Below are 71,695 nucleotides of genomic sequence, written 5' to 3'. Positions count from 1 at the left end.
ACTCACATGATGTAAGAGTTGATATACTGGATATGACATTGTACAAACTATAATCTATAATAGTGTACAACTATATAATACGATGTATGGTGTACATGATATTAATGGTGTACATGAAACGATGAGATAATAGATCTCACCATACACCACCTTCTACACCGTCTACAACATCGTACACTTTCACATATTTTGTACACCACGTCTAGAATGAGAGAACCATTTTTGTTAAGTGTTAATGTAAAAAATGATAGTGTACGAGATTAATGTACAAACAAGTGTACAAATATTAGTGTACAAACAGGTGTACAAACATTAGTGTAAATTTCGTATGATTGTACAAACATTACTTCAATTGAATAATGTACAAACGGGTGTACAAACATTAGTGTACATTACGTATGAATGTACAAACATTACTTCAATTAAATAGTGTACAAATGGGTGTACAAACATTATTGTAAATTACGGGTGTACAAACATTAGTGTATAAACGGGTGTACAAACAGTAGTATACAAAATGTTATTTATAATGTTTGTGATAGAGAAATATACAAATTAAAGAAAATAAAAAAATAATTTTATCCATTATTCCTAAAAAATAGTATTTGATCTATTATTCCTAAAAATTTGGACCCACATCAAAAGTTCTTTCTCACAACACAAAGGGTAGAATTGTATTTGACACTTGTTTTGTCATTTACTCTATTACACATATCTTCTATCTCACAAAAGCAAAAAAAGTGTCTATTCTTCCTATTTCTAAAAAAACTACATACTTCTCAAATAACTTTTAGAAAAGTGTCTACTTTACTAAAAACCCCAAAAAAACATCCGCAATAAGCTCATCCTTCTCCGACACCAAAGTGGGTTTGAAGGAGGGATCCAACTCTGGTTCCAAACTCATTCATAATTTTTTGTGTTTGATTTCAAATCATCATCTCTAAAACTGAATTCTCTATGAAGCATTTATTGTAACAAATTTTTTTTTGTTTGAATATAATTTTATATTCTAATAAAAAAAAAGTTGTTTCTATATGGAGGTGGGAGAAAAAGTTTACACTTATGGGTTATGGTGTTCCCAACTAGTTACCGTATTAAACACTGTGGTTTGTTTTATCTCATCTCAAAAGGTGAAGGTTTATGGCCACACAAAACCTAAGGTAGTTTTCAAATCTCTATATAAACCATCTTTACGAACCCCAAAATCATAACACACCAAAGCTTGGAAATAGCCATTATTTCAACTAAGAAAAATGAAAGTCACTAGCTATTCTCGCATTCTAGTAATCTTGGCAGCCCTTTTAGGTGCTCTTGTTCTTCCCTCGAAGGCTCAAGACAGCCAGCAAGACTATGTAAATGCTCACAACCAGGTACGGTCGCAGGTAGGCGTAGGCCCCATACAGTGGGACGAGGGGGTTGCAGCCTACGCTCGGAGCTACGCAGAGAAGCTAAAAGGTGACTGCAGACTCGTACATTCCGGTGGGCCTTACGGGGAGAACTTGGCCGGTAGTAGCGGTGACTTTTCTGGCGTCGCTGCTGTGAACTTGTGGGTTAACGAGAAGGCTAACTACAACTACAATTCAAACACGTGCAACGGAGTTTGCGGTCACTACACTCAGGTTGTTTGGAGAAATTCAGTGAGACTCGGATGTGCCAAAGTGAGGTGTAACAATGGTGGAACCATCATTAGTTGCAATTATAATCCTCGGGGGAACTATGCGAACCAGAAGCCTTACTAATGTGTGATCATGTTACATATACACATATATATCAAATACGGACCTGAACAAAGGACGTGAATATATATTTCAATAAGGAGCATCATATGAAGGATGTGTATCAATATCTATTAAATAAGAGCTGAGATTACTAGAATATCTATACGACTATCAATTTAAATCCCACACATAGCTGATATAATGATAAAATATCTTGCTCTCTTTCAAAACTGCTGGTAGCTCTTACTATCTTCATAATTAGACTTTTTACTAAAGCGTTAAGGGTTTTAAATCCCCAAAAATAACACAGATATTTGACGGTTCCTTTGGCAACTTAGGCTGTGCTCCTATCGGAGTTTGTATATTTGGAACCGCATTTTAGCACAAACATTGTTTTAGCATATTTGACTATAGAATTAGTGTACCACGTTATTTAAGCAAAGGTGCGGATTCATGAAATTGTGAAATTTTCCCTTGAAAAGATATATATATATGTGTGTGTGTGTATAACCGTATTAAGGTTCTCAAACTGAGAATATAAGTTTATGTATTTGTTTTTGTTATTCTTTCTATTTATATATAAAAATATATCAAATTTTTGTAATAAGAACTAAATTTAATTAATATTAGTTTGAAAAGTAAATTTGATGATTATTTCATTGCAAAAGTAAAAATTCTACTTGTTTAAATCTTAAATTAATTTGATCAATAATCTCTATTGGCATATTACAATTTTCAATGACCTTTAGACATCTATTTTTATTTTCTTATTATGTCTTTCTTTCAATAAAATATGCATAAAGCAATTATTCCATGCTGACGAGATAATAACCACTGCAAGAAACTATGAACGTAATTTTGATGTATATATATCTTTTTGAAAGTATATAACCAATAACACAAATTTACATCCAAATATAAAAACGAGTTTAAAAAGCAAAAGTTATTTGGATGTCGATTTTTAAGATGCATGTAGTCTTAGACTCTATTAGTTTACAAACGTGAAACATCATTCATGAGGGAGAAAACTATTTGATTAATGAAATGTCATATTTCTGAAGAAACAATATATACCATGCATGCTACAATGGTCTCAACAACCAACGTGGGTTGGGCTAGTGGCACTTGAGAAGGTAATTCCAATATGGTGCTCGCAGTTCGAGGGCTAGCGTTGGCCACTGCAGTATTTTCATGGCGGCTGCAGGCCTCCAAGAAACACACTAAGCATTGGGTTCGGACGGCTTGAAAGGGAACCGGCCTCAAGCTTTGGTGCTAGTCGGGCTTCGGCCCGGATACCTGGATTATCAAAAAAAAAAAAAAAAAAATACAATGGTCTCAACGTCCTTTCTACATTATGGTACTGTTCAAAAAATTACATAAATCAAATTTGGATGCAGCATGTGAAACGAACGGACCTTTAGACTTTTTGTTTTTTTGGGGCAAATATTTTTTTTCTTATTATATGTCTTTCTATTCTTTCAAAAAAATATGCAACATAAAGCAGTATTCAAAGAAACTGCAGGCTATAGGGATTAATTATTCCATGTTGTGGAGTTCAAAGTCGCTGCTAGGCCTGGACATTTAGATTTTGGATCGGATTCGGTTCGGATTTATTCGGATTCGGATAATTCGGATAAGAGAATTAATTATCCGTTCGGATTATATAACTATTTGGATCGGTTTCGGTTCGGATAGTGTCGGATTCAGATCGGTTTCAGATTGGTTTTTGAGAAAATAAAACTAAAAAAAAATGTTCAATTTAAATAAAAAATAGTTTAATCTCACTAAAATTTAGCTAAGTTTTGCAGAAATATGTATAATTTTAGCAAATATAACTAAAAAATTTCCGATATCTAAATTATTGAAAATATTTTTGTTATTTGTTATAAAATTATAGCTAAATATAACTAATATTTTTGAATATATAATTTTATTTTTGGTTTTCAGATATCTTTTCGGTTTTCGGTTCGGATCGGATTTGGTTCGGATAATTCGGATAAGAGAATTCATTGTCCGTTCGGGTTTTGTGACTATTCGGTTCGGGTTCGGAGTCGGATTTTTTCGGATCGGTTTTCGGATTATTTATGCCCAGGCCTAGTCGTTGCAAGAAAACTATGAACGCAATTTTAATGTATACATATATTTTTGCAAACTAGCAATTAAACAAATTTACATCCAAATCCAAAAACGAGTTTTAAAAGTAAAATTAATTTGGATGTAGTGTGGTCTTAGACTTTTTGATTAATGAAATGTCATATTTGTGCAGACTTTTTGATTATTCCATAGCTGCTGCAAGAAACAATATACCATGCCATAAGGGTCTCAAAGTCAAGAAGGCTTTGTTTTTATCCCTCATGAATGATGGATGTTTCACGTTTGTTACCTTAAGGTTAATCGTAAATTAGTGTAACTCTAACAAATAAACCTAGAGTGATCTTGATTTGATCCCTTTGATCTACCAGAAAACTAGACACCACCCATAAACTCGAATATTTTCTTTTGAGTTTCATCACAATTAATTTAATTTATTCTAAAAATAACTAAAAAGAGTATGTCAGAGAATAATTTAGAAAGTAAAATTGAACTTTTTATTTTGAAAGCCAAATTCAAAAGCGAAGTTCTTATGTTCCTATCAATATACTTAGCTCCTATTAATAATTATGTATTAAAGGCTCAAAATGCAAAATCAAATTGATGTTCTTAAATCTTTAAAGGGCATTTGGAGCATTAAGCATTCTTGACTGAAACATTTATTCCAAATTAACACAGGTCCCTATTAATAACTAGGGTCATATAAATGTAAAACCATAGAGGAGTAGATATTGTAAGATTTGGTAACAAAAATATGGGAATTAAATAAGTAGGAAAGAGAAAGAAATTAAAACCATATATATCCTTCTTATTTTGTTTAATTTACACAATATGCCACTACAAAAACACTGTTCAGTACGAGATACTGTACACGTGATACTGTTCATCAACCTCCTCACAAAACTATTCATTTGAATTCGGGAACACTATTTATCACCGGATTATACACAGTATTTTGTAATTTGTATGGATAACGATTTGATTAACATGTTAACTAATATAATATCGCGATAGATTCGAATAACTATTTGATTAACATGTTAACTAGTATAGTATCTCGATAAATTCATATATTATTTGCTAAATGTATATTTATCGTGTTAAACCATTTAATATCATACAAATTAATAAAAAATCAAATATTATGAATTTTTTATTATTTTTAATAAAATTATTAAAAGAGATTATTTATAATGATAGTGATAACAATAATATTAACGGACTACACATACTTGTAACGTGCTAAGATATTAAATACATCATTTTATAACAAGTTACCTATATTTTTAACTGTTAAAATACTTATTTATTCTTAATTTAGTTCGGTAACTAATATATAGTACAATATTATACTTGTTAATCGTTAAGTTATAACTTATTGTGTCCATTGATGTTTCTCTTGACGTGATATTCCACATATCATCTTCATCACCATCATCAATAATATCTTTCCCGCCGCTGTTACGAGTCTTACCTTGAAATTGGAAACACCACCACTTACAAACTATTTTTACCAGTAAGAATTAACCACTATTTTGCCGAATATTGAAACCACTACTCGTCTTGGATTTTGTATTTTTCAAATTGAAAACAGTTCACCTTGATCTTCATTTTCGTTGAATCGAAATTACTATTAATGATCCCACCAAAGGAGACAAATCGATTTATTGACTATGGAGGAAGTGAGATCTAACATACCATCAAAGACAACATCGGAATGACACATGCAATTTTTCTTCATCGTCGAATCCAAACCACCAACGTACACAAGTCAACCTCACAACTCTTCAATTTTGCTTCTCCAACTAGTTTCACTTATCTACAATTTTTATTTGATTTTATTTTAATTTTGCAATTATTAAGCTTTTGTTTATTTTGTTTCATGTCGTAAGTGAAAAAAAAAACCAGAGAAAGAAAAGAGAAACATTAGGAAGAGAGAGAGTTTTAAGGGTAAAAATGTCTAAAAAATGATGATAGGGACGTATGTACAGTGACCAATTGGTCAAACTAATTATCAAGTTTTCCATGTATAGATAGTGGTAATACTCTAATAACTAAGTATTAAAAGCTTAGTTGACCCAAAACCTAAACAAAACTAAAACAGAAACTACTAATTGAGAAAACTCCTAACGAAAAATAATTAGAAAGAAAAAAGAAAGAAAGTAAATAATGACCAAAGCACAAGTCCGAATCTCTTCACTTGTGTCACGTTATGCGCTGCATCACTTAGAGGTCACCACTAGATTATTTTTAATGTAATGTCATTCCAAAAGCGACCTTGTTCAAGACGTAGACTAAAACGCGATTAATATAATAAAACAAAATTTTTAGCGTTTTATAATTATTCTATGAAAAGTTTACTTTATTTAATTTGATTCGTCGAAGATTATACAATTATTTTGTTATTCCTCTATTTAGATACTTGACAGTTAAACCCTAATAGTACACAATTTGGTTCCATGCAACGTCAAAAGGTTTTTAATGTATTTTTCACAAAATGTCGTATTTTACTAAAGCAATCTTATTCAAGTCGTAGACTTTGAATATTCCAAAGTCGTTGCAAGAAACCAATTACCATGACATTACCGGTCGCATGTTTTTAGTGAACAAGTCACGATGGCTTCGTCTTTTTCCTTAATGCATAGCTTTGTCGGTCATCTCTGGCCATATGAATGTGTGTCTTAATTTTGTAAAGATTTACAAAACGTACCATATCTCATTTATTTTGTAGAACTACATTAGGACTAAATTTTTTAAAATAAACTATAAGATATTTGATAGCCAAAAAGAAAAATTAGAAGACTCAATTAGTTGCCATTCAGTTTTTTATGTAACTAATTAATATGTCATATTTGCCTAATTTAACCAATCTCATTCCAGCTGATGCAGTTTTGATTATTCCATAACCGCTGCAAGAAGCAAGAAACGATAAGGGGAAGATCTAGTAGGAAAGTGTGGGTGCAGTTGCCCCAAGTAATAAATTAATTAAATTCTAATTTATATATAAAATTTTGTTAACTTCAACTACGTTGTCCCCATTCATTTATTTATTTTCTCTTGATCAATTCTTTGTTTCCTCTTTTTTTACAACAATTCTTTGTTTCCTCTTTTTTTACAACAATTCTTTGTTTCCTTCATACATTTCCTTTTTGCATCTTCTCATTTACCATCTGCATATAACCAAATTATATACTTTTTTTTTTTTTTTTTTTTTTTTTTTTTTTTTTTTTTTTTTTTTTCGGCAATTCAACATTTCATTCATAATATTAAGGTACAATGTTCCAGGAAACTACATAACTTTGATTCTTAGTTCTTGCACTCTTAGCTAATGCATTTGCTACATCATTTGCCTCTCTTGATATCTTACTAAATTTGTAATTCTCCTGCCGTCCAGCCAGAGACATACTGTCTTTAATATAAGTAGAGATTGCAGAATGATGCTGACCATCTCGAAGATACAGAGAGTTTTGCTTCGCCAAAAGTTGATAAAGCTCCGCAGAATCTCCAGAAAAAGTGACATGAGAGTAGCCTAAACATTGAATTTGCATGATTGTCATTCGTAACGCCTCAACTTCTGTCTCTAGTGGCGAAATCACTGAAGGGATAGCTGCAGATCCTTTTACAACAAGTCTTGCAGTCTGGTCATAAAAGGCCCAACCAATACCTGCTGACTGCGATGAAGAGACCCATGAACCATCTACAAAACAAGTGTAGTGTGAAGATTGATGAAAAGCTTCTTCAAATGTTTGTGGAATAAAACTAGAGAAGTTCTGCTCATTGTTATGATTTCATAGTAAATCTATATTGGTTTCTTTATTCCAAACGGATAAATCAACCAAAGATTTACTTATGAGACCTGGAATAGAGCATCTTTTATTTTCGAAGATGAGAGCATTTCTCTGCTTCCATAATCTCCACCCCATTATACAAAAGAGTTGCACAACATTTGCTTGTTTACTATTGAGTTTCATCATCATATCTATGTTTTCAGGAACAGAATGGGTGTTTAGAAAGTCACCTTGGGGAGATGATATAGGTGCCAGATCCTAAACTTCATTACTGACCTTGCATTGAAATAACAGGTGATTAACCGTTTCAGGGCAGTCACCACATATTTGACAAGTATTGTCAACTCTCAGCTTCCTCCGTTTGAGATTATCTGCAACAGGATGAGCGTTATGCAGAAATCTCCACCAAAAATGCTTGATTTTGGGTTCCACATTAATTTTCCAAATCTGGGAAAAGAGTTTCTGAGAGCTATCGTTAGTCACATTTCTATTGGCAGCTTGTTTACGTAGTAGATAGTATCCTGATTTAACAGTATAATTACCATCCTTAGTGTGAATCCAAGAGGTACTATCAGCGGCTCCTGTAAAGGATGGTCTAATTGTTTAAATCAGAGACCTATCCTCAGCACAAATATATTGATCTATAATCTGCTCATTCCATCTAGAACTACCCGGGATCAAAAGATCCTACACAACTTCTGGTTTTTGCATGATATTAACATTCAACTTAGCAGGTCTAGGCGGGTTAGATGGAAGCCAATTATCATTCCAGATATTAATGTGTTGCCCATTTCCAACAACCCATTTGATCCCATTAGATAGAAGTTTGTTACCTTCCAATATACTTCTCCAAGCATGACTAGATCTCCTCTTACTACCTGCTGCCAATAGACTGGATTTTGGATAGTACTTATCCTTATATAGCTGGGCTAAGAGAGATTGTGGATTCTGCAAGATCCTCCAGCTTTGTTTGGCCAGCATTGCTATGTTGAAATGTTGCAGGTCACGGATGCCCAAACCTCCCATTTGTTTTGGATTGTTGATTTTCTTCCACGCAATCCATGATATTTTACGTTGATCTTTAGATGCAGACCACCAGAATCGATGTATTGTCGATGTTATCTGCTTAATGAGCTTCATGGGGAGGAGGAAGCATGACATACAATAAGCTGGAAGGAAAGTAGCAACAGCCTTGATAAGAACTTCTTTACATGCAGGAGAAAGAAGTTGAGAATACCAACTCTCCATTTTTTGAGCCATTCTTTGTTGTATATAAGAAAAAGCATTATATTTGCTTCTCCCAACAAATTCTGGTAAACCAAGATATCTCCCAAAGCATCCAATTTTAGTTATCCCCAAAATATGACTAAGATGTTTTTTCTGTTGCGGAGTTAATCCTTTTCCAAAAGTAATCGCAGATTTTTGTAAATTAACTTGCTGACCTGAGATTACTGCGTATTGATGAAGAATTTGAAGCAGCGTATTGCACTCTTCATCTGTAGCTTTGCATAAGAGTAGTGAGTCATCTGCAAATAATAAATGCGATATTGGAGGACCTTTTCTACTGGCTCTAAAACCATGTAATTGACCTTTCAAGTTGAATTCTCGAATTAATGCAGATAAGCCTTCTGAGCATATAAGATAAAGATAAGGAGATATTGGATCACCTTGACGGATACCTCTTTGGGGAGTAATGTTGCCTACTGGATTACCGTTAACATGGACTGAATATGAAACAGTGGTTATGCACTTCATAATCCATGAACACCACTTATCTGCAAATCTCAGCCTCTTCATCACTGCTTCAATGAAAACCCATTCAACTTTATCAAAAGCTTTACTAATATCCAGTTTGAGAGCCATAAAGGGATATTTAAGATTTTGAATATGAAGCGAGTGAAACAATTCATGAGCAATGAGGACATTATCGGTAATTAATCGGCCCGGGATAAACGCAGTTTGATTTTCTGAGATTATGAGATGAAGCCAAGGCTTGAGCCTATCAGCCAAAACTTTGGAAATAAGCTTATAAGCTACATTACATAGACTTATAGGCCTAAAGTCTTTCACTTCTTTTGGATGCTCAACTTTAGGGATCAGACATATATGAGTATGATTAATTGCAGGGTCTAGATCTCCTTGATTAAAGAAAGACTGAGCAAAGCTAAGCACACCTTTTTTAATAGTTGACCAGTGATCTTTGTAGAAACCTGCTCCCAGCCCATCGGGTCCTGGAGATTTGTCTCTGCTCATTTGTTGAAGAGCTTTATATAGTTCTTCTTCGGTGATGGGCTTGGTTAGACTTTCATTCATTTCGGTGGTAACTCTAGGCTGAAGGCAGTCCAGAATAGAACTCATATTCTGAGGCCCTTGTGAAGTATAGAGATTGGTGAAATATTCCTCAATGATACCATGTAGATCTTCGTCCTTATACCTCAGTTCTCCTGTGTTATCCATAAGAGAAATAATGCGATTAAAGTTTCTTCTCTGTTTTGTTTTCGCATGAAAATAGCGAGTATTTCTATCACCTGATTGAAGCCATTGGACCTTACTCTTAGTGCGCCAGTATTCTTCTTCATTTCTGTATTCTTTAGCAAGGTCAGCTTTAAGGTCATGAATAAGAGCATAGTTGATCGGGTCCGCTTCATATGCTTGATGCAACAACCTCTTAAGCTCTTGGATTTTTTTCTAGGAATTGTTGATGTGTGTAGACTTCCATCTTGAGAGGCTGTTGGGGTCGGATTTCATCCCATAGCACCGAGCCAAACTTCGAACGCCTCAGGGAACTTCTGAAGACACCTCGGTGCAAACTGCCATTCACCTCGGTGCAAACTGCCATTCACCTCGGTGCAAAGTACCATTCACCTCGAGTCACTGCATTGGTTGCCTCGGGGAACGCCCGTAGTCTGCTCGGGGTCTGTCAGCAAGCTTGTGAACCTGAGCCGGCTCCCTTCAAGTGCCCGAGCCGGTTCACTCCGGGAATCCGAGCCGGTTCGTGTCAGGACCCCCGAGCTGGCTCCTTCCGTGGACCCGAGCCGGTTTCCCTCGGGAGCCTGGGCCGTGCCTCTCTTGTCCCCGAGACGATTGCACAATATGACGATTTTGCTTCGCTATCACCGCTCCGCTCGGAGCGATCTGAAAAACTAGCCTCGGGTCCTTCTGAGGGACTGCTCCAAACCATCTTCCTTTCATGAACAGGAATGTTTCTGCCTCGGGACGAATCACTTGAATCAGAGAGTGACATCTTCGGCTCGGGTGAATCAAAAAGAATCGGAAAAACAAGATTTGAAATCGGAAAAACCAAATCTAAGATCTGGCACGGCGGAGGAACAACCGAAAATAAAGCAAAGCAGAGGAAATTAAAGAGATCAAGATCAGAGAGAAAAGAAGCGAACCTTAAAAATTTTCCTTGCAGATTGCGAAATGAGAAAATGAAGCAGGAGTCGGATATTTATAGAACGCTTCGGCGCGTCGGGTACACACGAGTTTAATAATATTTCGCATCCGCCCAAGTCTCGGGCGCGTCGGGTGCGCGTGACCAACATTAAGATACTTCACATCCGCACGGGTCTCGGGAATCAGCAGAGGACTCTTCCACTTCTCGAGGTAGAATCTCAACCGTCACACGCGCTAGAAGAAGATGAAGCGTCAAAGGGATTTGAATCGTCAAGAATCAGAATCACCGAAGGACACTAACCATCTTTGAAACATTGAAAATTTCGCGGCATACAAGGATGGGCTCGGAACAAAGTTAAAAACGGCTCGGACTAACAGTCGTGAAGCTCATCAGTTGCTCCTCGAACCAACGAGCTGGGGGGCTAACTGTTGGGGTCGGATTTCATCCCATAGCACCGAGCCGAACTTCGAACGCCTCAGGGAACTTCTGAAGACACCTCGGTGCAAACTGCCATTCACCTCGGTGCAAACTGTCATTCACCTCGGTGCAAAGTACCATTCACCTCGGGTCACTGCATTGGTTGCCTCGGGGAACGCCCGTAGTCTGCTCGGGGTCTATCAGCAAGCTTGTGAACCCGAGCCGGCTCCCTTCAAGTGCCTGAGCCGGTTCACTCCGGGAATCCGAGCCGGTTCGTGTCAGGACCCCCAAGCTGGCTCCTTCCGTGGACCCGAGCCGGTTTCCCTCGGGAGCCTGGGCCGTGCCTCTCTTGTCCCCGAGCCGATTGCACAAGTCACCCGAGGCAAAGACTTGGTAAAATATTCGTCTTCAAAAGTACCATTTCCAAGTAGGTCGTCATTTCCGAAAGAGAAGGATCATTTCCGATAAACCCGGAAATGATAAGGAAGAATCTCAAAGGATCAACTCAAATCAGGATATCTTTCAAGAAACTCCGAAGAATAAGGAAATTATCCTTATTCCGCGATATTCTAAGCCGACTTCAAGATAAATGGAAATCTTCCGAGAATATCGCGGGAGAGGCGGTTTATCACCCCTATATAAAGAACTCAAGGCTCAAGCGGAGAGGGGGGCGAGATCACTCTAGAATTCACACTACGCAAAGCTCTCACAGCACAAATATCTTTCTCTTTACGATCAAACTCTTGTACGATCAAAGTCATCTTTTCCTTAATAAGATCAAGAACACCATCTTTGGTATCAATTGGTTCTGTTGTTCTTTGAGAATTCTCGCAAATCGTATCCCTAAATTAAAACCCTAGACAAATCTCGATTGTGTTAGTTTCGACTTCCACAGTTTGTGGGGATACTTTAGAATTCTCTTACCCTAAGACGCAGAACTCGATTACCAAAAAGGACGATGAACGAAGACGGTCGTCAGACACCACCAGCTGGAGGAGGGATCCCGAACCCTCCGAACCCTCAGAATCTTCAAGCCGATCCGACGATCATAGCAACTCTAGCCGAACTGAAAGACATGATGGTTAAATTCCAGAAGAAAGCTGACGACCAAGAGAAAGCTAACAAAACCTTGGCGCAGCGAGTCGACGAAATCGCAACACGTGGACAACAAAAAACCACGCGTTTCCAGACTCGGCCGCCACGAGCTCGGAGGGACTTACCCGGCATCAACCCAACAAGACTCACGTTCGTGACGCCAACCGACAACACCAGAGTCGCAACCCGAGCCGACCCTGCCAGACGTGAGAATCAAGATGATCCCACCGAGCCAGACGCAGTGGACTTGACTGACGAGCCAGATGATCTGCAAGATGAGCGTATCCGAGCCGGAGCTAACTCCGCCGAGCGAACAGATCTCACTGACGATGAAGAAACTGAGGAGAATATAAGATGGGCCGAAGAATCCGAAAGGGAGAACGAGCTCAGCAAGATCCGAGCCTCCCTAGCCAAGGCGGAAGCTGATATGAAGCTCGTCAAAACCCAGATACATAGCGTTTCATCCTCTGCACCAAACATCGACCAAATTTTAGAAGAATCTCGGAATACGCCCTTCACCAAAAGAATTTCCGAAACGACGATGTCCAATCTGGGGAAGTTCAAAATCGACTCCTACAACGGATCAACCGACCCGAAGTGTCATATTAAATCTTTCGTGATATCCGTAGCCCGAGCCAGGTTCAAGCCCGGGGAGAAGGATGCAGGTCTATGCTTGCTGTTCGTGGAACATCTCAGAGGACCCGCATTAGAGTGGTTTTCAAGATTGGAAAAAAACTCGATTGACAGTTTCGACAAGCTGTCGACACTGTTCCTCAAGCAATACTCCGTGCTCATCGACCCCGGAACCTCCGACGCAGATCTGTGGTCCCTGTCTCAACAGCCCACCGAGCCGTTAAGAGATTTCCTCAAAACCTTCAAATCGACGCTAGCCAAGGTCGAAGGAATTACAGATGTAGCCGCTCTTTCGGCCTTAAAGAAAGCTCTCTGGTACAAGTCAGAGTTCAGGAAAGAGTTGAATCTGTCTAAACCGACAACAATTCGCGACGCGCTGCATCGAGCCTCGGATTTCGTCGCCCACGAAGAAGAGATGGCGCTGCTAGCAAAGAGGCACGAGCCGACGAAACAGGCGCCCCGAGCCGAGAAAACCGAGAAAGTCCAAGCGACGCCTCCGGTCCAGAAGAAGACACGTGAGAGCGGTACGTATACGCATCACGAAGGGCGCAATTTCTCAGGATATCATAACTACCAGATTGACATGCCCCGAGGCCATGGCCGCAGTAGAGGCCGAGGCCGTGGGCGGGGAAGAGAGTCCTTCACCTGGACAAGGGATCAGCCACCGAGCAATGATCAAGAATATTGCGAACGCCACAAAATTTTCGGCCACCATACCTCGAGATGCCGAAGCCTCGGAGCTAAGTTAGCAACCAAATTCCTAGCTGGAGAGCTCGGGACGAACGTCACTCTTAAAGATATCGAGCCAGAGCCAGAGCCCGAGCAGACCAACCCGGGAAGAGACCCCGAACCAAGGAACCAGGAGTCTCAGAAAAGAACCCGGGGGACGGAAGACGAAGGCCGAGATGGTACGCGGCAGAAGGTTCTCACCATAATGGGTGGATCGCCATACTGTCCCGACACCGTAGCGGCAATCAAAGCTTATCAACGCCGAGCCGAGACGCCTAGCAACTGGACAAGACGCTTCGATCGACCTAACAACGTGATCACATTCGAAGAAAGCGAGACAAACGGACTCGACATGCCTCATAACGATCCAATCGTCGTCACTTTAGCGATAGGAGACCATGATATTTACCGAGTATTAATTGACACCGGTAGCACCATCGACGTAATCTTTCGCGAAACGCTCCGACAAATGAACATCGACATGTCACAGGTAATTCCGACCCCGAGGCCTGTCCTCGGATTTTCAGGGGAAACTTTGATGACGCTTGGAACCATCCAACTACCAGTCCGAGCCGACGGGGTAACAAAGATAGTCAACTTCTCAGTCACCGATCGACCTACCATCTACAACGTCATAATGGGAACTCCGTGGTTAAATCTAATGCGAGCTGTCGCATCAACATATCATCTGTGTGTCAAATTCCCGACCCCCAATGGCGTGAAAACGATCTGGGGCAGTCAGAAAAATTCTCGGATGTTTTTCATGGCAGCACACAAACTCCGAAACCCTGTCACTGAAGCAAAGGCTGAAACCGATCACAAAAAATCAAAACTTGGCCGGAGTGAAGAGAAGGCTATATCTAAACAGTTATAGCAATTACAGATCGAGGAGGCACGCGAGGAGAAGAAGCCTACCTCGGATCCTGTAATCTCCATTGGCCTCGACGACGAACGGCCTGAACGATGCGTGGAAATTGGCAGCGACCTAACCGAGGAAATCAAGACCGAGCTCATCTCATTCCTCAAAGAGAACATCAACACCTTCGCCTGGTCGGCTGAAGATCTACCTGGGGTAAGCATCGACGTAATCTGCCACGAGCTGAATGTTGACCCATCTTTCAAGCCCATCAAGCAGAAGCGAAGAAAATTGGGTCGTGATCGTGCTGATGCCGTGAACACCGAAGTAGAAAAGCTCCTGAAGATCGGTTCAATATCCGAAGCAAGATATCCAGACTGGTTAGCGAATCCTGTCGTAGTTAAAAAGAAGAACGACAAGTGGAGAGTTTGCGTCGACTTCACCGATCTGAACAAAGCTTGTCCCAAAGACAGTTTTCCGCTCCCACATATCGATCGTTTAGTAGAAGCAACTGCAGGAAATAAGTTGCTATCGTTCATGGATGCTTTTGCGGGATACAACCAGATCCTCATGCACCCCGACGACCGCGAGAAGACAGCCTTCATCACCGACCGAGGTATCTACTGCTACAAAGTCATGCCCTTCAGACTCAAGAACGCTGGCGCAACGTATCAACGACTCGTCAACAGGATGTTCTCCGAGCAGCTAGGGAAGACGATGGAAGTTTATATCGACGACATGTTAGTCAAATCCCTTGAAGAAAGCGATCACATAGCCCATCTACGCGACTGTTTTCGCCAGCTCAACAAGCACAACATGAAACTCAACCCGGCAAAATGTCGTTTCGCGGTAAAGTCGGGAGAATTCTTGGGATATCTCGTAACTCACCGAGGCATCGAGGCAAACCCGAAGCAAATCGATGCTCTACTGAACATGCCTTCACCATAGAACAAGCGCGAAGTCCAACGTCTCACCGGGAGAGTCGCAGCCCTGAACCGATTCATCTCGCGGTCCACTGATAAATGCCTGGCTTTCTACGATACTCTGCGCGGAAAAAAAAAGTTCGAATGGACCGATCGCTGCGAAGAGGCTTTCCAGGAACTGAAGAGGTATCTGGCTAATCCACCGGTGTTGGCAAAACCAGTCTCGGGCGAGCCGTTATTCCTGTACATCGCAGTCTCGGATACAGCGATAAGTGGAGTCATAGTAAGGGAAGACAGAGGAGAGCAGAAGCTGATATTTTATGTCTCACAAACCTTCACCGACGCGGAAACACGCTACCCGCAAACTGAAAAGCTCGCCCTCGCCGTAGTAATGTCAGCTCGGAAGCTACAGCCATATTTCCAGTCTCACTCAATTGTCGTCATGGCGCCCGTATCACTCCGAACTATCCTGCACAGTCCGAGCCAATCGGGACGCTTGGCCAAGTGGGCAGTAGAACTCAGCGAGTATGACATCGAATACAGAAACAAAACATGCGCGAAATCTCAAGTCCTGGCCGATTTTATCATCGAGCTGCCAGCAGAGAACGCCCGAGAAGAGTCACCGAACGCTGTTTGGATCCTCCACGTCGACGGCTCATCCTCAAAGCAAGGTTCTGGCGTCGGAATCCGCCTAGCATCGCCAGAGGGTGAAATCCTCGAACAATCCTTTCGGCTAAATTTCGACGCAACTAACAACGTAGCTGAGTATGAAGCGCTGATAGCAGGACTTAAGCTGGCTCGGGGACTTAGGATCAACAAGCTGCGAGCCTTTTGCGACTCCCAGCTCGTGGCTAATCAATTCAATGGAGAATACGCGGCTCGTGACGAACGAATGGAAGCGTATCTTGCTCTCACTCAAGACTTGGCGAAACAGTTCGGAGAGTTTGAGTTAACCAGAATCCCACGAGGTGAAAACACATCGGCCGATGCCTTAGCGGCTCTAGCTTCAACCTCCGACCCTAATCTGAAGAGAATCATACCGGTCGAGTTCATCGAAAAGCCGAGCATCGAAGATAGTAGCAAGGATCAAGTTCTAACAGCTCGGGAGACAGAAGAACCGGAAGAAATGGACATCGAACAGCTAGACCAGCAAACTATGGACGCAACCGAGCCCGAATACGGAAGCGACGCCAAGTGGATCGGAGCCATCCGAAGCTACATCGCCGATGGACGACTATGATCGACGGAGAGCTCTTTGAATGGCGACTTTCCGGTCCCCTCCTTATCTGTGTCGAAGGAAACGAAGCTCGGAGAGTCATGGAAGAAGTACACGGCGGATCTTGTGGAAACCATTCTGGCGGAAGAGCCCTGGCTATAAAGATCAAACGCCACGGATACTTTTGGCCGACGATGGTCAAAGACTGCGAGAAGTTTTCTCAACGATGTGATAAATGCCAAAGGCACGCACCAACCATTCATCAACCCGCCGAGCTCCTCTCTTCCATCACTTCGCCTTATCCATTCATGCGATGGTCCATGGACATCATCGGACCTCTACACAACTCCAAGCAGAAGAAACTCGTCCTCGTACTGACAGACTACTTCTCCAAATGGATCGAGGCGGACTCCTACGCCAGCATCAAAGACGCGCAGGTCGAGAACTTCGTCTGGAAGAACATCGTGTGCCGCTACGGAATACCTTACGAGATCGTTACAGACAACGGATCAAAGTTTATTTCGGCTCGGTTCGAAGGATTCTGCGAGAAATGGGGAATTCGCCTTAGCAAGTCTACGCCTCGGTACCCTCAGGGAAACGGGCAGGCTGAAGCGGCAAACAAGACGATTCTCGACGGAATAAAAAAGCGCCTCGACGCGAAGAAAGGCCGCTGGGCCGACGAATTGGAAGGAGTACTATGGTCGCACAGAACCACGCCGCGGCGGGCCACAGGAGAAACACCTTTCGCCCTTGTCTACGGAACGGAGTGTGTGATTCCCACCGAAGCCGAGATCCCGGGACTAAGAAGACGTTTTCTCCCCGAGCAGGAAAATTCCAACACTCAGATGATGCTGGACGAGCTGGACTTAATTGACGAAAGAAGGGATTCGGCTTTGATCCGTATGCAGAACTATCAGAATGCAACGGCTCGGTACTACAATTCTCACGTTAAGCATCGCCGTTTCCACGAAGGAGATCTCGTACTGCGCAAAGTTTTCCAGAATACCGCCGAGCAGAACGCAGGTAAGCTCGGCGCGAATTGGGAGGGACCTTACACGATCGCAAAGGTAATCCGTCCCGGCGTCTACGAACTCATCAACATGAATGGCAAAGCGGTACCTAGATCCTGGAACGCAATGCATCTAAGGAAATATTACCGCTAAAACCTAAGGTACGCATGTACTCGAACTACGGGGTGGCTTGATCCCTGAAAAGGGTACGTAGGCAGCTCGTCCTCGGACGAGTTCAGCTACCCCCCCTAATTAAAAAAGGGGGGAGTGTGTCCGTATACATATATACTCCCACTAAATTTTTCAAATTCTCTAAGTTTTTACCCTTCGGATTTTCAATTTTATTCCACCTCGACATCTATCCCAAAATTCATCTCCGGAACTTTTACGGTCTTCTTATCGACCCACAAAGCCAACAGTTCATTCGGATGATGGCCACGTCCACGAACAGAGAGCTCATTTCACCGCTTCGGTTACAGCGCGCTATATAAGTATTCGAGACAATTCGGTCGGAGATATCTGACCACCAAGAGATTGTCTTCGGAAAACCCAGTCGACTTCGACACTGGTACCCCAGTTCGCTTCTAAGCACTGGCTTCGACTATATCAGCTCAGGTCGCAACCGATAGAGATTAGTCCCATATAACCAAAACCCAGTTACCTTAACACTGGTGAACGATCCATTTCACTTTCAGTTCGGAAGTAGAAACTGTTCGGGAGAATTAACTTTTTCACATCACACTTACAAAAACCCAGTTATCTTAACACTGGTTCGCTATTCCGAAAGATAACTTCTACTGAACCGAAACTCATTTTTACCAAAACCCAATTGACATTGGTGTATAATTCGGTTCGGAAGCTAAAACGACTCGGAAAAGACTAACTCCTCGATGAACAAGTCATGTTTACGAAGTTACTTCGGAAGCAACTCAAGATGAACGAAACAATTCAATTATTTAAAGAAACATGCGTTCAAAAGGGATAAAGCCGTCCAGGCACAAGTCTTACAAAAAGGAGAAGAATCAAAACAAATCCAGAGCATAAAAGAAGGGGCGCCTCGGGATCACTTATCCTGCTCCTCGTCTGGAACAAGCGCAGCCTCGGAGCCCAGGTTCGTCCCTGCTTGATCGATAACTCCAACTTCGATCGCCTCGCCCTCCACCGACCTATTCCCAAGGCTATCATGAGCAGAGTCGGGCGACACCGGAGGAATCTTCAAAGTTTCGAGCAGCTCGACCGCGAGCTGAGAATACTCCGCTTCGGCGTCCCCGAACTCTTCTTTCCATGCCTCTACCTCTTTCTTCTCGTCCTCGATCGACTTGCCCTCCTCGAGCTCGACAATCAGCTCGGCGTTAGCCTTAGCCTGGGAGAAGTACATGTATCGATCAGCGACCTGGTCGAACTGTTCCAGCTTCGCCTCGATCGTTTTGATCTGCTTGGCGAACTCTTCGGTAACCTCCCTTTTGGCAGCCTTCCTGGCTCGAGCAACCTCGGCCTCCCGAAAGGACTTCTCCTCGGCAAATAGGTGGTTGAGGCGCTCAATCTCCGCTTCGGCTTTCTGCCGAATTCGAGCGTTCTCCTCGGCCCTCTCCCTTGCTGCGGTCGCCTCGGTTACTCTCCTCTCCGATTCCGCTCGGGCCATCTCAAACTGCTCGTTGGCAGCTTCGCGTTGGCGGTTCGCGGATTCGTAAGAACGAACCAGCGTGTTCATTGAGGAGAATGCCTGGGGATAAAACGACATGTTAGGAACGGAAAAGAACTTTGAAACAAGAGGTTCAACAAAAATTATTACCTTCAGAAAGTTGGCCGAAGTCTCGGCGTATCTTTCCGCCTCGGCCAGAGTCTCAGGGGCTGTCAACAACGGCCACCTTGTCCTTGTAAATCGGTCGAGAGCTGCTGTGATCGCTCTTCGACTTCTTCCTCTTATCGGTAGAGTGGTCGCCCCGAGGACGTTTTCCCTTAGACTTGGCCTGTCTACCAGCAGCCAAGCCGACCACAACTTCGGTGTGTTCGACCTCGGGAGCTTGAACTCCACTGTCCCCAGCTGGAACATCGTCGATCGCTTCGGGAGGAACCGAAGTAACAACTAGATCAACCCCGGATCCTTCGGGGCCCTTAACCACTTCGGGCCTGCCAGACGCCTCGAGTAGATCGGACGCCTCGGGCCTTCTAGACCCCTCGGTCAAAGGTTTGAAAACCGCCTCGAGAGCTCTTTTCTGCTCGGCCGCTTCCTTCTCAGCAGCCTTTTTCTCCCTTAGCGTCATCTTCGCTTTCTGCATCTCCATGTAGCCGCTTAATCGGTGATCCGAAGAGGATGATGATGATGAACAGGACACGCCTCGGAGTAATCTCAGCGCTTTCTCTACTCTTTTGAGCGTAAAATGCTTGGTCCAGTTACACTTCCGGGAAGCCAACTCCTCGTGAGTTTCTAAAAGATCTTCGGGGACAATCTCGAGGAACGTCGGGTTACGATCTGAAAATGAAAACAAAACTGGTTAAAAAATCGATCAAATCACGACAGAAAGAAAACTCAAACGCTTCGGGTAAACTACCGATTTTGCCCCATTTCGCAACAATTTTATCAAGGCATCCCTCGGAGACGGAGTCCTCGTCAATCGCTACGAAGAAGAAATGATCAGTGTACTTCTCATCCTTGCTCGGGAACCCGCCAATGATTTTTTTATTTTTGCTCGGCGAGATATAGTATCTTTCCAGAGGACCCGGGCTACGACGAACCTCCAGGAAATTCCTTAAATGCCCGAGGGACAAAATTTTATCCGCCTCGAAACTCCTTACTAAGATCCCAATAAGATGCCGCAGTCCACGAGTTGAGATCTGAGCCAACGCAATCTTATACGACCACAAATACTCAACGATCAGCCTCGGGAGAGGGAACCACAGGAAACAAAAACTGAAAAACCCCTCGTACAACGTGAAGAACCCCTCGGGAGGATTATCGGCTCGTTCACTCAGGGTCGGAAGCCTCATCGTGACTCCTTCACTGAAACCGAACCGAACTCTCAATTCTCTGAGGGAGTCCTCGGTGGATAGCGTAGAACCAGGAGGGTCGGGCCTTTTTACTTTTCTGGCTCGCTTCGTCTTCTGTTGTAGAGCCTTAGCCGCTTGCATCCTGGCCTGAAGCATTCTCGCCTCCGCGTCGGAATCATAGTGAACCGCCTCGGCCTTTACAGGGAGCAAAGACGGCTCGGGCGCTTTTTGCCAACGAAACCCCCAGCTTCGTCCTTAGACAGAGGACGCGTTCTCCCCGTATTTAAAGCTGCCTCGGGGTCATCAGGAAGATCCTCATCCCGAGCCACATTCGCAACTGTATCCTCCCGAGCCACAAATTGGCTCGGATCTTGGTCCACGGATGACGATTTTGCTTCGCTATCACCGCTCCGCTCGGAGCGATCTGAAAAACTAGCCTCGGGTCCTTCTGAGGGACTGCTCCAAACCATCTTCCTTTCATGAACAGGAATGTTTCTGCCTCGGGACGAATCACTTGAATCAGAGAGTGACATCTTCGGCTCGGGTGAATCAAAAAGAATCGGAAAAACAAGATTTGAAATCGGAAAAACCAAATCTAAGATCTGGCACGGCGGAGGAACAACCGAAAATAAAGCAAAGCAGAGGAAATTAAAGAGATCAAAATCAGAGAGAAAAGAAGCGAACCTTAAAAATTTTCCTTGCAGATTGCGAAATGAGAAAATGAAGCAGGAGTCGGATATTTATAGAACGCTTCGGCGCGTCGGGTACACACGAGTTTAATAATATTTCGCATCCGCCCAAGTCTCGGGCGCGTCGGGTGCGCGTGACCAACATTAAGATACTTCACATCCGCACGGGTCTCGGGAATCAGCAGAGGACTCTTCCACTTCTCGAGGTAGAATCTCAACCGTCACACGCGCTAGAAGAAGATGAAGCGTCAAAGGGATTTGAATCGTCAAGAATCAGAATCACCGAAGGACACTAACCATCTTTGAAACATTGAAAATTTCGCGGCATACAAGGATGGGCTCGGAACAAAGTTAAAAACGGCTCGGACTAACAGTCGTGAAGCTCATCAGTTGCTCCTCGAACCAACGAGCTGGGGGGCTAACTGTTGGGGTCGGATTTCATCCCATAGCACCGAGCCGAACTTCGAACGCCTCAGGGAACTTCTGAAGACACCTCGGTGCAAACTGCCATTCACCTCGGTGCAAACTGCCATTCACCTCGGTGCAAAGTACCATTCACCTCGGGTCACTGCATTGGTTGCCTCGGGGAACGCCCGTAGTCTGCTCGGGGTCTATCAGCAAGCTTGTGAACCCGAGCCGGCTCCCTTCAAGTGCCTGAGCCGGTTCACTCCGGGAATCCGAGCCGGTTCGTGTCAGGACCCCCAAGCTGGCTCCTTCCGTGGACCCGAGCCGGTTTCCCTCGGGAGCCTGGGCCGTGCCTCTCTTGTCCCCGAGCCGATTGCACAAGTCACCCGAGGCAAAGACTTGGTAAAATATTCGTCTTCAAAAGTACCATTTCCAAGTAGGTCGTCATTTCCGAAAGAGAAGGATCATTTCCGATAAACCCGGAAATGATAAGGAAGAATCTCAAAGGATCAACTCAAATCAGGATATCTTCCAAGAAACTCCGAAGAATAAGGAAATTATCCTTATTCCGCGATATTCTAAGCCGACTTCAAGATAAATGGAAATCTTCCGAGAATATCGCGGGAGAGGCGGTTTATCACCCCTATATAAAGAACTCAAGGCTCAAGCGGAGAGGGGGGCGAGATCACTCTAGAATTCACACTACGCAAAGCTCTCACAGCACAAATATCTTTCTCTTTACGATCAAACTCTTGTACGATCAAAGTCATCTTTTCCTTAATAAGATCAAGAACACCATCTTTGGTATCAATTGGTTCTGTTGTTCTTTGAGAATTCTCGCAAATCGTATCCCTAAATTAAAACCCTAGACAAATCTCGATTGTGTTAGTTTCGACTTCCACAGAGGCTGTTTCTAAACTTCTTAATTGCTTCATTAAAATTAGCCGCAGGAATGTCTTGACACTGTGTAAGCCAAACTCTCTGAATTTCATTTTTAACTTCTGATTCAAAGCGCCATCGATTATCATACCTGAAGAGTTTGTAACCTCGCCATTTTTTATCACTGGTATCCAGGAGAATAGGACGATGATCTGATCCTCCCCATGGTAATAAATGGACATGAGCTTTAGGGAACAGATCTTGCCATTCAGCAGTAGCCACAGCCTTATCAATCCTTGTTTTTACTCTGTGATTACATCTCTGTCCAATCCAAGTGTACTTGCCTCCAAACGTTTTGACTTCATGTAATCCTGAGGAATTGAGCATCTGTCTAAAAATTCTAAAACTTGACTCTGCTCTGCGTGGTCCTCCAGATTTCTCCTCATTACTCTTTATATCATTGAAATCTCCGAGAACAAGTCTAGGCTTACTTTGATATAAACCCAATGCTGCTAGGCGAGTCATATATTTCCATAACTCATTTCTCTGTTTTTTCTCCGGATGTCCATAGAGATAAGTGAGACAAAAGGTGTGCGGAGTACCTACCGTCTTCCGATATATACATATCAGTGTAATAGAGCGTTGGCGTCTCCAAAAAGTCTATTTGAACACGATCATTCCAAAAAACCGCCATTCCGCCACTGAGCCCATCCGGATTTACAACAAAACTATGGGCGTAGCCAAGATCCTTGCATAAGTTATTCACATAACTATAGCCGTTTTTAGTTTCAACGAAGAACATGACATCAGGTTTAGAAGACTTCCTGATGTCTTTCAAATATGGAATTGTCAGAGGGTTCCTCTTTAGCCCCTGATAATTCTAATGTAGTATCTTCATCGAGGCGATGGTGGTTTAGGGGTTGCCACCTCCCCTTTGTTGTGAAAATTACCTTTGGTTCTCGGTTTACTAGTTAAAGCTTGATCCTCCTCCAACAAACTGTCTCCTTTCCTTTTCTGACCTCTATCCAGGCAATGACTAGGCTCCTCAACTACCTCCTTGGACATGGGATCAGTTTGACCTACAACTTCAATTGGGTTATCAGGTTGAGCAATACGGTTCTCACTCACTTCAGTGAGAGAATTCTCATTCTGAGAATCCACCTGCACAGCTAATCTTTTTCGGCTCTGAGAAACCTTAGATGTTCCTTCCATTTCTTTGACAGCTATAGGTTGAAACTCTGGAGTAATTGACAAACTGTTGGTTCCTCTCAACAGAGGAGGATTTATGGTGCCAATTACTTGGATTGATGATTCTGATTGGTCATTCATGGCTTCATCTTCCTCTTGGTTTACCCCTTGCATCTGCTCAGCACCATGTCGAAGTGCATCATTCTGCAATTGGAGAACTGGAGATCCCATATCGCAAATTGATTCATCATGTAAAAGAGACCCACAAGTAAAGCAGAACTTTCTTAATTTGGAGAAGATAAATCGAATTTGAACCGGAGGTACTGCAGGCTCAAACTCAATCGATCTGACAAAAATTAGACGCTTAGTAATGTCCATGGTAACATGAGCCAAGACTTCTCCTTCAGACTCGGCAGTGGCTTCTATAATTTTGGTTTCATCGATGTGCCCAAGAACCCCTGCTGCTTCTCTTATGACTGGATCTGTTCGAAAGTCTTTTGGAATATGCAGAATTTTAACCCAAAAGGAGATTTGGGAGAGGAAAGTTGGAAGATTTCGATTGGTCCATCTATCAATTGCAACCATCCAGAGATTGTGATTTATCCTGCTCGTGATTCGTCCATCTAATCGCCAAGCTTTGGGATAAGCTCCCTTGATCATGATTGGTTTCTGATGATGAGGATTTAAGCCTCTGACAATTAGGCTTAAGCGATTATCCGCATCTCGGGAACGCCTTGCTTCAACTGACATCTTTAGTGGAGTTCTTTCTGAACCCAGATTTAGATTTTGAAACGATTCCCATAAATCCTTCCCCATTTTTGCCCAAAGTAACACAGAGGATCGACAACAACTGACAAGAGCAACCCGGTACGACCACCGGAAAGTTGAATCCGCACGAAGACGGCAAGGAAAACACCAGAAAAGTGAGTCGGTGTGAGGTCGGTGATAGATCGCCGATAGAATCGCCTAGAAGGTACTCGGTAGACAGTCTTTCTTTTAAATTATATACATTTATATACGTGTTTTGCATTAATGAACTTTCTTTATCCATATTTAACTAAAGTTATGTCCACTTTGTTTTGTTTTCTTCACAAAGAAAAAACGTTTTACATATCGTCTACACAACAATGATTTTTTTAGTATATACTAAGGAGGGGTTATTGGTTCATTGATTTATAAGGAATTAGAAATCCAAACAAAAATCATTTGTTATTCAATCATTGATTTTAAAATCCTAATTAAAATCATGTGTTATTAGTTCCATGATTTATAAATACTAGTTAAAATCCTATGTTATTCGTTTAGTCATTTGTTTTTGGATTTGAGAATCTAAATTATGTTTTTAATGGATTTGTATGGAATTGAAAGAGAAAAATAGAAGGATTCAAATCCATGGGTAAACACATGTTATTTCAAAATCTATATATCTTGATTTCATAATTAATAGAAATTTCCAAATCCTATATGGATTTACAAATTAATAAACCAATAACATCCCCTAAATTTTAAATTATTTCTTACATTCCTCCAATTTTTATGCATTAAGTAATATAATATAAACATAAATTTTTAGATACATTTAGATAAATTTATACTTTAGATACATTTATGATTTATCTCAATGATTTTCGAGCCTTGTTTGAAAATCGCTAGGCGCTAGTCGGGAGCTCGGTATGAGTCTAGCGATTAATCAGAAAATTGGATTAAAATTGGAGACTAGTTAGAGTTATTTTAATATTTAAAAAACATATTAATCCAATAATGTTTTTAAAATTACAGTAAACACATAAAAATGTATTTTGGAGACAAATTTTTATGATTTTTATTAAAACATCTATGATTTTATTAAAATTTGAACATAAGTTATTGCTAAACATCACAAACTCCCAATTCAAATGTTTGATTAACAAAAATAAAAGTTTTTTTATATTTGCAATCTAAAAATAATCGAGATATGTAAGATTATGCGGAGAGTAATCGGATTATGCGGGAAGTAATCGGCTCAGGCGGAAAGTAATTGTGTATTTGATTTTAATTTTTAAAGGATTCAGTATAAGAAAACACGGTCTAAACTGACAGCGTTACTGACGGTTTAAGATTCGTCGGTAATTACCGACAGAAAACTGATTGTTGTTTGACGGAACGGATTATGTCGGTTTTCCGTAGATAATTAACTGACGGCATAATTTCCATCGGTAATTTTTTATTTTCCGATGGATTAGTGAGGAATCATTACCGATAATATTTGCCATCAGTAATCGGTAAAAGAATATATCCGTTCGTGTAACCGTTTAAAAGTTCAAACAAATGGAAGATAATTTACTAAAGGAAGCATTTCCATCGGTAATGTTTTTCTGTTTTTTGACGGAATACTGAGGCAATTATTATCGTTAATTTACACCGTAAGTAATCGGTAAAAAAAAATATCCTTTAATATAGCCGTTTTATAGCCGTTTAAAAGTTCAAACATACTGACGGGAAACCGACAGATTACTGACGGAAAACCGACAGATTACTGATAGATATGGGTTGTCTTTTCTCTATAAATACCCAAACCCGCTTCATTCTCATCATCTCACTCATACTCAATCTTTGTTTGAAAAAAACCCGAAAAAAGTCTTCTTCTTATTATTTTCGATCGTGGATGGACGAACCAATGCTAGATTTGGAGTTGCACGGATTAAGAGATGAGTACGCCTGTGGTGTAGGTGAGTTCATGGATTTAGCTTGTGAACAACCTAGGGCCAAGAAACCCCGTAAGTCGAAATGTCCATGTTCGATTTCTCGAAATTCTCATAATAAAAGGATTGATTTAGTATGGAGTAATCTTTATTCCAATGGTTTTATGCCGGGTTACAAGATTTGGTTTCTTCATTGTTAAAGCCAAATGACCCGAATATTCTAGTGCTAGCGAACCATATATTGCTGCTAGCGTAGAGGAACCTAGAACAGAAGTAGATTATGGAGTAGGTACTGTTCAGATGGTTAATGATGCATATAGGAAAAATATGCATTATCTGGGTGAAAATGTTGATAGTTATAGAGGAACCTAATTCAGAAGCATGGGAGTTTTTTTTCTATGTTGGATGCAAATAAACAACCGCTATATGGAGGATGTAGAGCAGGTCATTTGGCTTTATCATCTACAAGCAGATTGATGACCATAAAGACGGACTATAATTTGACTGAGGAATGTGTGGATGTGATTACAGATTTTGTTAAAGATATTTTACTTGAAGATAATATATTTCCAGGTACATATTACGAGATTTAGAAGTTGGTTGCCGGTCTTGGTTTGCCGTATCAGATGATAGTTGTATGCGAAGACGATTGCATGATTTATTAGAAAGAAGACGAAAATTGGACTAGATGTCGATTTTGTCGTAAACCGAGATATCAACAAACTGGCAGTCGGGTTCTTGTTCCACATAAGCGGATATGGTATTTACCTTTAACAGAAAGGTAGAATCGGTTATATCAATCTGAGCGTACGGCGGGTCCAATGAGATGGCATGCAGAACATAGATCAGATGGAGAGATTACGTATCCTTCAGATGCTGAAGCATGAAAACATTTTCAATCTGTGTATCCAAATTTTGTGTATGAGCAACAGAACGTGTACTTAGGATTATGTATAGATGGTTTCAACCCATTTGAAAAGTATGGAAGGCAATATTCATTGTGGCCAATAATCGTAACACCTTACAACTTGCCGCCATCTTTATGCATGCGTTGAGAGTTTCTCTTCCTTTTGATTCTTGTTCCCGGTCCAGATCATCCAAAGAGATAACTTGATGTGTTCCTCCAGCCATTGATGTATGAGTTGCAAATGTTATGGGATCATGGTGTAAACGCAAATGATGTATCAACCCAGCAGAATTTCCAGATGCGTGCAGTACTTATGTGGACTATCAGTGACTTCCCAGCTTATGGGATACTATCTAGATGGAAAAATCATGGAAAGTTATCGTGTCCGTATTGTCAAGATAACACAGATGCGTTCCAATCAAGCACGGACGTAAGACGAGTTGGTTTGATTGCCATAGACGATTTCTACCTGCTCATCATCCTTACCGGCGTACGAGAACATTGTTTAAAAAGAATAAGCAAGTGGTTAATGTGCCACCTCCTGAAATCGATGGGCATAATTTACTAGAACAGTTACGAGATTTTGGAGCAGAGATGACTCCTGATTGTGGTGGTAATGGACATTTCAACCTTAATTTCTTAATTTAGTGTTTTTGTTTTTTATTTTTAATTTACTAATCCATTTTTTGGTAATTTTTAGCAAGATTTCACTTGGCATCGGGATTCACAAATGATGTTCGCAAAGCATTCAAGACTATTACCGCTAAACATTACTCTTACACTTTGCACGAGTTGAATCGAAGGTGGGTGAAAGGAAAGATGCCAAAAGGGGCGAACGAGAAAGTCTTTGTTGGTTTGGTTCGCTATTGGGGTCAACCGGAGACGATAACACTTTCCAAGAATAATTCGAAGAACAAAAAAAGCAACCGAGGCGGGTTGGGCATTGCTACGCACAATGCATGTGCAACGAGCGCCTGTAGCCGACAACGACAACTTGTAAGTTTTTTTTTATAATTATTTTTACTTTTAATTAATTTTTATACAGTCTTCAAACTTTTTGAAAATATTTTGCATGTAGTGTTAAAGATGGTGTGGTACCCGATAATCTTACTTTGATGGAAGATATGCACACCAACAAAAAAACAAAGCAAGTACAAGATGGTCAAGCAAAGATGGTCCCCGAAAAGACGAAGAGCGTAAAGAGACATAACTCCTTTCCCAATTTGTTGATGGTTCGGTGACTTCCTCTGAATAGGGATGAGAGAAGATGAACGAAATTCTATACGAGGTAATATTTGTTTCTATAATATTTTAATATGCTTTATTTATTATTTTAATATTTTAAAGTTATTTTAATATAACTAAAGAAAAAGGAGGTTTGAGTTTTCATTCTCTAGATACTTTTAATAATGCCATGTTGGCTAAACAGTATTAGAGATTAATCTAATACCCAAATTCTTTAGTAGCTCGAGTACTAAGAGGAAGATATTTTAGAAATGTTCATCCTTTAAATGCTAAAAAGCCAAACTCTCCATCGTTTGGATGGAAGAGTATTTTTTCGACTAAAAGACTTGTTGAAATGGGTGCAAGATGGTCCCTGGGCTCGGGTTTTAACATATCGGTATGGCGTGATCCTTGGACCCCCGATGTTAACCCACGACCTGCAAATGGAAGAGAGAATTTGTTACTTCCAAGCCTAATGGTTAATCATTTAATTAATCCAGTTTCTAAGGAATGGCACCTTCCAATTTTACAAGAATTTTTTGATCCGGTAGATATTCAAATTATTAGTGAACTAACTATTAGTCAAGTTTATAAACCAGATAGGCTTAGTTGGCATTATACAAAATCCGGAAAATATACTGTAAAGTCAGGATATCGACTTGCTCGAGGGTTGACGAAACAATCGAATGGGCCCAAATTATAGAAAATTACAAGCACAAGCTTGGAAAATCAAAGCTCCACCAAAAATAAAACACTTCTTATGGCAAATTGCCTCCGGATCTTTGGCAGTTACCTCAAAATTAGCACATCGAGGGATTCATTGTGATATTATCTGTAAAAAGTGTGAGATGGCAGACGAAACAATAAATCATGCTTTATTTGCCTGTCTCCATTCAAAAAAAAAAATATGGGAATTATCTCCAATATCTATGTGTTCGGGTATTTTTCCTCTAAGCTCGGAATTTTTAAATCTAGATTATCTTTATTGGAGGTTACCACTTCCTCCAGATTGGGGAGACAGAAACAACTGTTTTGCTTGGATATTGTGGTTTATATGGAAAGATAGGAATAAAAAAGTTTTTAAATGAATACAATCTGAACCCACAGATATTTTAAATCACGCATTGAGTGAGAAATCAATGTGGGAAGATGCTCAGTTGGAACCGATCGAAACTACTATAACTACGGAAATACTGGAAAGCCCAATCCAATCCTTAAGATGCCGGATTGACGGCTCTTGGAAATCTTCGGATCCAACTATGGGTATAGGATGGTGGTGTTTTCAAGGAAATGATCAAACAATATTGCTAGGTGCAAAGTGCCTCCGGAGATGCCCCTCCCCCCTTCACTCGGAGATGGAAGCCTTAATTTGGGCCATGAAGAATATCCTTTCAAGAAGGATCGATTGTCAGGCGTTTGAAATAGATTGCTCAGAGTTAGTCTCGATGGTACAATCACCTGAAGAATGGCCAGCCTTCTCCAATCAACTAGACGAATTTGGTTTGATTGGTGTCTCTTTCCCCTTTTTCTCGCTTTCCCTTTATCTCTCGTTTATGTAATGTCAAGGCGGACTGCTTAGCCCGTTCTTCTCGTCTATTATTTACTGAAGTTACTTTTGTAAGTACTATTCCTCCTAATTGGGTAACCAATCAATGATTTTTTTAATAATTAATGTGTGGTTGACAAAAAAAAAAAAGTTGTTTAACTAATTTTTCTTATTTGACCTGTAGGAAACCCATAAATCCAAGGGACGGATTTTTGGGTTAGGAAATCTTTCCCAAATATCATCTTCTTCTCGTTCCTCGGGTTCCTCATATTCTCCGCTCATCGATTTTCATCAAGCCATGAAAGAAAAGGATGAGCGGATTGCGACTTTCGAGATAGAAATGGAAGAACAAAAATCGGCATTAGAAGAATAGAAAGTGGAGAAAATGCGGCGAGATGCGGAGTACAAGAAGAGGGATGAGGAGATGGCAACGCTCATGAATGAGATGCGCGCGAAGTTGTCGTGATTTTTATGATTTCCCTCTTTGTTTAGACAATTTGTTGTTTATGAATTTAAAATGTTTTCATTACTAATTATGAAATTTAAATATTAATGCAATTTCTTAATTTATAATTTAAATATTTTCTAAAAGTATTCAATAATTTTATTTATTTGAAAATATATTAAAAACAAAATAAACAAAATCCTTTGGATAATCTTTCGGTTATGACAGAGAATTTTTCTGTAACATCCCTCAGTAATCCGTCGGTTATGACGGAGATTTTTCGTAACATTCCTCAGTAATCCGTCGGTTTTGACGGAGATTTTTTGTAACATCCTTCAGTAATCCGTCGGTAATGACGGAGATTTTTCGTTACATCCCTCAGTTATCCGTCGGTGACGGAGATTTTTCGTAACATCCCTCAGTTATCCATTGGTAATGACGGAGATTTTTCGTAACATCCCTCAGTTATCTGTCGGTAGTAACGGAGAAAGTTGGTTATTTTATTAGCGATAAACCATCGGTAATCCGTAAGGAAATTACAACCAACGGATTATCGATGAGGTATACCGACGGATTCCCGATGGCTTTAGTGACAATAATGTCTATCAGTAACCCGTTGGTAATATTCCCCTCGAAAATCCGTCGGTAATTTCTGATTTCTGATGAATTACCGACACTCTAGAACCGACGGTTTTCTGTTGGGTTATATAGCTGTTTCTGACGGAAAATTGACGGAAACATCCGTAAGATTTTAGCTGTTTTCTTGTAGTTATTAGTCATTAATCGAGGCATATAGGGTGGGTCTAGCGATTAAGCGGAGAGTAATAGAAGGTATGCGGAGATTTTTAGAACAATGTATTGATTTGGTCCAAGACTCAAAAGATGATCATCATTCATCAACCTTGGTGTGGTGGTGGTGGTGGAGGTATAGACATGTGATGATGATGGTGCATAGGTAGTTGTTGTGGTGGTGGTACACCTTGCTGTATATGTTGGAGTGGCCAGCCATGTTGGTGCATTCCCATGGCTTGATATGGTGGTGGCGGCCTTGGAACACCGAAACCTTGTTGGTGATGATGAAACTGAGGAGGTGGTGGTTGCGGCTGCATACCTTGAGGCGGACGGAATTGCATGGGCGGTGGTGGAACCACTAAGCCGTGTTGTTGTGGCTGAGAAGGCCAAGATGGTGGCTGAGTTTGATACACTTGTGGTGGTGGTGGTGGATGTGGAGCCGGGATCGGGACAGGCTGCATACCTCCATTAGCGAACGGACGTGGTAGACCGTTAACTTTAGGAGCATTAATCTGCGTAGAGGGGCCACTTGCGAATAGCGTATGGGGTCTGCTTCTTTGGGAACTTGGATTTGTAGCAGCCAAAAGCCTCTCTGTAATTCACAAAAGTAATCTGTTATTATTGTTCCAATGATGGAAAGAAACTGAAAAAAACATAAGTTAAGACAAGACAAGAGTATAAAGAGCATTCTAACCTGCTTGAGTACCGTGTCGCTCTCCTTTGGTGTCTTTCTTGTATGCATAAGAGACTGTTATTTGACGACTACTCAGATATTGTCCACTCATTGCCTGCAAAGGTCGGAGAAATGTCAGAGGAATTACTAGTTATTATACTAACAATGGATTATGTGAGTAGAGACATTATTTATCGAAATGTTGTCATAAAATAAACAGAGAATTACCTCAATAGCAGCATCAGATGCCTCAAAAGAGTCATAGCTAATGAAACCGAAACCTCGTGGGTTTCCAGTATCGGGATCTCGCATTATCTGAAATGAAAAGTTGTGATGAAAATCAGATTCTTTTAATTTCCCAAAAGAATGGTATCTAGCTACAAACCAGATCAAGAGTCAAACGAAAGAAAGAATTTAACCTTAGGATGATCAGCAACCATACCAAACGCGCTAAAAGTATCATACAACATCTTTTCATCCACATCCTGTAAAAAAAAAAGCAAAACCTAGTCAGCTATTGTTGAATTTACCAATTTCTGTGTATTACCATATCATGATACTTACAGGATCAAGGTTTCCAATAAAAAGGTTAGCACCAACATCCAAGCTCTTCTTATCTTGAGATGCCTAATACAATTTTCATCAAGAAACCAAAATGTTAGTATCAAAACTCACAAAATAATCATAGTAATTAAGAGATACAATTTGATACCTTTTTAACACGTATAGGCTCCCCATAGAGCTTAATCATGTTATAAACCTTAATTGCCTACACAAAAACAATTGCAATTTGTTAGCATTGTACCCAAAAAGAAGTCTAATAAAACCTCTCACATAAAGAAATAGAGAGTGACACTTACATAGTCAGCATCTTCCTCATTACGGAATTGAACGAATCCAAATGTTTGTTGAAGATTTGTCACCTTATCTTTTGGAATAAAGACGCTAACTGATGCAAATCCAAAAACCAGAGGAGATATATATATATATATATATAAGCTAATGTCAGAAATATGAATCAAACCAAACCCTAAATTTACCATTCGAAACTAAACGAGATATATTGATATTAACTTACCAACTGGTCCGGCTTGTACGAACAATTCCAAAAGCAAATCTTCAGAAAGCTAAAAATTCAAAGAAGAGAATAGATCAGTTTCACTATAAATCATTCCGAAACCCTAAAATTTCTTTTCTTTAGGTACTCACAAGAACAAGAACTGGTATTATCATAAGAAGAGAGTCATGGAAGTTGGAAAAGTTAAGAACCTGAGGACTGAGATTTCCGACGTAGATGGTGGCGTCTTGGTTCCTTTCAGTGGCGTGTTGGCCGAGAAGATTAGCTCCTACACCAGGAGTTATTCGAGTCGACATCTTCTTCTCTTTGTTCTTTTCTCTGTCGCCGGAAAAAAGAAAGCCTCCCGATTGAGAAATCTAAGGTTTTCAATTTCGTGTCAGTCACGTCTGCCGATTATCTAACTTATAACGGGCGGTGAAGAATGACGGTTTATCTTGGAGTGGTGCCCGCCGCCACTAATGGGCCGATATGCCCATTAAGTTTTTTTTTTTTCATTTTATGTCCACTAATTAAATCGCCATATTTTAATAAAATTAATACATTTAAATTACAAATCTTATTATATAAAACCTAATCTGCTTGTGTTATCATACAAATCTTATTATATAGAAATTTTTGTTTTCCAAATCTATAATTATTGTATTTTTACTTTTTTTGTTCTCTTAACTGATTAAAAAAAAAATTGTTGTTAGGTTTTAGAAATTTTTACTGCACCAAACCCTATAGTTTTTTTTTTTTTTTGCTATGCAGTGAAAGTTGTATACCCTAGTAAAAGCATCTTACATCTTCTATATATATTCACATGTATTTGAGAGTATGCACAGAAGAAAACTTAAAATATGGATTCAAAAGAAAAAACCAAGAACTTAGCACATCGGAAATCACAGATCCCTCTCTCTCAAAAACGAAGAAAAAGCAAAAGATGAATATGCAAGAAGCGATGAAGAACCAAAACGACGTTTCTATGTTCCTTGCAGGGAAAGTAATCTCTGCCGTCGCCGAAAACTCTAACTTTGTCTTCTCTCCGGCATCGATCAACGCCGTTCTCACCATGACTGCTGCCACCTCTGACAGCAAATCATTAAAATCCTTCATCCTCTCCTTTCTTAGGTCTTCTTCCACCGAAGAGATCAACGCCATCTTCCACGAACTCGCTTCCGTCGTCCTCAGAGACGGAAGCGAAAGAGGCGGGCCTAAAATCGCGGCGGTTAATGGTGTGTGGATGGAGCAATCGCTTTCGTGTAACCCCGACTGGGAAGATCTCTTTCAGAAGTTGTTCAAGGCTAGTTTCACTCAAGTTGATTTCCGAAACAAGGTTAGTTTCTGATTTTGCTTGATTATTAGGTTAAGAGTTATGTGATCTCTATTGCAATTTTTATTCTATGATCTTCGGTTGTGGTTTTGTGAATATGGATTTTGTGTTGTTGTTTTGAAGGCTGAAGAAGTGCGTGAGGAGGTAAATACTCTAGAATCGAAAATTAAGATCAAGGATTATAAAAGCACTTCTTTTATTAACTTTAGAACTAACTCAAACTAAAGCTCTCCTTAATCTCTCTCTCAAATCTCTTAAGGTTTACCACAAGCTTTGGCAACTCTTATATAGAAAAACACAAGACCTAATCCTAAACAAACTATGACTTGTTTTAGATAACTCCTAAAACTAATATCTATGGATAACTCCCAAAGATATGACATTATCTCTTAATAAAACAACTAACTTATCGCCCAAGTTACTTCTTCTTCAAGCTTACACCAACATTCTCCCCTTTAAGCTTGAAATCTTCTATTGACACATCATGAACTCCAATGAGATCTCTCATCTCCTTATGCTTAGTTCTTCCAAGTGCCTTGGTTAAGATATCTGCTCTTTGTTCTTCACCAGGAACATGATCCACCTCAATCTGACCATTCTCTACGCATTCACGTATAAAATGATACTTTCGATGAATATGCTTGCTTCTTCCATGAAATACCGGGTTCTTCGTGAGTGCAATAGCTGACTTGTTATCAACCCTTATAGTTACTTTGTCACACTCTACTCCAATGACTTCCGCAAACAGTTCTTGTAACCATATAGCTTGCTTGGCTGCCTCCGTAGCTGCCATGAACTCGGCTTCGCAAGAAGAGAGAGCTACCACTTGTTGCTTTTGAGAACACCATGTAATAGGACATTCATTGAGATAAAAGACGTGACCAGCGGTGCTCTTTCCATCATCAAGATCTACATTGTGACTGCTATCGCTATAGCCCACTAAACCTGACTCGATTCCTTGCTTAAAATGTAGACCATGAGTTAAGGTTCCCCGAATGTATTTTAAAATCTGTCTCAATGCCGTTCCATGTGATTCTCTTGGTTCCTGTAAGTACCTACTCAAGATCCCAACGCAGAAAGAAAGGTCAGGTCGTGTATGAAGTAGGTACCTAAGACATCCGATGTTCCTCCTATAATCTTTCTCATTGACTCGCTTCTCTTCTAGTGCCTTAGAAAGTTCAAGACCTGAAGTCATTGGTGTATGAACCGCGTTACACTCACTCATCCCAGCTTCTTCAAGTATCTTCTTTGCATATCTTTCTTGCCTTAACACAATCCCATCATCTCCTTGAAACACTTCAATTCCGAGATAGTAGGTGAGTTTTCCCAAGTCGCTCATCTCAAACTTACCCGCCATTCCTTTCTTGAAATCAAGTATCACATCCAAGCTTGATCCCGTGACTAGTAAGTCGTCAACATAGACAGCTACTATGAGAAGGTTCTCCTTTTCTTTCTTTCTGTAAAGCGAAGGCTCTTTAGAACATTTTTCAAAGCTCAATTCTCTGAGAATTTTGTTTAGCTTAGTGTTCCATGCCCGAGGAGCTTGTCTTAGTCCATAGAGAGCCTTGTGTAGCTTGTAAACTTTTCTTTCACTTCCTTTAGTCACAAAACCTTCAGGTTGACTTACATACACATCTTCTTTCAATTCTCCATGGAGGAATGCAGTTTTAACATCTAAATGGTGCACTTCCCATCCGTTTGAAGCTGCTAACGCTATGATGAAACGTATTGTCTCAATTCTTGCTACCGGAGCAAATACTTCTTCGAAATCAATCCCATGTCTTTGCACATACCCTTTTGCCACAAGTCTTGCCTTATGTTTGTTTATGCTTCCGTCGGAGTTACGTTTTAGTTTAAAAACCCACTTCAAGCCAATTGGTTTACAACCAATGGGAAGATCAACAAGACTCCATGTTTTGTTTTTTTCTATTGACATGATCTCTTCTTCACACGCATTCCTCCACTCTTGTAACTTATTTGCTTCTCTTAAGTCACTTGGTTCCTCGTTGATCATGAGCAAAAGATGTTCTCCTTCGATTTCTGCCATTAACACATAGTCACTAAGATAACTCGGCTTTGTGACTTGTCTTCCTGATTTTCTCAATAAAGGTACCATCGGGGTTTGCACTGTCGGGGTCTGCTCTGTTTCAACACTTTCAGACTCCTTATCTGCTGCATCTTCATCTTCTTCGTCATAACCATTGTCATCGTCTCTGTTCACTCTGTTTTCCTCTGTTTCTTGAATGCTCTCATCACTAATCCCGTGATTTCCAAAGTCTCCTAAATTGAGAGTGAAAGTTCCTGATTCTTGGCTAGATTCTTCTGTATTACTCCACTTCCAGCCTCTGTTTTCGTTAAAAACGACGTCCCTGCTCACTGTGATTTTTCGAGTTGTCGGATCCAAGAGGCGATATGCCTTTGAACCGGGTTCAGTCCCAAGATATATAAGAGCTTTTGACCTGTCATCAAGTTTTTTCAGATGTGGTCCATCTATCTTAGCATAGCTCATACATCCGAAAACTCTCATGTGTTCTACATTCGGCTTCTTGTTTTTAAACACTTCATACGGTGTTTGATTTGTCAAGGCTCTTGTCCCTACTCTGTTTATGATATAAGTTGAATGTCTCACAGCTTCTCCCCAAAGATAGTTAGGCATGTTCATGTGTTTAAGTAAACTTCTAGTCATTTCCATGAGAGTCCTATTTCTTCTCTCAACTACTCCGTTTTGCTGCGGAGTGTATGGAGCCGTTAGATGCCTATTGATGCCTTCTATCACACAGAACTCTTGAAACTCACGAGACATGAACTCTCCTCCTCTGTCGGTTCTAAGTGTCTTGATTTTAGCTCCACTCTCTTGTTCAACCAGCTTCTTGAATCCTTTGAATTTGTCAAATGCCTCACTTTTCTCCTTTAGCAATATTGACCACATGTAACGAGAGTGATCATCTATTAGAACGAATACATATCTCTTCTTGGCAGCTGTAGAAGGTGATATCGGTCCGCAGAGATCACCATGGATGAGTTCTAATACTTGTGATGCTCGATAAGAAGTTGAACTTGGAAATGTTTGCCTTGTTTGTTTTCCTAGTAAACAAGATGCACACGCTTCTTTTTCTTTTGGTACACTGTGAATTCCTGTGACTAATTCTTTTGCAACCATCGACTTTATAGTTTCAAGATTGATGTGTCCGAGTCTAGCATGCCATAGTGTTGAATCGTTAGACTCCACAAGCTGCAAACAATCCGTTTCTTCCACTTCCAGGTTCACTTTGTAGAGTCTGTTTCTTGATCTTGTTGCCTTGACTAGCAAATTTCCATCTCTGTCATGTAAGGTTAAGTAATCATCTCTCATTCTAACATCGCAACCTGCTTCAGTGGCTTGTCCTAAGCTTATGATGTTACTTTTGAGGTCAGGAATGTAGTATACATCAGCTAAGATCCTTCTTTCTCCGGTTTTGCTTACAAACAAGATTGATCCCTTCCCTTTTATGTCAATTCGTGAGTCGTCCCCAAATCGCACCTTTCCTGTGACCATCTCATTCATTTTACAGAACCAAGCTCGATGTCCTGTCATATGGTTACTGGCGCCATTGTCGAGATACCAAGCTTTGTCGGAACACGTCTCAAAAACTCTTGGCATCACATTCCTCTCATTCAAGTATACTACCTCATGCATCATAAGAGATTCGGCTTCTTGAGTGTCTTCTTCTTCCTTTTCTTGAAACTTGATTAACTTGAGAAGTCGATCAGGACAATTTGAGGCATAGTGCCCTGTTTTATCACATCGATAGCATGTTACCTTAGACTTATCTCTCTGTTGATAGCCCTGTTGATACCCGTAATCTCTGTTTTGATATCCAAACCTTCCACGGCCTCTTCCAAGGCGACCACGACCTCGTCCTCTTCCTCCATCTTGTGATTCTGAGTTCACAAACATGAGCTTACTCTGATCTTCTTGTGAATCTTCGTCTTCATCACAGACTCGGTCTTCGTAAGTTTTAAGCCTTCCTACAATGTCTTCAAAGGTTGTGTTCTTAAGATCTAGAACTTGTTCTAGAGCTGCAGTTATATGGATGTATTTCTTCCTAGGCAAACTCTTAAGAAACTTCTTAACAACCTTTGTCTCTTCAATGTTTTCCCCTAAGGATGCTGCTTTTGTAGAAATCTCCGAGATTCTCCCTGCAAAGTCGTCGATTGTGTCACTTTCTTTCATCTTCAGCCTATCGAACTCATTCATAAGCGTTTGTAACCTAGCTTCTTTCACTCGATCAGCTCCAAGGTTTCTGGCTTTGATGGCATCCCAGACACCTTTTGCGGTTTCATGTTCTCCAACTTGTAGGATCATCGACTCTGGTATAGATTGGAACAATAAAGCACGGGCCAAATCGTTCTTCTCTAAGTCAGCGGAACCGGGATCGATTGTTTCCCACGCCTTATGGACTTGGAGAGTTGCCTTCATCCTCATGGTCCAAACTGTGTAGTTGGAATTTGTTAACATCGGACATTGTATGGATGAGGATACTCCCTCCTTTGGTTTGTCACCCGTCGTGGCCAATTCACTCATATCTCTAACGATCTTTGTTCTTAATCACGTTTTGAGAAACAAAGTTTATAGGCTCTGATACCAAATCTAGAATCGAAAATTAAGATCAAGGATTATAAAAGCACTTCTTTTATTAACTTTAGAACTAACTCAAACTAAAGCTCTCCTTAATCTCTCACTCAAATCTCTTAAGGTTTACCACAAGCTTTGGCAACTCTTATATAGAAAAACACAAGACCTAATCCTAAACAAACTATGACTTGTTTTAGATAACTCCTAAAACTAATATCTATGGATAACTCCCAAAGATATGACATTATCTCTTAATAAAACAACTAACTTATCGCCCAAGTTACTTCTTCTTCAAGCTTACACCAACAAATACGTGGGCTTCACGTCACACCAATGACCTCATCAAAGATCTTCTTCCTTATGGATCTGTTACAAGCCTAACTAATTGGATATATGGAAACGCATTGTACTTCAAGGGAGCTTGGGAAAAGGAATTTGATAAGTCCATGACAAAAGAGAAACCATTTCACCTTCTCAATGACAAATCAGTCTCTGTGCCTTTCATGAGAAGCTACAAGAGGCAATTCATAGAGGCTTATGATGGTTTCAAAGTCCTCAAGCTTCCTTATCGACAAAGCCGTGATGATACCAACCGCAAGTTTTCCATGTATCTCTATCTCCCTGACAAGAAAGGTGAATTGGATAATCTTTTGGAGAGAATGACATCTACTCCTGGATTCTTGGATAGTCATATTCCGAAATACCGAGTTGATGTTGGTGATTTCAGAATTCCAAAATTTAAGATCGAATTCGGTTTTGAAGCTTCAAGTGTTTTTAATGACGTCTTTGAGCTTAAAGTGTCATTATATCAGAAAGCTTTGATTGAGATTGATGAAGAAGGTACTGAAGCTGCGGCTGCTACTGCTTTTGTCGTGTGTTTAACCGGCAGCTGTGCGTTTGAGCCGGAGAAGATAGATTTTGTGGCAGAACATCCATTTCTCTTTTTGATTAGAGAAGACAAAACCGGAACTGTTTTGTTCGCTGGTCAAATCTTCGATCCTTCCGAAGCTTCTTCTGCATTGGACCGGCCTTAACCGGATAGGGGTTTGGTATTTTAGATTTGGTGGGATTTAGGGTTTCAATTTGATTCTAGTTGGTTAATTTTCTGGAAAATGTTTAATGGATTGAAAGCTAACGAGATTGCTAGTGAAGTCTTTAATGATGGATGATTTTTTTTTTTTTTTGTTGAAATATGAAATTAATTAATCAACAAAAGGATATTTACAGAAGTGTTTGGTCATAAAGGAAACATGCAATAATATCATAACCAAAACCAGAGCAACTTATAAAACAGAGCACAAAAAGTTAACGAACTAGGAGTTGCGTTTCTACTGAAACCATAGCTTATGATGGCATGATTTCAATTAATAATTAAAATTTCTCAAATGTTTTTGCATATTTTAAAAAAATTTGGATAAATGATTTATTTTCTTTTATAATTTTGACAATTGGCATATGTCAAAATTTAATTAGAAAAGCTAAGTGACTATAATTATAATATAAAACACTTTAAAAATGAAAAAAAAAAATTATTTGACAAAGGTTAAGATATTATATACTGGAAAGATGATTTGTTATTCTCAATTATATAAAAAAAAATACATTCAGTGTTTGATTAGTAGCTCAATCACAATGGAGTCTATCTCTCTAATAACAAGTCAAAGTGAAACATATATGTAGAACCAGTTTATAAATAGCGACTCTCTCGTCTTATGTCTTAATTGTTTTCACAACTTTAACATTTAAGCAAAAAATAAAGATTTTGTAACTTTTAAGAAAGTAGGGTCCTAATAAGCTCTGATACATTAACCTAATTCCTATTATCGCGGAATACCACCAATAGAGTCTATACCACCCAATAGAGTCGAACTCTGGTAGAATATATCGAAGTGGACCGTTAATCACTTGACTAATACTTTCCTAGACAGTGCCGGCTCTAAGGGTGTGCCAGATGAACAAAAGCACAGAGTCCTCAAAAAATAAATTCAATTTTCTTTAAGATTTAGGGTCCAAAATTTTCACTATTTAAAAAACTATATTATTTAAAGACCAATTTTTATACCTCAGCACAAGGTCTCGAATAAGTTAAATAGTTAAATAGTATAACATTCTTATTATTGTATTTTTTTTGACACATACCATGTTAGTCTATTATTATTTAATGACATGTTATTAAAACTATAACAAAAAGTAAGACTTTAGTATAACAATTATAAATATATACTGATTAGAACTCCATAGTTAAAAATAATATTTTAATCTGAGTTTATATTATGCTATTTTACTCTGTCTAGATATAAAATATGATTTAAATTTCTTCGATAACATTGTTTTTTATTTGATCGAGTAATTTGTATTCATATTTCTGAAATCTGTATACATCATGAAAAAAAAGTCAAGTTTTTATTTATTTATTGTATATATACTTGATGAGATGATTCAACTTTTTAGAAGAAAAAAAGAAACACATACGAAAGTGTTTGACCAAAAAGATAAAATGAAAAGTGTATATAATATTTAAAACACTTTTGCATACTGTAGACCAAAAAATAACTAAATTAAAAAATACGCAGAAGATAACATCAAAATTTACAAGAGTACAAAAAGAAAAAAATGACTGACGCTAGACCCAACGAATCAAAACATGTTACTTGAATTATAAAGACGGGTGTGATTCTTCCTTCAGGTTACTTATCCTTTGATCGTATGGAGAGTTGCGATGAATAAATCATTCCAAGTGTCGGTGATGCCCGGAAGGCACCAATGCATGCAGTCATCGTGATTCTTTCCACCAGCTGTTGCTGGATGAGCATCGGCTCTGTACTCACTCATTCGAGTTATGTCCAAAACGTGGAAGGCGCTTCTACTCTTGAGGGAGCTATAGAGGTGTTGATTCACCAGACGAACCTCTACATTTGTTCCGTTGTTCCTCACCGAGAACAATTCTTCAACCTACCATTAAAATATGAAGCCGATTATAAGCGTCTCCTAACAATTTACTATACTAAAGCTTAAGTTCCAAAATCTCTCAGCTCCTCTACCCAATATATAGCCAATCATATAACGGGTATCATGTTCTTTTATTATATTACCAGTCCCATTATCTCATGTGATCCCTGGTTCGAACTTCGTAGTATCGATACTGGCCAGATCAAACTAATGAATTCATGTAGCTTTTCATGAGTGACTCGGCATGAGTATGGGCATTCCACATGCTTTATAACACCAATTAACTATTAGATCAACGACCAAATTGATAGAAACTGACTTACTTTTCCAGGTAACAAAGGTTGCAGTCGTTGGCAAGTACCACCTTGGTTCCAGTCACCTCCTTCAAAGTGCCTAGGTGATTGTGTTCGGAAGAATATGATCCCTCCAGGTCGCTTTGTTTTCTCCACAAAATTTACCTGTTACAATGGCAGAACGTCGTATGAGGATCACAATATTTCACTACCACTAGTTTATCATATCGCACAGTTTGGTGCTGGCTCAAAGACTAATCCTTCACTACAAAGTCATGCAATATTTGCCCAAAAATGTCATAGCACATGTTCATTTTTGTAAACAGATAATCTAGTAGAGTTGTCAATGGCAGTATCAAATATCTCAAGTTGCCTAGCAATAACACAGGAAAACATAGAAATCCAAACAGCATACCATATTGTTTAGAACCTGATCCAGGCCAGCAGCAGGAGGTATAGGTGGAAGTATTGGCCGGCCACCTTCAAAGAATAGCATAGGAGATTTTATAGGATCAAATTTTGATGGCGCCCACCACCTTACAAAGAGAATGACAACAAAAGGTTGTCAACAACATCTCAAGTGCACACAAATATTTTTGTTTTAACTGAAAGATGACAAACCAAGGTATCTTTTAATTGATATGTAAGAAGACTGAGGGAATTGAATGCAATGATCAGCATAAAGAATATTATTAAGATTCAAGTTTTGAATCGGCACTTCGGCAGTATCTGGAGAAAGAAATACTGCAGATAATTTGGCAACTTAAAGGATTTCATGTCATGACAGTGTCATATATGTATGTATTAGCTCAAACTAGAATCAGTGGACCGACTGGAACAGAAATTAACTCAAACTAGAGGATTTCACACTTGCAACTTAATTTTTAAATCAGAAACCAGGAACCAGAAGTAGACGAACTTAGTGATACAGCATTGGATCTAAAGTTTTGGTATTCAAAGAAGTTTCATTTTCATTAGACAATAGATAGAAAAGGGTATTTTACCAATGCCCAGTGTTCAAAATGAGAATGTCATGGAAACTCGAAGCCTTTTCCCATGAGCTGTCTGGAATATCGACATCAACTCTATAGCCCTCTTTAAATCCAAGAGATTCTAACTCACCCCCATTAGCATTAGCTGACCACCTGAACCGTCAGCAAGAGAAAATGTCTGATCAGTTTGAAAACCATATAAAACCATGGTATTCCTACACTGTGCGTACCACAGAGTTGAGAAAGGCACAGATAAGCATGCAAACTGATAGAGAATACAGTTTAAAGCTAAAAAAGTAGCAAGATATAAACGCCAGAGAAGCTACAAGAACATGATCTTTCGAATGATACTCTACAAATACGAATCTTTGGAGGAACATGATGAGAGGAAGTAGAATAGAGTAAACAATCATAAAACAAAGATACTGGAACAACAAAGAGCACTCAGCTTACCTACCTACCATAACGAGCCAACAGATTTGTTCGATGATACGCTATAGTCAAATTATACTCCAAAAACGTAAATCCGCGATCTGCACCCGCTGGTCGCCACTTCTTCACTTCACCCGTCACACTCTTTAACATACAGAATAAAGATACAAACATGTTTCTATTCAATGAATCACCCACAAATCCTGCACTGTTCAAAAAAATACTCTTAAGATATACAAAACTCACACCTATCAACAAAGAACACTCCATGAATATCACAACTTAGCTTCTGATTCCTCTAATTCTAAACAACAAGAACTAGTAATGCTTCAAGGCGTACCGATGTTGGTATTTCGATGAGTCTGAAGAAATTTGAGAGGATCAAACGAAGGAAGATCACAGTCCTTAGGCTTCCATCGCCATTTAGAGATCTCGAGACCATTGGTTTTGTTGTTACGAATGCAATTCCATCCTTTGAAGATCTCTTTACAATTACTAGTGTACCTGGTGGATCTGGGGTTGGGGTCGTAGATCCATGAGCCGTCGGAGAAATCGCAAGTGGCGGAGAGAGGTGAGAGGGAACCGTCGGATTTTGGAGGGAAGACGGTGGCGGAGCGGTGAGTGGTGAGAGAGGAGAGAGAAGCGCGTTTGGATAGAGAGAGGAGGAGGAAAATGGAGATGAAACAGAGAAGGGAGAGTAGAGGGAAGATTGAGAGTTTGTTGGGTGAAATCGTAGCCATGGCTCTCTCAGAAGCTCTTAGCCATGGCGGAGATTTTGGCTTGTTGATTAATTGATTTATTTTATTAAAAAAAAAAACTTTTTTACTAAATCTCTTTTTTTTTTTTTTTTTTTTGTCAAAATTTTTTAATAAATCTCTATACTATTAAAAGAGAAGTACAAATGAAAATGGGTCGGGTTAAAATCAGAAAATTGACCCGAAATTCTGAAATCGGATCTTTGAATTTTTTTTGGAATATATATTCGAATTAATAATGAAAAATCGAAATAAAATCAAATATTTATGGAAATCAAATAAAATCTGATTGTACTTATGGGAACTAATAATAAAAGCATATTCCAAACAATATTATACATTAATTACGTATAATAAATTTGTTCATATATTTTTAGGACTAATTCCATAACAATCAACGTTTTTGTCATTAATTTCGCTCATTTTAGCCAATTATCATTAATTGAAAGATATTTTACTTGCTTCTAAAGATTTCTAGAAAATTTATCACAAATAACCCATCTGTTTTATAAATTAAATTGATATTTTTATTTTGGTAGTGTAAATTAAATAGATATTTTTATTTTGGTCGTGTAAATTAAATAGATATGAAATCCATGTAAGTAATTTTAATTTAATTAGATTAAATCGAAATTATGATATTTTCATACCTATAGCTTACTAAAGAAGTTTAATTTTCGATTTATAAAGATTTCTTGAATATGATTTTAGAATTATTCAACAAGATGATAAGTATTTATTAAATTTTGTGAATCATGAAAAATAATAATTAATTTTTAATCATTATACTTCATCTTTCAATCTTTCATCTAACAAATAAAATACATATTCTATTATTACTATATCCAAACTTCATTTTGTTGTATGACTAAATAATATTCCCATTAGAACTGTCAAAGCGAGTTGATTCGTCCCGTTAAGTCCGTTTTGCGATAGACAACAAATATTTTGACTTGTAGTTAGTCGGTCCGCACGACCCGCGGGTAGCAAATATGAAATACAAATCCGTCCCGCGAATGTATGCGGATTTGCGGGATTGTCCATGGATTTTGTTTAAATAATTTTAAAGCAACCAAAATTTAAAATACTACTAAAATAAATAAATAAATCAAAATACTATTAAAAGTTTGTATAAATTACCACATGTTGAATAAATTATAATTATATCAATAAATACTAATATGCGGGCTGATCCGCCAACCCGCGGATGAAAACCGATTAAACCTATGACCCACTGCGAATTAATCCATGTGGCCCGCTTATTTGCGGGTTTAATATATTTTCCCAAATCTGCCCCATAGTGAGATGATGTGGGCTCGACCCGCAGTTTTTGATTTATTTTGACTGCTCTAATTCCCATGAATCGTCTAATTTTAGAATTTTAAAACACAAAATTCTATTTTGTAAATCATAATTAATACGATGGGTATATTTATAAACAATTTTATATTTTCTCTATAATTCGTTATTATGAATATTTATAAGTATACTATACGATTCGTTCTACTAAAAACACATACAATATTAAACGCAACGTATGTAAACCAATATTCTCCCACAGTGGACCGCGGGTCCGATCCTAGTTTATGTGATAAAAGTGGTTTGATTGCGACGAAGTGGTTAGATGAGAAATGTGGTTTGGAATAATTTGAGTTAAGAAGATTCAGTTTATTATCATAGCACGTCTAAATCCTCTTCATAGGGTTCACTGTTGTTTACTTCCTGATGCGTAATTGCTTTTTTTTTTTTTGGTCGGAAAAGGGAGACAGTGTCTCCCGTATTATTAAAACTTAAAAGAAATTACAATCGTACCCGACGTGGAAACGCAGTTCCACCGGTATCTTCTAACAAAACTATATTAACCGAATCCGGAATTGAATCAAAAGAATGAAACCCTAAAGGTAATGAAAACGCATAGTTGGCTAATGCATCCGCAAAGCGATTAGCTTCCCTATACACGTGAGAAAAACGGACTATCCAGTCTCTAGAAATAAAGCCATGGCACAGGCGTACCAAGAAAGACAGTGGATGAGCCTCGCTTATCCCTGTCTGCAGAAAACCGACCACCATCTCTGAATCCACTTCGATCTCTAAGCGCGTTGCCCAGCGCTCCCAAGCAATATACAAACCATAGTACACTCCCCATAACTCGGCTAACGGCGCAGAACAAATCCCAATATTAAGAGCAAAGCCACCACACCATTCTCCAGTCTCATCTCTTAAAACACCAGCGGCCGTTGGTAAACCCGGATTGCCTCTAGAACCCCCATCCATGTTCAGCTTTAACCACCCCTCTCCTGGCCTTTTCCAAGCTATTTGCCTCTCCACTCGCGTCCCTGAAGTTCTTTGTTTCGCAGCAGCTCTTGAGTGAACCAAGCTTACCTCCTGCGATAAGTCCCGCAAAAATTTAACTCTATCCCGGCACTTACCTTGAACACCAAAGACATTACCACATCGCCATTTCCACGCCCACCAGACCGACATGGCGAAGAATGTAGACCACATGCTCTCCCCCATCTTGGTATCATCTCCCAAATTTGTAAACAGCCACTCCAACAGAGATTGCGCAAAGAACTCCCGTCTCTTTCCCGGGAAACCAGGCGAATCCAAATTCCTCCCATTGCTGGGCAGTCACGAAGAATATGAAGAATTGTTTCATCCGCACACTTGCAGACTGGACATATAGCTGTTGTACTAAGATGTCGCCTCTGCCTCTCCGTATTTGTCATTAAAACTTGGTGAATTCCTAGCCACAGAAATGTCTGAACCCGTTCTGGTGCAATAACCTTCCATACCCTCCGGAATAATCCTTCTTGATTCTGTCGTGGAATGTTGTTTTGAGTCAAAAGAGCATAAGCTGAGCTGACTGTAAACTCACCATTTGAACCACCTCCCCATGAAATTCGGTCTTGAGCTCCCGTGACATTGTCCAAGACCACAGACCGTAATTGCAACACACATTGTTCCGAAACATATGGTTCAATCCGGTTTAACAACCAACCCGTACCATCACGCCATAATTCATGAGCTTTAATCTGCTCAGCTCCCGCAGGTAAGTCCCCTGTTGTAAAATCCAGAAGTCGTTTATTTGAGACCCATTTATCCGCCCAGAAATTAATCTTCCTTCCATTGCCAATAACCCAACGAAGTCCCGGTACCACTACCTCTCGCAATCCAATCCCAACACTACGCCAAGTCGATGACCAGTTGCTCTTAGCTACCATCCATGAGAGGTCTTGTGCATCCTTCACTTTATACTTGCATCTCAACAAGCGAGCCCAGGGGCTTTGATGATCATTCAAAAGTCGCCATCCCAACTTAGCAAGGAGAGCTTTGTTCATATCATGAGCAGCTCTAATTCCCAAACCGCCTTCACTCTTATGACAGCACACTCGCTTCCAACTCACTAAGTGCTGTTTCTTTTTTTCATTATTACTTCCCCATAAGAACGATCTTGAAGCTTTGTCTAAACTCTCAAGTGTAGATTTCGGCAAGGCGATTGTACTCATGGTGTGAACTGGGATTGATGAGAGAACAGCCTTGGTTAATGTCAAACGTCCTGCAAACTCAAGCATTTCCCTTTCCAACCCGACAACCGTGATGTAACTTTTTCTAAAACATCCCCAAAAGTTTCTTTGTTTATGCGTTTCTGCAGAACTGGCATACCGAGATACTTCCCTAAATCACGTGTCGACTTGATACCACTTTCTGCGCTTATCACTCTCTCCAAATCCCGACTCACATTCTCCGAGAAAAATATCTTAGACTTCTCCAAACTCACCTTCTGGCCCGACGCGACACGAAATCTCTCCAATACCTTTCGTATTACTCTAATTTGTTTTACGGATGCCTCTGCAAAAAGTATTAGATCATCTGCAAAACAAATGTGTGAAAGCTTCGGTCCACCTCGGGATAAACTAATCGGTTTCCACTCCTTTGATACAACTGAATGATCTATGAGATGACATAGCCGCTCCAAGCATAACACAAACAAATACGGTGATAACGGATCACCTTGTCGGAGACCCCGCAATGGCTTGAAAGGATCCGACTTCTCTCTGTTCCACAACAAATTCATTGACGGGCCTGTAACACATGTCATAATCCAGTGGACCCATGACGCCGGGAAACCCGCAGCCCAAAGAGTATCCTCAAGAAAATCCCAACGTATTCTGTCATAAGCCTTTTCCAAATCCAGTTTTAACAACATCCATCCTTTTCTGCCTTTCTTACGTCTCATGGAGTGGACCGCTTCCTATACCAAGACTATATTATCCGCGCTCAATCTTCCTTGAATAAAACTTGACTGAGCTGGTCCAATCAGTTTAGGCATCACCTTCTTCATTCTCAACATCATAGCTTTTGTAATAGTTTTAAAGAGAACATTACATAAGCTTATGGGTCTAAACTGTGTCATCTTCTCTGGTTTCCCCACTTTTGGTATCAATACGACCAAAGCATCATTCATCCCCTCCGGTAACTGCCCTGTCTCAAAAAACTCCATGACGAACCGCTGCACAGAATTTCCTACCACATCCGGTTAGTGAATTAGTGCTACAATGGTCTACTACCAATGGCTAAATTTCTTGTAGTATCCCAACACTCTTGGTAAAAGACGGGTTGTAAACCATCGGGTCCAGGAGCTTTGTATTTTCCCATTCCTTTTATCGAGACATCCACCTCAAGTGAAGTGAAAGGCTTTCCCAGATCCTTCAACTCCTCTCGGGTTAGCTTTTCAAATCCCTCTCTGGGAAGTGTCTCGACAACTTGTTCCACATCATCCATTGAATAAAGTCTTTTATAGTAGCTGATGGCTAACTTCTCCAACTCTTGTGGATCCAAAATCCACCTTTTATCATCTCCTTTCAAAGCTTCAATCATGTTCCGCCTCCTCCTGATTATTGTAGACGTGTGAAAATAGTTAGTATTGCGATCTTCCAAAGCAATCCATTTCTCACGCGACTTCTGGAACCGTAAGACCTCTTCTTGTTCCAATATTAAATCAAACTCCTTAATCAACATCGCCTCTTTATTGAGAAGGTCATCTGTCTGGTTCACATCCAGAATGTCTTGAACCTCTCTAATCTCATCAATAAGCTTCTCTTTTTTTTTCTGGACATCCCCGAAGACTTCGCGATTCCATCTTTTGAGTTTTTCTTGCAGTCCTGGGGAGTGGACAGCTGATTATTCCAAGATAGATTCAGCATTTCCTTAAAGCCATCATGTAAAAGCCAAGCCGCCTCAAATCGGAATGGTCTCCGCCGCGGATCCCCATTCACAACTGGACTGAGCTGCACAAACAGTGGCACATGATACGACGAGAGGAATGGAAGATGTGTCACCACTGCCTCTTGCCACTTTAATCTAGCATGAACATTACACAACACCCGATCCAATCTCTTTGCTATGTAAGTACTCTCCAGTCTTCCTCTTCTCCAAGTAAATTTCTTTCCCTTAAAACCCATGTCTATAAGAGATAGCTCATTCACCCATTCTCCAAACGCTAAAGAATCAAGAGACAAACGACCGTTCCCTCCTGTGCGTTCATCCAACCTGATAATAGTATTAAAGTCCCCTCCTACTATCAACGGTTCATCAATATCCTGGATAATACCTTTCAGTTTATCCCATAACCCGCTTCGCCGACTCACTGTCGGGGCTGCATACACCACCAATACATGTACCACATCTATGCCTTCTCCAACCTTAGCATAAATAAATTGATCAGAAGTTTCCACAATAGTTACCTCCCCTATACCATTCCGCCATAGTAACCATATGCTTTCGCTTTGTCCCACTGCATCCACTCGGTAACAATTTTCAAATCCCAAACCACGACATATCTTCCCCGCCTTATCTCCTCCAGCATGCGTTTCAAACAATGCAAGTATATCCGTGTTAAATTTCTTCAACATATACCGAATGGATCTCCTAAAATTGGGTTTATTCGCCCCCCGGCAGTTCCATAGTAGTAAATTCGTCATCATCATAATCTTAAAATTGATTACTCGGAAAAAATTTGTAACATCCCAGTCAATGGTGCATACGAAAAAATTTAAATTAATTTATATGTAACAAAAAGCACTTATTTTTCGGTCAAACATTCTCAGAAAATTTACGGTTTAACATATTTGGGTTTGATCAATTTCAGGATGGATGAACTACCAAGAATATCGGTACAATCCGAGTAAGGACAAAACATAGGAAAAAATCATATTTGTAGGGTTGGTGAACATCTTCAAAACCTCCGATTGTCGGACACAAGTGTGTTTTGAAGAAATCAAATTAGAGTACTTATAATTTTTATCTTTTTAATTTATTAAATATTTATGATATTCATTAAAATATTAAATCAAACTATTTTTAAATGTTCCAAATTAAAAAAATTTAAAACTTTATTGTAATATATAAAATTAGGAATTTCAATAATATAACTCATTCCATCATATAATACATTATATTTAACTTGCCTCCTATTATAAATAATTTAAATATATGTATTTAAAAAAAAAAATCAAATTAGAGTATTTATAATTTTTAACTTTTTGATCTATCAAGTATTGATGATATTATTAAAAAATATCAAGTAAAACTATTTTTAAATGTTCCAAATTAAAATATTTTAAAAGTTTATAGTATTATATAAAATTATAACTTTCAAAAAAATAAATGTATGAAACTGAATATAAATATTCAAATTCTGACCCGTTACGCAGTCGGAATTTTTATTGAATTTATTTTTGTTTTAAAAAAATATATTAGTCAAGTCTGAATTTTTGACCATTACATTTTTTCCTTCATAAATTGAACAATTTATATTCGTTTTAAAAACTATTCTATACTTAAAAATTTGGTAAAATAACTATGCATTTTTGTTTTGCAACTTACTTTTCATGTTTTGTTGTTAAATTTAAGCCATTTTCTTTTTGCTAGTTACATTTCCTCATAACACGTTATTTATTTTTAACATAACATACCATTTATACATAATTTAGCAAATTATTTAGACCACCTGCAAAAATATACCCTTACTTATGTTACTGTGATATTTTTTTAATTCGGTAAATATTCTCCACGATTATGGAAATTTAGCAAAAATAAACATCAAAGATATATATAGCCACAAAAAACTCAAAAAGCCACTGAAAACAGCTTAAGACTCAAGAGGAAAAAAAAAGAAAAAAAAAAAAAAACAGCTTAAGACTCAAATGCGCAAAATTACTTTTTTATATACTAGATAGTGTACCCGCGCGTTGCGCGGAATTTAATTTCAAACTTTTATTTTTGAGTATAAATATAATCAATTGAATTTTAAAATATTTTATTTTACTTATTGTATTATCTTTCAAAAGTAGTAAAAAATTTCTCATACTTTTCATTGCAATTTTTTTTGTTATCTTCTATGATTCACTCGTTGTCTCCCGACATATACTCTATTTTCTCCTTCATAACTTTCAATACTCAATTTTTTAAAGTGAACATCGGAAACAGAAATCTAGGGAGATGTTTGTTATAAGATTTTTTTGACCATTTTTTGGTGCATCTAAAATTGCTTTATAGACAACAAATCTCATATATGGACTCGTTTTTATTCACAAACATAGAATTTCAACGTAAAATTTTGCATTTTATCTTGACCATCTGAAATATACAAAATTATTGTCTACATATATAATTTAATGTATATTATGGTTCTATATAGTATTCTTAATGTTGAATTTTCTAAAATGTGACACTTACGAACTTATAAATATCATTCTAATTTTAAAATACATTTATTTTTTAAATAAACAAAATACTTCTTATTTCTAATGAAAAAACTCTTCAATCTACCATTACTATTCAAATTTCCAAATAGCATTCTCAAATATTATTATTACACAGTTTAATTATTCTATAAGATTATTTTATTTGTATTTGGATGTTTAGGATAGTTTTTTTTGTTTTTTTTCAAATCACCTTAGTTTTTTTCAATCTATGTTAATTTCCTAAAAACTGATTAATATTTAGTTTTTATTTTTTAGGTATCATTTTTAAAAAAAAACAAAGCACCACTTTTTAACTTAGAAAACATTAATAATATAGAAAAATTTATAAATTTAACTATTAATATTATATTATAATTATAAATAATAATATGTCCTAAATCCTTATTATTTTTTAATCGGTACTCACATTTTGAATGTCTATTTTAAGAAATGAATTGCTTTTTATTTTAAGTAAAAATCTTTAAATTTTTTATTTTTAACTCTTATTTTCTTTACTCTACTAAATAATTGTAACTCTTAAAAATAATTTTTGTACCATTAAAATATATGATAAGTTTCTTTTTCTTATCTCTAACTATTTAAAAATATATACTCATATGTTAAATATACTTATCTAATTTATATTTATCCATTTTTGATTCAAAATTTTCATATTTTAATTTGTATATTTTTTTTTTTGATTTCTCATAATATTTCATTTAATTTTTGTCAATTATTGATTTTATCTAATGTGTGAATCAATTTTAGTTTTAATATTTTTTATGAATAAGATATATGGAGTCTACAAAAATTGAAAATATGATGACATAGATGCTACTGTGGACATTGTAGATGGAGAGAGGACTCTCTAATTATATATATAGATTTATTTCTAGACTACAGTCAATTTATTTCCTATTTTAGCATCTAAAATAAAACTTTCAATTGTAAATTGAATAAATTAGCTCAATTTGAAGTCTATTAACATTTATATTTAAAATAATGGAAAGCTTCCAAAAAAAAAAAAAAAACTTTCACGCCAGTTTTGTAACTCTATCCTTCATTCCAAAAACTACAGGTCAGTTAGTCCCTCGAAATAAAAAAAAAAACAACATGCAATATAGCCGTCTTTGTTACTGTCAAGTTAATAAAATTTTGATGATTAATATAATTAATCGAAGTCTTCTCGATGGAGTCCAAATCTTTCCTAGACTTCTAAGAATCTAATGTATATGACCATGAAAACGTTTAGAAGATATGTAAAATAAGAGTTATATTGCCTATTTATCTGCATTATTTTTGATAAAATATAAAGTTGCCAAAGTTGGTGAGTTGGAGGAATTTTTTCCAAAAAACCCTTAAATAATAATTTTTAAGAGACTGGAATATCTTTTTTTTTTTGTCGTCTCGATTTGTTATTTATTGCAAATTATGAGAACTGTTACATAGACGATTCTGCAACGGACAACTCCTTCTGACCTTTATTAGATCCACACATCTTTCACCTCCTTCTTCATGCTCACTTCCTTCTTCATGGTTTTTTTGATGGACACTTCTTTCTCTGTGTAGAATCCTGACGAACGGCTATAATTGTACATCGCTGGAGATCTCCTGCACACTTTCCTCCAATAATCTGCAAATTTATTAATAAATCGCAGTATATGGGACTCGAACCCCAGACCTCTGGTGTAGAAGCATTAATGAACCCTTGTTCAACCAATGGGCAAAGGGGGCTTCTACATACTGGAATATCTATATAACAAAAATTGATAAATAAAGAAAAACATGTTACATTAGAATTGTACATTGTATATTAATATATATATATATATATATATATATATATATATAAGTGTTGTTGTTTATATTTTTCTATGAATCGTAAAACCAATTAAATGATTAACTATACCTAGAGGTGTCAAAATTGGTCAAGATTCATAGGTCAACCCAACTCAACTCAATCCATGAACCCTAATGAGTTGAAAATTTTGACTCAAATGAGTTGATGTATCAAATGAGTTATTGAGTCAAATGGGTTGATGGATCAAATGAGTTGGGTTGTAATGGGTCAATGGTTTCAATGGTTTACCCATTTAACCCATCAATTTTTGTTAAATTGAATCAAACCACTTCAAATCTTTAAACCGATTTCAATTTATGTCTAACCAAAACTTCTAAACCGATTGAATATAGTCCTTAATTTTTCTGCCAAAAATGTGAATACACAATTTTTCTGCCAAAAATGTGAATACACAATTTTTCCATTAAAATATAAGTTCGTGATTTTTCCGCCAAAAACGTAAATCCGTGATTTTCCCGCCAAAAAAATTTAATAATTTTAACCAAAAACGAAAATATGTAATTTTTCCGCCAAAAACGTAAATCCGTGATTTTCCCGCCAAAAATGTAAATCCGTGATTTTCCCGCCAAATTTTTTTATAATTTTTAACCAAAATGAGAATACAAAATTTTCCCGCCAAAAACGTAAATCCGTAATTTTCTCGCAAAAAACGTAAATCCGTGATTTTCCCGCAAAAAAAAATATAATTTTTAACCAAAAACGATAATATGTAATTTTCCCGCCAAAAACGTAAATCCGTGATTTTCCCGCCAAATTTTTTTATATTTTTTTAACAAAAAATGAGAATGTAAAATTTACCCCCCAAAAAACGAGAATGTGTAATTTTCCCGCCAAAAACGTAAATCCGTGATTTTTTCGCCAAATAATAGTGATGTTGATTATTGTTATTATTATTATTATTATTATTATTATTATTATTATTATTATTATTATTATTATTATATTTTAATTATTAATTTATTTATTACATTAGTAGGTTAATGGGTCAACCCATTTAACCGTCTAACTCATCAAATTAAATGAGTTCATGGGTTGACTCAACTCATTTGCTAAACGAGTTGAATCAACCCATGAACTCATTTATCTCTAAATTCATTGGGTAATGAGTTGAGTTGAGATGAGTTAACCATTTTAAGACCTCTAACTATACCCTTAAAATACTTATACCCTTAAAATACTTTATTGGTTTGATTAATGGAAAATATGTATTTTTGATGAAACATATATATACATGATTCATGATTAATTCATTTATAAAACACAACAATATTCTTAATATAAGTATATAAGTATATAACACCCATTGAAGATAATAACCAATTTTAAAGTTAACTTATTTTTGAAGAATGATTGTTATTTAGACCGAGATGTCTCATAACTAGAGAGAAAGTTATATGTTACACTAATGTTTTTTCTTGGAAACTTAGAAAATAAATTATTAAGTTAAACGTATTGAATATTTAAGAAAATTTTGAAAGATTTCATGTACCTTTGTTAATTTTTGGATAGTTTCTAATAGTATATACTGTATATTCTGTATAAATAGAAATTGTAACGCTATCCACAATCCTTTTCCATCTAAAATTGGACTCCATATAACTTGACATATAAATGGGTATCCATAGATGAGAAATTCAAATGGGTTTCTAAAACTTTATCGTTAATAATATGAAAGTCTCTGGTTCTAACGGTTCTTACGAAAAAACCATATAAAATACCATAGTTTTTGATCTAAGATAATGTATGGACTTAGACGAAACCCTCTTACTAATTAACCAAGTATTCTTGGTCTAGTGGTTGCCCTGTTGGTCTAGGCCAGGGATCGATTCCCCGCAAGCGCGCAATTGTTAGATCTCCACTTGGCCACATGTATATGGGCCCTTGCTTTCGGACCATTTGCATACCCGGAGAGAGAGTCTATCTGTGGGCTGCACCTCCCCCAGGGGATTAGTCTGGGCCCCTCCATAGGTCTGGGATTCCCCTGAGTTATCAAAAAAAAAAAAAAAAAAAAAAAACCCTCTTACTAATTCAAAATCCTTTATATTATAAATCACAAGTCACATGGCCAATAAAAATGTGACATGTCATCAAATTCAAATTAATTAATATATTTCTTATATAAAAAGACACGTTCATTGCTAAAAGTCAAAAAAAAAGGAAAAGAAAAAAACATGTTCCTTTGTATTCTACAAAACTAAAAAATCAAATTGCACGATTTAACAAAAGTAACTGTCAATTATATGGCACAACTTAACATAATTACGAGAAGTTGACTACTAAAAAATCTCGAAAAAATTGCATATAGGAAACACGTAAATAAATCTTTAAATAGAGAAAAAATATTCCAAATATAACTCCCACACGATCATAAAAAAAAAATCTTTCCATGATTTTTTTTAACTCCCCCACTATCTATGTAAACTGACTAGGTCCATTAACTATAGTTCTATAAATACTCAAAATTAGTTACGTCCTATCGTCTTCTTCTTGCGTTCGACTTTTAGGGGGTGTATTGGAACAATGATTTTAGAAAATTTTGGTTTTTTGTTTAAATTACCTGTTATTCAATTAGTGATTTTAAAATCTCTTCCCAAATTCCATGTTATTGAAACTAAAATTTATGTAAAATCATTCCAAATCATTTCAAATCTCATGTTATTCAATCATGAATTTCTAAAACCCATATCAAATCCACTGTTATTCAAACTTAACAAAACTTTTTTAAACAATTATTGAAAACAGATTTGGTGAGACTTTGGATACATTTTTAGTGTAAAAATAACAACTAAACAATCACACCTCTAGAAGTGGTATTTGATTAAAAACAAAAAAAACAAATAAAAACATGTGGCTAACAAAACTAAACTAGTGAAACAATCTCCTCTCTTCATCCTCGTCTTCATCTCTCTCGATCTCGATCCCTTGAACAAAAATAACATAAGAGATCCTAAAATCAAAGTCCCCATTTGCCTTGTTGATGGTGATTCCAATTATTTTTAAGCATGTGAATGGTTCATTGATATTGATTCTACAGTCTGCAATTTTTTAGAGAATCCTAATTTTTCTATTTTTTGTGCTAAAAATCTCACCAAATCACCTATATATTATCTCTTTAAAAGCTCATCAAATCACAAATTATCTTTCCTTTTTTAAAATAAAAATAACAATTCCACCAAAAGTATCCTATAAACTCACTTAAATCACTCTAAATCCAAAATTTCCTAAATTCCACCAAACCCTCCTCAATCTTTAATTGAATACACCCCCTTAGTCAAGAAACGCAGAACTTTTTTTTTTTTTTTTTTTTTTTTTTTTTTTTTTTTGAGGTAATACAACAATGATTCTTTTTAGTTAAAATGTCTATATTTAAATTTTGTTATTCACAACTTTTTTTTTTTTTTTTGTTATTCACAATTTTATGTTGGTATCATATTATTTCTTGTTTTTTCTTTATTAGTTTGTTCTGTTTCTCATAGAATCTCTATTTCTTATGCAAGATCATCCCCATGACAATGGAGTCAAATCAAGGCATGCACTCTCTGTGGTGAACCGAATGAATCCCAAGACCACTTACCAATTACTCGGCACAAGAACTAATCTAGACTGGACATGCACGCTTGACAACCTCAATTCATCTCCTTGTGGTCGTATTGACATGGTTCTGGCCAGACTGCTCTTTCAAGCAACGATTTATCCCATTTCGTCAGAACGAAACCGGCGTCTGATTTCCTCAAATGTTGTGTTGATATAATGATGATTGTTTTACATATCTATAAATTAGATTTGTTCCATATAAGAATTTAATAAAAAAGTAACAATTTAATTTTATGAAAATAATTTTAATAATACAAAACTATATCCGTGCTATAGCACAGGTCGTAATACTAGTAATAATAATAATCTGAAAGTAATATTTCCATAAATTATATAAAACCAATAGTCTACTTGCTGCTAGCTTATAATAATGTAGTCAACTATAAGTAAACTCCGGTTAATAAAAAAGGGAATTTGGTCAAAAATGTCACTTTCACCAAAAAATCTTACAAGAAATGCCATAAAAAAAGTTTCTTTCCGAAATTGCCATAATTTTGAATTATTGTGGTCTGAACTGACGAAATTACCCTTATACTAAACAAGTGGGAAAATGATACAAAATTTGTTGTCTACTAAACAAATTGGTGGCCAGGATTTCGAATCAATAGAAAACTATGGTTGACATTTTAGATAGAAAACAAAGAAATAGAAAAACCCAGACGGCAGTTGCTTTGTCTATGTTTCCTTACCTCTTTCCTCTAACTTTTGTCAACTTTCAGATCTTGTTTGCTAGAAAATTCTCATGAATTTTTTCCAATCTCTAATGTTATTAGATATGTGATTAGGCATTTAGTCGTTTCGTTTTCAGGATTTTTTTAATGTCTTCTTCTTCTTCCTTCTCGTCTAACAATTGGCGTTATGATGTCTTCCTAAACTTCAGAGGGGAAGATGTCCGGAAAACATTCCTCAGCCACTTTCTAAAGGAGCTAGATCGTAAATTGATCAGTTTTTTCCAAGACAACAAGATCGAGAAAAGTCAATCGCTTGGTCCTGTGCTTAATCAGGCCATTAAAGATTCGAGGATTGCGATTGTTGTCTTCTCCAAAAAGTATGCTTCTTCTAGATGGTGCTTAAACGAGCTGGTGGAGATAGTCAAATGCAAGAACAAGTTAGGTCAACATGTGATCCCTGTTTTCTATGATTTGGATCCTACTGATGTCAGAAACAAGACCGGAGACTTTGGAAATATATTTGACAGGACATGCCACAACAAAACAGAGGATGAGATAAGATTATGGCGGGAAGCGTTGACCGATGTAGGACATCTTGTCGGATTTCATTCTCAAAATTGGTACAAACTCAAGGAACCATTACCTTCATTTTTATATTTTGCATATATTTGTTTCTGCTTGGGATTATATTTGACTTTATATAGTTGTTTTTTTTTTTTTTCCTTGCTTGTGTATTGATATTTCACCTATTATATTGGTAGGGATAATGAAGCAAAACTGATTGAAGATATTGTCACTGACATTTTGGAGAAACTAAATTTAATGTTGGGATCGAAGATCATATAGCGGAGATGAGTTTAATGTTGGACTTGAAATCTGAGGAAGTGAGGAAGGTTGGGATATGGGGTCCCTCGGGAATTGGCAAGACTACCATTGCAAGAGCTCTATTTAGTCGTCTCTCTCATCACTTCCAAGGTAGGGTTTTCATAGACATGCGTTTCATATCTAAGAGTGTCAAAGATTATAGCAAAGGCAACCCGACTGACTATAACATGAAGTTGCACTTGCAAAGAAAATTTCTCTCTAAAATATTAGACAAAGAGGGTATAAAGTTAGATCACTTAGGTGCAGTGAAAGGGAAATTAAAACACCATAAAGTTCTTATCATTATTGATGATTTGGATGATCAAGTGGTGTTAGATGCCTTGGCGGGTGGAGATGAATGGTTTGGTTCTGGCAGCAGAATCATCGCGATTACAAAAGATAAGCATATTCTAAGGGCCCATGGGATTACATGTATATATGAGGTTGGTTTCCCATCTGAAAAAGTAGCTCTTCAGATGTTTTGTCAATCTGCATCAGGCAAAATTCTCCGCCTAGTGATTTCATGAAGCTTGCTTCTGAAGTTGCAATGTGTGCTGGTGGGTTTGGTTAATTCTTGCTCGAGCCGGATGGTCTTCCTTTGGGGCTTAACCTTCTAGGTTCATCTATGCGGGGGAGGGACAAGAAGTATTGGGTAGATATGTTACCCACTCTTAAGAAAAGTCTAGATATCGATGGAAAAATTGATAAAGCACTAAGAGTGAGCTATGATGGATTACTAAAAAAAGATCAATCATAATTTCGTCACATCGCATGTTTTTTCAACGGTTATGAAATAGATGATATCAAGTTGATGCTTGCAGATAGTGAGTTGAATGTTGACATAGGTCTTCAAAATTTAGTTGATATGTCCCTCATACATGTAATACCATCACTAGAAATGAGTATTATCGAGATGCATTGTCTAGTCGAACAAATGGGAAAAGAAATTGTCCGTGAACAGTCCAACAACCCTGGAGAACGGGAATTCTTACTAGATTGGAAGAATGTATGTGATGTTCTTGAGAATAAAACGGTATGATTTTTTTCCCCTTCCATATATTTCTCTATAATATGAAAGTTATTTGTTAAGTTAACGATTGTTATATTTTCAGGGTTCTAACACAGTTCAAGGTATACCATTAAATCTAGATGAGATTGATGAGTTACGAATACATAAGAAAGCCTTCAAAAAAATGAGTAATCTCAAATTTCTAAATATTTACACTACTACATTTGGCGGGAACAAAGAAACTAGATGGCACCTACAAGAAGACTTCGACTATTTGCCCCCTAAGCTCAAATTTCTAAGTTGGGAAAAATACCCGTTGAGATCTATGCCTTCTAACTTTCAACCTAAAAACCTTGTCAAGCTCCAAATGATGAATAGCAATCTGGAGAAGCTATGGGAAGGAGTTCATGTAAGTCTTTAGTGAAATTATAATTTATATAACTATGAAAAATCATAAGCTTCCAACACAAAACTAATTGGTAAGTATATAGTCGCATATCTCTTATATATTAATTTTGATCCCTTGAAAAGTCTGTTCTCCGACCTAACAAATCCTCTCGAAATGATAGCTCATTTTGGTTCATTCATCTCAAACTGAATCTCACTTTCTTTTGGATTAGTTATTCTTGTTTAAACTGCTATGGATATGATGTCTAATATGTGTATTTCCAACATGTTAGTGAGATTCATTACAAGATGAACAGAGAAAAATCTATCATTTCAACGAGGTGTGTTAGGATCCCACATAAGATAATATATACTAAACACCAACTAATTAATCATTACCAATTAATTTTTAGTTTGAAGCTCAGACACATAACAATATCGAGATTATAATGCTGATTTAAATTTTTACTGACTAATCCTTTCAAGTGTTGTGTAACTTACCTTAACTTTAGTCACTTACAGGGCTCAAGGATATGGATTTGTGGGGATCTAAAAAACTGAAAGAAATCCCGGATCTTTCTATGGTTACTAATCTCGAGACACTTAACCTTGGGAGTTGCTCGAGTTTGGTGGAGCTTCCGTCCTCTATCAAATATCTCAATAAACTGATTGAGTTGAACATGTCATATTGTACTAATTTGGAGATTCTTCCAACGGGATTGAACCTCAAATCTCTCCAATGCCTCTATCTGTGGGGATGTTCACAATTGAAGACATTTCCAGATATCTCAACCAACATTTCAGATCTTAATCTAGGGGAATCAGCGATTGAAGAATTCCCCTCTAATCTACATCTAGAGAATCTTGATGCACTTGAAATGTTTTCAATGAAGAATGGGAAATTGTGGGAAAGAGTGCAGGTATGTACTTTAAGCTAACATTTTCTCCGTTCCATTTTTCAAATTAAATTTGAATACGAAGCTATCGTGACTAAGTCCGATTTATAAAAGAAATAATTTGAATGGTACCTTGCATATTAATAGAAATTTGAAAACTACACCATAGTTTTAAAATATTTGAAAAATACCTTATTTGTTTCCTAAAATGACATTTTTGCCCTTAATCACTAATTAAAAAATCAGAAAATAAAAATAAAATAAATTGATTAATTTGTTTTATAAACTATAAATATTAAACTTGTTCATATTTAGAAAAAAAAACAAATACTCAAAATATTTTAGAGAAAATTTGTTTACGACCTTGTTCGTATTTTTTTTTGTTATAGATATTTTGTTTTTAATTATTTAAGATAATGATTAGTATTTTCTTAATTTGTTTTAAATTAAAAAGATAATTATATATTAAATATATTTATAAGGTACGAAAAAACTAAATTAAAATAAATTTATAAATTTTAAATATATAATAAAATATTATCTAGATTTATGGTTATTTAAATACAATATATTTCATTCATAGTAATTACAAATATAATTATATAACTTAAATTAAATCGTTTGAATTATTAAATTATTATTTGAAAATTATAGACAAATAATAATTATCTAATTTTCTTATAAAAAAATCAGTAGTTCAAAAAGTCCACAATGTAAAATATCAATGAACCAAAATATAAATCGACTGTCTTAATATAAGTCGATAGAAAAAAAATTAAGTCGATTAAAATAATATATAAGTCGACGGTTCAAAAAGTCTACTTTATTACTAAATCAACGGAAAATATAATAAATCTTCGAAGAATAAATAAGTCAACGAAAAAATTTATAAAATCAACAATAATAATAAATAAGTCAACAGTTTAAAAAATTGTCTATATAAAAAACCAATCAACAAAAATATAAGTCGAGTGTTTTAAAAGAAATCGATAAAAAATAAATTTAGTCGATGAAAATGAAATATAAGTCGTCAGTTAAAAAAATCGACCTTATTAATAAGTCAACGTAAAATGAAATAAGTCTATCATGAATAAGAAAGTCGACATAAAAAAGTTATTAATCGACGAACAAAAATATTAAGTCAATAGTTAAAAAAAATCGACTATGTTATTAAATCAACGAGCCAAAACATAAGTCGACTGTTTTAAAAAAAATCGAAGAGGCAAAAAATTAAGTCAACAAAAGTAAAAAATAAGTCGTTAGTTAAAAAAAGTCGATTTTATTAATAAATCAGCATAAAATGAAATAAGTCTACAGAAAAATATGGAGAATAAAATTTTATAAATTATTATTTTATTTATTATCAATTATATAATTTTAAATTATTTCTGTTTTTAATAAATTATGATTATAAATAATATTATCAACAATAATTTTTTTATTTTTATTTATTCAAAATTTTAGATTAAGATAAAACTTTAAAGTAACCATTGTAAATAATTTTTTAAATATTTTTTCATAATTTTTAAAAAAATTAACTACCTTTTTAATAAAAATTTTAAAATATATCGTTAAAATTTAGTTTTAGATTTCATTTTTATAATTTAAAATTAATATTTAAATAATATTTAAACTATTGTAAAGGGTATTATTGTCAATTTTTAACAAGAAAATAGTAGTTTTCAAATTACTATAAAATTAGGTGTAATTTTAAAATTTCTTATTATATTTAGTATATTTATAAAATGAGAAATTGTTAAAAATGCCCCTTTTTCAATACCCCTTTTCAAAAATGCCCCTTTTGAGAGTCCATTTTTAAGTTTGCCCTCTTTTAATTTTTAATGACCATTTTACCCTTATTTGAAACAAAATTAGGTCCACAAAATACAAAATATTTTTTGGCGGGAAAAGTGATCCCGCAATTTTTCCGCCAAAACACTTGTAAAAACCTTTAAAATACCTTGTAAAATTTTCCCGTAAAAATTTTTCCCGCCACGCCAAAAATTTAACGCCAAAAAATATGCGGAATCACTTTTCCCGCAAAAAAAATTTTTTGGCGGGAAAAAATTTTACGGGAAAATTTTACAAGGTATTTTAAAGGTTTTACAAATTTTTACAAGTGTTTTGGCGGGAAAAATTGGGGGATCACTTTTCCCGCCAAAAAATATTTTGTATTTTGTGGACCTAATTTTGTTATATTTCCTTATATATTTATGATATCTTTTATTAAAAGAAGGGTAATTTAGTCATTTTGTACATAAAAGGGGTATTTTTAAAAATGGACATCCAAAGGGGGCATTTTTGAAAAGGGATATTGAAAAAGGGGCATTTTTGTGAGTCTCCCTTATAAAAATCTCCCTTTATAAAACACCGCGAAAAAATAAATGCTATTACCAAAATTCTGTATTGTACCATTGTGATCTGTAGGAATTAGACTCTCATGATGTCGCGGAAGAATATTCTAAAAATCTATAGATAATTAAGAATTTTAGAAAAAAATTAAACTCAAAATGGTACATGTTGTGATATAGTTTGAAAGTATAGAAGAACAACAAAATTGAAATTATAGGAATTTGAATTTCTTTCTTGTTAGAACAATATACTTTCAATTTTATTTGGAATCATCATAAAAAATATTATTCATCACTATCTAGCATTGTACTTTCAATTTTGTTGCTAATAAATGGTGCATGTTGTGATATAGTTGTGATTCTTGTAGAATAACAACATGCACCATAGTGCACACACAAAAAAAATAAAATAAAAAAACAACATGCACCATTTTCCAATTCCTATAATACATCACTATCTAGTATTATTTGGATTCTTCGTTAAACAAAAAAAATCAATAACAAAAGTTTGATAGTTATCTAAAAAGTTGGATATTTACTTAATTAACAATAACAAATTTAACAAAAAATTAATTAACAATGTTTATAAGTATAAATTTTCTTTCGAATGTAAAAAATATATTTACTTTTTCACTGTTGCTTTGTTTTTTTAACCACTAAAATTATTAATTAAAAATTATTTGAATGAGAGATATATCACATAGCAATAACTCATGGTATACTTATATGAAGAACTAAAATTAAAAATATTCATCATAAAATTGGCGAATAAAACCAAAGTGGTTTTTAATTAGACACGTTAAAAATATAAAGATGATAAATCGACTAAATCCCTTAGCCTTCCAAGCTAACGTTGAGGGTTTGATTCATATATACTCGATTGTAATGACTTTATGTTCAATCAATAAAAATTGATAAATACAAAAATTTTAGGCACGATGATATATGAATCTTATATAATTTAAATATAAACATAGAAATTTAAATAAACAATTTTGAAATAGTATAATTAAATTCAAAATATCAAAAAAAAGAAGAAGCATATATGGTTCTTACATATTCAAGAATTACAAATAAACAATATAAAACTTTACTTAAAATCATCACATATTTCTAATTAGAAAATAAAATTGATATAAATAATGTAAATTTTTAATTTAAATCATGACACATGTCGCTATCTAAAATCATTAGAACTATGATATATTATAAATCTTATATAATTTAAACTGAATAAAGAAACCAAAATAAATAATTTTAAGATACAACATTTGAACTAAAAATAAATAATTATAAACACGATGATATATGAATCTTTGATAATTTAAATATGAAAAGAAAAATTGAAATAAAAAATCTAACCATACTACAATCATAATTGAGGACAAACAAAAAACACAGTTAAGTAAAAAAAAAATTACAAAAAGGAAAAAAATTGATCTCTCATATTTCTAATTGAAAAAATAAACTCAAATAAATAATATGAAGATTAGTTTATTAAGTCATCACATATTTCTAATTGGAAAGAAAATTGAGATAAATAATATCAAATTTTAAATTAAATCATGACACATGATAAAATCTTTGAGGTTCATGATACTATTAATTACTAACTTTGAGAAACAAATATATTTAATAACATATGTTCCTTTTTCATAAATTTGCCTGATTTTTTTCTTGTTTAATTAAAATATATATTTTAATTAAAAAATGTATAATTTCCTTATTATTATTTTTTGACATTTTTTTAATTTTTTTTATAGAAATATTAGTTATTTACAATTATCCTTATAATTATCTTTTACATTTTTAAAATTATTTAAATTTCTAATTACTTACTATTATCTTTTGTATTTTAAAAAGTAAATTTTGGTTTTACACATGTCAAAATCTAATATCGATAGATTTACCCCATGTCACGATCATATGAGTTACTAACTTTGAAAAACATACTTTATATAATAAGATATGAGGCTTTTGCAAAAATACCCCTTTTTCAATGCCACTTTTCAAAAATGTCCATTCTTTAAAACCTTATAAAAAATGCTCCTAAAATATAAGATTTACCCAAATATGTATGTAACATTATTAAAACATACACAAATAAGTATCTAAAATCTTATAAATACTTTAAAATATCTTGTAAAACCTTTGAAAAACCTTTAAAATATCTTGTAAAACCTTTAAAATATCTTGTAAAACCTTTGAAAAACCTTTAAAAACCTTTAAAATATCTTGCAAAACATTTAAAAACACCTTATAAAATCTTATAAATACTTGGATCGAGTCTTCAAGTAATAGTTACCATCCATAAGTACCTTATAAACCTAATAAAATTTTATAAATTTTTCATATTTAAAAAGGGGCATTTTTGAAAATGGACATCTAAAATAGGCATTTTTGAAAAGGGGCACACCAAAAGGGGCATTTTTAACTATATATATATATATATATAATTTTTTTAAAAACATGAACGTTATAATAGACGCAGTTAATTGTGAAAGATAAAACTACTAAAACAAAGAGTTCTAATGAAAACATATGGTGAAACAACACAAATCTAAGATGCATTTAAAAAAAAAAACACAACGGTAAAATGATTTTTTTCAGATTATTATAATTATTATTATATAGAATATCAGTATCAAAACTTTTAAGTAATAACACTTTTAACTCAGTAATTTGGGACTGGCCAATCCTGAAAATATAAGTAGGTTTATTAGGGGAAAACGGTCAATATCAACTCAAACTATTTCTATGCGGTGTTTTCCAACCCAAACTTTGATATCCTACACTTAGCAACCCGAACTCATAAATTTCAAATAACAAATCTGAACTATGTAACCGTTAGCCAATTTCAACATATACCCGTGATTAAATAATGTAACAAACCTAAATTATGTAACCTTTAGCCAATTGAATAAAAGGAATGATTCAGATACAAAAGAACAGATGATTTCGACTTAGCAATTCTAATCGACATGAACAAATACAAAAAAAAAAATATGTTGAAATTGGCTAACGGTTACATAGTTCAGGTTTGTTATTTAAAAATTGTGTGAGTTCAGGTTGATAAGTCTAAGGGGTCAGAGTTTGGGTTGAAAAATGCTGCATGGAAATAGTTGGGGTTGATTTTGGCCATTTTCCCGGTTTATTAGGGAAAGGAGTACAATGCTAGATAGTGAAGAACAACAAAATTGAAATTATAGAAATTTGAGTTTCTTTATTGTTAGAACAATATACATTCAATTTTATTTGGAATCATCATAAAAAAAAAAAAATTATTCATCACTATCTAGCATTGTACTTTCAATTTTGTTGCTAATAAATGGTGAATGTTGTGATATAGTTGTGATTCCTGTAGAATAACAACATGCACCATAGTGCACACTCAAAAAATAAAATATGTATAGAGTTTTTTTAAAAAAACATGAATGTTTAAACAGACGCAGTTAATTGTGAAAGATAAAACTACTGAAACAAAGAGTTCTGATGAAAACATATGGTGAAACAACACAAATCTAAGATGCATTTAAAAAAAAAAAAAACACAACGGTAAAATAATTTTTTTTCAGATTATTATTATTATTATATAGAATATCAGTATCAAAACTTTTTAAGTAATAACACTTTTAGCTCAGTAAATTGGGACTGGCCAATCCTGCAAATATAAGTAGGTTTATATCAACTCAAACTATTTCTATGCTGTGTTTTCCAACCCAAACTCTGATATCTTGTACTTATCAACTCGAACACATTTAAATTTTAAATAACAAACCAGAACTATGTAACCGTTAGCCAATTTCAACATATACCTGTGATTAAAAAATGTAACAAATTTGAATTATATAACCTTTAGCTAATTAAATGAAAGGAATGATTTAGATACAAAAGAACATATAACTACGACTTAACACTTCTAATAAACATTAACGAATACATAAAAAACAATGTTGAAATTGGCTAACGGTTACATCGTTCATGTTTTTATTTAAAAATTGTGTGAGTTCAGGTTGATAAGTGCAAAGGGCCAGAATTTGGGTTGAAAAATACCGTATGAAAATAGTTAGGGTTGATTTTGGCTGTTTTCCTGATTTATTAGGGAAAGGAGTATCATTTTGAAGTGATTTAACTTAACATCTATAAAACTTTTTTTTCTAACATCTATAAATTGTTTATTGGTTCAGCCTCTTACACCCATCATGACCATAATATCGCCCTTTTTGAGAACACTGAGGCTCTCGGATATTCCAAGTTTGGTGGAGCTTCCATCTTCATTTCAAAATCTCTATTTACTGAAGCATTTGACAATTACAGAATGCATAAATCTTGAGTCTCTTCCAGCCAACATCAGCTTTGAATATCTTACTTGGCTCGACCTTAGTCGATGCTCACGGTTGAGGAGTTTTCCTGATATCTCAACCAACATCTCATTGCTCGACATAACTGAAACAGGGATCGAGGAGGTTCCATGGTGGATCCAAGACTTCTCTTGCCTTCGATACTTTTACATGAGTGGATGCAACAATTTACAATGCATATCCGTAAACATTTGTAAACTGAAAAGTCTTAAGATCGCTAATTTTGCACACTGTGGGGCATTGACTGAAGCTCGGATTAATGATAGTCCAAGTGAGGTGGCAGTGGAAACAGATAGTAGTTACTCTGAGTCACAAGTCTCTGACGAGTCTTCCTCTTCTCTTTCAGATAATTATATCCCCAAACTCGATCTCAATTTTAGGAATTGCTTCAACTTGGATCCAGAAGCTTTACTTCATCAACAATCATTTTTCAAGGACATAGTCTTGCCAGGTGAAGAAGTGCCTACATATTTCACTCATCGAACTTCTGGAAACTCCTCTTCTCTGACCAATATCTCTATGCCTTACACTTATCCTTACCAACCATTCTTTAGGACTAGGGCTTGCGCCGTGATTGATTATGATGGCATAATTACACCCGGTATATATATTCAACTATCTTGTCGGTTCGAGGGAAGATTCGGGAACCACTTTAATTCTACTTATAGAAAAGATTGTTTGTGGACAGATCAGAAGGTTAGTCATCTTTTTATATTTGACTGTCTTTTCCCTCTAAACAAAGACAATGATCCTATGGCTGAAGTGAACTACGATCAAGTGGATATAAACATTAGTCTCACTGGTGGCTGCAATTTAAAAGGATGGGGTATACGACTTTTTGAGGGCTATGAGACTGATCAGAGTGATGAGTGTGGAGACAATGATGATAGTGATAATCAGGGTGAAGAATGTGAAGAGTGTGATTCTAGTGATGATCAGAGTGAAGAGTCTGGAGACAGTGATAATCAGACCGTGATACGACTTTCTCAAGACTTTTCATCACCAGAGAACAGACTTGGTAATCCTAACACTCTTCCGCATGTTTGTGAAGCTAGTGAAGACAATATGCTTAATGATGGATGTCGTGAAACAGAACATGTTGGAGAATGTAGAGGCAACAATGTGGAGACAGAGAGAAGTAGTAAACGAATGCGGGTAAGCATTTAGTTTGAACTTAACATAATAATCTTATGTCTCAATTCTTTTTCAGAATCATTTGGAAACTATTTTATATAATAATATTTTTTTTACAGATTACGTGAAGGACACTCAAGAAACTATGAACCTTTGATTTATGAAATGAAATGAGTAAATTTTCTTGTTCAACAAGATTCTTCATTGCCTCCCTAGTTGGATAAACGTTTCAGGTAACCAAGTCTTGTAAACCAAAATCTTATTTTACTCCCACATCTGTTGTGAAACAAACCTTAGGGATGACTTATTTATGTTTTAATATATCGTATTATTTGAATTTAAGTTGAATTTACTAATATAAGAGGTTATTTAACATTTTCTTAAAAGGTGAAGGTATAAAAATCAACAAAAAAAAGTTCAGGATTTTTTAATATGATTTTAGGAAAGACGCGGATTTTTAATTTCCACCCATTTTTCATCTCTAAATATGAACCATTTCAATAGATTTTACCACTGATTAAAGAGTTGCTTCAATTGGTGATTTCATAAGCTGCCCTTTCTATTTTGATTTTCATGGTGCTAGATAATGTAATGACATATGGCTTTTTGACAACTTCATATGTACAGGGTTTGAAGAAATAACTCTAGTCATGCCATATATATATGAGGAATAACTCTAGTCTCTACCATAAGCCACATTTACGAACTGCCTTCTTGAATTTCATCCTCTTCTTCTAGTTTTTATTCATAAAAATGTCATTTTGGCCAGCGGCAATATTCTGCTTTGCTCTTTCAAAATTGTTCATTTATCAAAGTGTCACCTGCTTCAATATTTTATAAACTCAGTTTTTTTCGTATGTGAAATAATTAATTTTCATTTAAGAATTTTGTTTTGTGGTTTTGCATATATGAAATATTTTAGAATGACTTGCTTTATTCAATAGAAGAGAAGTGTATTTATACACATACAAAGTTCCTAATCTTGATAGAATCAAATCTAAGAGGATATATTTACATATATCCTAATACCCCCCCTCACGTTGGTAAGTCGTAATTACAAGTACCTAACGTGGACAATAAACGCTCAAATGTTGGTCTTGGAAGAGATTTTGTGAGAAGATCAGCAACTTGATCTGTGGTAGAAATGTGGATGGTAGAAATGAGTTTGTCTTGAACAGCATCGCGTACTTGATGACAATCTTTCTCTATATGTTTAGTGCGTTCGTGGAAGACGGGATTGGCAGCAATGTGGATAGCTGCTTCACTGTCACAAAATAAAGGAATCGGATGTGGATGATGAACCCCAAGAGTTGTCATAAGAGCCTTTAACCATTTGATTTCTTTGAGAGTGTAAGCCATGGCACGATATTCAGCTTCTGCAGACGAGGAGGAAACCGTTTCTTGCTTCTTGGTCTTCCATGAGATAGGAGAATCGCCGAAGTAGACGACATAAGCAGAAAGAGACCGACGAGTCCTTGGACACGCATTGTAATCACTGTCACAGTAGGCCGTAAGAGACAATGCACTGTCAAAACGGAGAAAAATACCTTGATCAGGTGGCCCCTTGAGATAACGGACTAGACGTAGAGCAGCCTCCCAATGAGCTTGAAGCGGAATTTGCATAAACTGGGAGAGAATGTGAACAGCATAGCTTAAGTCCGGCCGTGTGATCGTGAGATAAATGAAACGACCCACAAGACGTCGATATCGCTCAGGATTGTCGAATACCGGACTTGAGACTGAGCCAAGTTTGTGATGTAGTTCCATAGGTACTGCAGAAGGCTTACACCCAAGCATGCCCGCTTCATTAATAATGTCCAACGCATACTTACGTTGAGAGAGACAGAACCCGTCAGCTCCACGTGACACCTCAATGCCTAGAAAATATTTCAACTTGCCAAGATCTTTCATGTGGAAACACTTATGGAGTTGTTCCTTGAAGCGATTGATGGCATTGAGATTATTTCCAGCAATGACGAAATCATCCACGTAGACTAGGACATGAATGACCGTACCGTCACGGTGGAGTGAGAATAATGAGTAATCTTCGTAACATTGAGTAAAACCGAGCGTGCGAAGAGCAGTAGATAGCTTAGCAAACCA

General features: G+C 36.8%; 7 protein-coding genes, 1 long non-coding RNA gene and 1 pseudogene across 10 annotated transcripts; 6 read left to right on the top strand and 3 right to left on the bottom strand.

The window, feature by feature from the left end:
• Positions 1–1,201: 1,201 nt before the first annotated feature.
• On the top strand, positions 1,202–1,928 carry LOC9319905 (pathogenesis-related protein 1). Its single transcript, XM_002885878.2, has one exon. It carries the CDS (start codon positions 1,254–1,256, stop codon positions 1,737–1,739), a length of 486 nt encoding a protein of 161 aa, XP_002885924.1. The 5' UTR covers positions 1,202–1,253; the 3' UTR covers positions 1,740–1,928.
• Positions 1,929–18,804: 16,876 nt separating this feature from the next.
• LOC110229645 (uncharacterized protein At3g60930, chloroplastic-like) lies at positions 18,805–22,009 on the bottom strand. Its single transcript, XM_021030253.1, has 2 exons — positions 19,666–22,009; positions 18,805–19,596 (listed from the first exon to the last, which is right to left on the bottom strand). Exons 1-2 carry the CDS (start codon positions 19,924–19,926, stop codon positions 18,937–18,939), a joined length of 921 nt encoding a protein of 306 aa, XP_020885912.1. The 5' UTR covers positions 19,927–22,009; the 3' UTR covers positions 18,805–18,936.
• Positions 22,010–25,953: 3,944 nt separating this feature from the next.
• LOC110229749 lies at positions 25,954–30,860 on the top strand. Of its 2 annotated transcripts, none has more exons than XR_002333136.1 (3): positions 25,954–28,223; positions 28,311–28,898; positions 30,565–30,860. It is a non-coding gene; the product is annotated as an uncharacterized LOC110229749 (long non-coding RNA). The 2 variants fall into 2 exon arrangements; XR_002333135.1 differs by having other exon boundaries at positions 25,954–28,606; positions 28,689–28,898.
• A 240-nt stretch (positions 30,861–31,100) lies between these two features.
• On the bottom strand, positions 31,101–33,789 carry LOC9321990 (splicing factor 3B subunit 4). The gene is made up of 9 exons (XM_002883791.2): positions 33,560–33,789; positions 33,369–33,417; positions 33,151–33,239; positions 33,003–33,059; positions 32,855–32,917; positions 32,710–32,775; positions 32,519–32,605; positions 32,312–32,405; positions 31,101–32,209 (listed from the first exon to the last, which is right to left on the bottom strand). Exons 1-9 carry the CDS (start codon positions 33,662–33,664, stop codon positions 31,722–31,724), a joined length of 1,098 nt encoding a protein of 365 aa, XP_002883837.1. The 5' UTR covers positions 33,665–33,789; the 3' UTR covers positions 31,101–31,721.
• A 501-nt stretch (positions 33,790–34,290) lies between these two features.
• LOC110230131 (serpin-Z2-like) lies at positions 34,291–34,695 on the top strand. The gene has a single exon (XM_021032128.1). The coding sequence runs from the start codon at positions 34,291–34,293 to the stop codon at positions 34,693–34,695; it is 405 nt and encodes a 134-aa protein (XP_020887787.1).
• A 4,932-nt stretch (positions 34,696–39,627) lies between these two features.
• Positions 39,628–40,466, top strand: LOC9319904 (serpin-Z2). Its single transcript, XM_021030622.1, has one exon. The coding sequence runs from the start codon at positions 39,742–39,744 to the stop codon at positions 40,327–40,329; it is 588 nt and encodes a 195-aa protein (XP_020886281.1). The 5' UTR covers positions 39,628–39,741; the 3' UTR covers positions 40,330–40,466.
• A 1,322-nt stretch (positions 40,467–41,788) lies between these two features.
• LOC9321989 (protein trichome birefringence-like 13) lies at positions 41,789–44,754 on the bottom strand. The gene is made up of 6 exons (XM_021033337.1): positions 44,302–44,754; positions 43,987–44,164; positions 43,542–43,682; positions 42,953–43,073; positions 42,568–42,702; positions 41,789–42,247 (listed from the first exon to the last, which is right to left on the bottom strand). The coding sequence occupies exons 1-6, from the start codon at positions 44,699–44,701 to the stop codon at positions 41,987–41,989; spliced, it is 1,236 nt and encodes a 411-aa protein (XP_020888996.1). The 5' UTR covers positions 44,702–44,754; the 3' UTR covers positions 41,789–41,986.
• Positions 44,755–58,550: 13,796 nt separating this feature from the next.
• Positions 58,551–61,790, top strand: LOC9321988 (annotated as a pseudogene).
• Positions 61,791–68,230: 6,440 nt separating this feature from the next.
• LOC9321987 (protein VARIATION IN COMPOUND TRIGGERED ROOT growth response) lies at positions 68,231–70,465 on the top strand. Of its 2 annotated transcripts, XM_021030297.1 has the most exons (3): positions 68,231–69,476; positions 69,552–69,613; positions 69,712–70,465. In XM_021030297.1, the coding sequence occupies exons 1-3, from the start codon at positions 68,300–68,302 to the stop codon at positions 69,718–69,720; spliced, it is 1,248 nt and encodes a 415-aa protein (XP_020885956.1). In that variant the 5' UTR covers positions 68,231–68,299; the 3' UTR covers positions 69,721–70,465. The 2 variants fall into 2 exon arrangements, with proteins under 2 accessions (XP_020885956.1, XP_002885921.1); XM_002885875.2 differs by having other exon boundaries at positions 68,233–69,613.
• Positions 70,466–71,695: the final 1,230 nt, after the last annotated feature.

This window comes from Arabidopsis lyrata (assembly GCF_000004255.2).
Source record: "Arabidopsis lyrata subsp. lyrata unplaced genomic scaffold ARALYscaffold_3, whole genome shotgun sequence".
Taxonomy (NCBI): Eukaryota; Viridiplantae; Streptophyta; class Magnoliopsida; order Brassicales; family Brassicaceae; genus Arabidopsis; species Arabidopsis lyrata.
This window is presented reverse-complemented; position numbering and strand designations above follow the sequence as displayed.

Excerpts from the sequence above, each read along its gene's own strand:
- LOC9319905 (XM_002885878.2), top strand. The coding sequence starts at position 1,254 with ATGAAAGTCACTAGCTATTCTCGCATTCTAGTAATCTTGGCAGCCCTT.
- LOC110229645 (XM_021030253.1), bottom strand. The coding sequence starts at position 19,926 with ATGTTCCAGCTGGGGACAGTGGAGTTCAAGCTCCCGAGGTCGAACACA. Across the intron at positions 19,597-19,665 it reads CTTCGGCCAACTTTCTGAAG|GCATTCTCCTCAATGAACAC; the intron begins GTAATAATTTTT and ends TTTTATCCCCAG.
- LOC9321990 (XM_002883791.2), bottom strand. The coding sequence starts at position 33,664 with ATGTCGACTCGAATAACTCCTGGTGTAGGAGCTAATCTTCTCGGCCAA. Across the intron at positions 33,418-33,559 it reads TCGGAAATCTCAGTCCTCAG|CTTTCTGAAGATTTGCTTTT; the intron begins GTTCTTAACTTT and ends TTGAATTTTTAG. Across the intron at positions 32,606-32,709 it reads TGGTTGCTGATCATCCTAAG|ATAATGCGAGATCCCGATAC; the intron begins GTTAAATTCTTT and ends TTTTCATTTCAG.
- LOC110230131 (XM_021032128.1), top strand. The coding sequence starts at position 34,291 with ATGAATATGCAAGAAGCGATGAAGAACCAAAACGACGTTTCTATGTTC.
- LOC9319904 (XM_021030622.1), top strand. The coding sequence starts at position 39,742 with ATGACAAAAGAGAAACCATTTCACCTTCTCAATGACAAATCAGTCTCT.
- LOC9321989 (XM_021033337.1), bottom strand. The coding sequence starts at position 44,701 with ATGGCTACGATTTCACCCAACAAACTCTCAATCTTCCCTCTACTCTCC. Across the intron at positions 44,165-44,301 it reads TCATCGAAATACCAACATCG|GATTTGTGGGTGATTCATTG; the intron begins GTACGCCTTGAA and ends TGAACAGTGCAG. Across the intron at positions 42,703-42,952 it reads ATCAGGTTCTAAACAATATG|GTAAATTTTGTGGAGAAAAC; the intron begins GTATGCTGTTTG and ends CCATTGTAACAG.
- LOC9321987 (XM_002885875.2), top strand. The coding sequence starts at position 68,300 with ATGACCATAATATCGCCCTTTTTGAGAACACTGAGGCTCTCGGATATT.